This window comes from Triticum aestivum, chromosome 5D (genome assembly GCF_018294505.1).
Source record: "Triticum aestivum cultivar Chinese Spring chromosome 5D, IWGSC CS RefSeq v2.1, whole genome shotgun sequence".
NCBI classification, from domain to species: Eukaryota; Viridiplantae; Streptophyta; class Magnoliopsida; order Poales; family Poaceae; genus Triticum; species Triticum aestivum.
The window spans coordinates 535,276,264-535,348,352 of record NC_057808.1 but is presented as its reverse complement, the minus strand read 5'-3'; the positions used below and the strand labels follow the sequence as shown (position 1 = coordinate 535,348,352).

Genomic DNA, 72,089 nt, shown 5'->3' with positions numbered 1-72,089 from the left:
GTGTTGTTCACATGGCGATGTGAACTATGGGTGTTAATCACATGGTGATGTGAACTATTGGTGTTAAATCACATGGCGATGTGAACTAGATTATTGACTCTAGTGCAAGTGGGAGACTGAAGGAAATATTCCCTAGAGGCAATAATAAAGTTATTATTTATTTCCTTATTTCATGATAAACGTTTACTATTCAAGCTAGAATTGTATTAACCGGAAACTTAGTACATGTGTGGATACATAGACAAACAGAGTGTCACTAGTATGCCTCTACTTGACTAGCTCGTTGAATCAAAGATGGTTAAGTTTCCTAGCCATAGACATGAGTTGTCATTTGATTAATGGGATCACATCATTAGAGAATGATGTGATTGACTTGACCCATTCCGTTAGCTTAGCACTTGATCGTTTAGTATATTGCTATTGCTTTCTTCATGACTTATACATGTTCCTATGGCTATGAGATTATGCAACTCCCGGATACTGGAAGAACACTTTGTGTGCTACCAAACGTCACAACGTAACTGGGTGATTATAAAGGTGCTCTACAGGTGTCTCCGATTGTACTTGTTGAGTTGGCATAGATCAAGATTAGGATTTGTCACTCCGATTGTTAGAGAGGTATCTCTGGGCCTTCTCGGTAATGCACTTCACTATAAGCCTTGCAAGCAATGTAACTAATGAGTTAGTTGCGGGATGATGCATTACGGAACGAGTAAAGAGACTTGCTGGTAACGAGATTGAACTAGGTATTGAGATACCGACGATCGAATCTCGGGCAAGTAAGATACCGATGACAAAGGGAACAACGTATGTTGTTATGCGGTTTGACCGATAAAGATCTTCGTAGAATATGTAGGAGCCAATATGAGCATCCAGGTTCCGCTGTTGGTTATTGACCGGAGATGAGTCTCGGTCATGTCTACATAGTTCTCGAACCCGTAGGGTCCGCACGCTTAACGTTCGATGACGATCGGTATTATGAGTTTATGTGTTTTGATGTACCGAAGGTTGTTCGGAGTCCCGGATGAGATCAGGGACATGACGAGGAGTCTCGAAATGTTCGTGACGTAAAGATCGATATATTGGAAGGCTATATTCGGACATTGGAAAGGTTCTGAGTGGTTCGGGTATTTATCGGAGTACCGGAGAGTTACGGGAATTCGCCGGGGAGTATATGGGCCTTATTGGGCTTTAGGGGAGAGAGAGAGGGACTGCCTAGGGCAGGCCGCGCGCCCCCCAAGGCCTAGTCCGAATTGGACTAGGGGGAGGGGCGCCGCCCCCTCCTTCCCTCTCTTCTCTCTTCCCCTTCCTTCTCTCCTACTCCTACTACTTGGAAACGGGGGAATCCTACTCCCGGTAGGAGTAGGACTCCCCAGGGCGCACCATAGTAGAGGGCCGGCCCTCCCCCTCCTCCACTCCTTTATATACGGGGGAGGGGGGCACCCCATACACACAAGTTGATCATTGATCTCTTAGCCGTGTGCAGTGCCCCCCTCCACCATAATCCACCTCGGTCATATCGTTGCAGTGCTTAGGCGAAGCCCTGCGCCGGTAGCTTCATCATCACCGTCATCACGCCGTCGTGCTGACGAAGCTCTCCCTCGACACTCTGCTGGATCATGAGTTCGTGGGACGTCACCGAGCTGAACGTGTGCATATCGCGGAGGTGCCGTACGTTTGGTACTAGGATCGGTCGATCGTGAAGACGTACGACTACATCAACCGAATTGTCATAACGCTTCCGCTTACGGTCTACGAGGGTACGTGGACAACACTCTTCCCTCTCGTTGCTATGCATCACCATGATCTTGCGTGTGCGTAGGAAATTTTTGAAATTACTACGTTCCCCAACATTCATATAGCAGAAGATGGGCACCGGAGTCCTGCCAGGGGGCCCACGAGGCAGGGGGCGCGCCCAGGGGGTAGGATGCTCCCCCACCCTCGTGGATGGTGGGTGGCCCCCCTCTGGTTGATTCTTTCGCCAGTATTTTTCATTAATTCCAAAAACTGCCTCCGTGAAGTTTCAGGACTTTTGGAGCTGTGCAGAATAGGTCTCTAATATTTGCTCCTTTTCCAGCCCGGAATTCCAGCTGCCGGCATTCTCCCTCTTCATGTAAACCTTGTAAAATAAGAGAGAATAGGCACAAGTATTGTGACATAATGTGTAATAACAGCCCATAATGCAATAAATATCGATATAAAAGCATGATATCATTGACTCCGTAGACGGTGAGGAGGAGCACCCCGGTGTGATTCCGTACTCGTCTACGGCCGATGGGGGAACCTCGGTCTCACGTGAGGAGTTCAATGTGGCTTTGAACACATTGAAAACTTCCATGACGGCCGAGGTCAAAGGCATGCTTAAGAACTTTCTTGATGGTCTTAAATTATCCACCGCACCGTTGGAAGTGGTCGATCCCACTAACAAGGTGACGGATGCTAACTCCGACAAGGGGGAAGCTACTAATGACAAAGGTCCTTTATCTAGTGGTAGAAGTGGAAATGGCATCTTTGCCCATGTGGAACCTCCGCTTACTTATGGTGGACCGATTCCTTCCACTCATTTGAATCATGCTGGTTCTCCCCCTAAGATTGCTTGGGTATATCGCTTTAAGCGTCATTTAAACCATGTTAATACTAATATTTGGAGAATCGTTGAAGAAGGTTTCTATCCACATGACCGAAGCAACTTCACCCCTAGAGAAGCCGCGGATAATCAATTCAATGAGAATGCTCTATTCATCATCCAAGATGCAATTACACCCGAAGATATTGCACATCTCCGACCCTTCACCGTGGCCAAGGAAGCATGGCACCATGTCGTTTCCCTTTACAAGGGAAGCGCAAGCATTCAACGATCCAACTATGAAGTGGTGCAAGATGAAGCCGATGAGTTTGCAATGAATGAAGATGAAGAACCTCATGAGCTTTACCGGAGGTTAACCACTCTCGCGGTCTCTCTCCGAGATCATGGGAGCAAGGATACGGATGACAATTGGATCAAGCGGAAGTTCCTCAAGGCCATGATGCCTTATCACAAGGCCATGTCCTCCGTCATCCGTCAAAGGCCGGACTTCCACACCTTGTCCTCAAGTGAAGTGTTGGATGAGTTTGTGGCAATGAGGATCTTGGACAAGACCGCCAACAATGCGCTGTTGCATTCTCAAAGAGGTAAGAAGCCCAACCTTGCTTTGAAGGCAAAGGTTAGTGTGGAATAAGAGGATGAAGAGGAAGAAGAGGAGAGCAATCCCGAAGATACAAAATTGCTTATCATGAGCACATGGCTCTCGCTTCAAGGCAATTTTGGAGCAAGAAGAACATGAGGCCCAACTTCAACAAGAACAACTCAAGTGGCACGAAGGGCAAGCAACGAGTGAGGACTTGCTATAATTGTGGCAATGTGAGCCACTTCGTTGCGGAGTGCCCATATGAGAAGAGGGAAGACAATGGTGGCAAGCTCATCCGAAAAGACAAGGCCAAGTCCTTCCCCAACAAGAGCAACTTCACCAAGAAGACTCCTCCCAAGGGGTTCGTGGCACAAGAAGAGTACAATGAGTATGATGATGATGAAGAAGATGGTGAGTCGGTTGCCATGGCCTCCGTTGCCATTGCGACAACTCCACGGGTGTCTCTCTTCGACTCACCCAATGAGAACATCACCGCCAAGTGCCTCATGGCTAAGGCCACCAACAAGGTAACCCCCAACATCAAAACTACCATCATTACTAATCCTTCCTTGACGGATTGCATTCATGAACATGAGGGGTCTAATGAGGAGGAAAATGAATTTGAGTCTTTTATGAGTAAGCTTAAGGGTAAATCCAAGAAGCACTTTGTTGCTCTCTTGGAACAACTTGGTGAAGCCAATGACATGATCGAGGCTCACGAAGAAACCATCTCTAAGTTGGAGGGGCATAGTCGTGACTATGCCGATGAGATATCGGATCTCTCTAATGCGCTTGAGGAAGAGCGCGGTCATTGTTTGGCTCTTGAGGAGTCACACAACGTTGACCATGCTAAATTGAAGAAAGATCTTGATCATGCTCTTGTTGTATCTCGTGTGCTAAATTCCGAGAAGGCCAAACTTGGGGTTGATCTTGCTGGACTCAAGGAGGAGTTTGATATACTTGGCAAGGCTCACAAGGCCTTGAAGGGTACTCATGCTAGTCTCAAAGAGTCTCATGATCAACTTCAAGTGAAGCTAACCAAGGAGAAATCCACTTTTCCTCATATGGTTTTAATTGATAATGCAAATGCTACTAACCCTTGTTGTGAGCATATGCATCTTGTTGAGGAGAATGCTAAGTTGAAGGAGCAACTTGAGAAAGGCCTTGTTTCTTGCATACAAGGTGAGAAGAACCTCAACGACCTTTTGAGCAATCAAAAGGAAGTTGTGGCCAAGGAGGGAATTGGGTTCGCACCCAAGTCCAAGAACAAGAAGAAGAATGACAAGGCCAAGCGACCTCCTCCTCTCAAGCAAACTTTTGTCAACGAGGGAGAGGGTGTTTCCAAGGATAAGAAGAACAATGTGAAGGGTGGTGGTGTCAACAAGGGCAACGCCATCCCTTCCAACAAAGCCGGCGACTTTAACCCTTCTTATGTGTTATGCCGTGTTAGTGATGGACATTTTTATGCTAAATTTGTTGGTTCTCCTTATGAGCACATTGAATGGTCTATTTGGGTTCCTAAGACCCTTGTTACTAACATCGAAGGACCCATTACAAAATGGGTACCTAAAACGAAGCATTGATCTCTTGTAGGTGTTTGCTTCCGGTGGGGGATCATGGTTGCTCGATAGGGGAGCCACAAATCATATGACCGGAAGCAAGGACTTGGTGGTGGATGTGCACAAGATCCCATCTATGCCCACCAATGTTGAGTGGGGTGATGCCTCGTCTTCTAAGGTATTGGGACTTAGCAAGGTTGTCATTTCTCATGATCTCACGATCGAGAAGGTCATGCTTGTTGAGTCCCTTGCATACAATTTACTTTCCGTTCGTCAACTTGCACTCATGGGCTTTGCCACTTTCTTTGATATTGATACCGTGGCCCTCTTGTGGAGCAAGACTCCTAAAGTAGCCTTTGTTGGGCATGTCGAGAACGGTCTCTATGTGATTAACTTTTCGGAGCGACCCACTAAGACCGCGACATGCCTAATGGCTAAAGTTGACATGGGATGGCTTTGGCATCGCCGTTTAGCCCATGTCAATATGAGATCTTTGCAAAGTCTTCTCAAGGGGGACCATGTCCGAGGACTAACAAATGTTAGTTTTGCTAAGATCGTGCTTGCAGTGCTTGTATCGAAGGAAAGCTACATGAGAAGGCTCACCCTCCCACGACTATCATTTACTCGAAGAGGCCTTTGGAGCTCCTTCACTTGGATCTCTTTAGGCCTCCATCCTTTGATAGTCTTGGGGGTAGAAAGTATTGCTTGGTGATTGTGGATGATTATTCAAGATACACTTGGGTGTACTTCTTCAAGAGGAAGAGTAAGACCCAACAAACCGTCATTGATTTTGCAAATGAAGCTCAACGCCAACACAATGCAAAGATCTTGACGATAAGAAGTGACAACGGCACCGAGTTCAAGAACTACACCTTGGATGAGTTTCTTAGTGATGAGGGGATCAAGCATCAATATTCCGCACCTTACACCCCCAACAAAATGGTGTAGAGGAGAGGAAGAACCGGACGTTGATGGATGCGGCAAGAACCATGATGGCGGAGTTCAAGTCTCCATACACCTTTTGGGCTGAAGCCATCAACACCGCGTGTCATGCATCCAATCGGCTATATCTCTGCAAAGGCTTGAACAAAGCTGCATATGAGATACTTACCGGTAACAAGCCCAACCTCAAGTACTGTCGGGTGTTCCGGTGTAAGTTTTTCATTCTCAAGAAGGGTGTTCGGTTGTCTAAATTTGAGGCTAGAGCTCATGAGGGCATATTTGTTGGTTATTCTACAAACTCTCATGCTTACCGTCTCCTCAATAAGTCTACGGGGCTAATTGAGGAGACGTGTAACGTGGAGTTTGATGCGAATAACGGCTCCCAAGTGGAGCAAAGTGGTACTTGTGATGTAGGTGATGAAATTCCTCCCCAAGCCATAAGAAGAATGGGTGTTGGTTTTATCCTACCCATTGAGGAACCCCTTGTGGCCGAAGGAGAAGGACAATGTTCCACTCAAGTGGAACCATCACCAACCCAAGACCCACATGCTTCCGAAGAACAAAGTGAAGACCCTCATCCTCTTGAACAAGATCAAGGGCAAGATTGACCTCAAGATGGTGTTGAAGCATCCCAAGTGATGCCCAAGGTCAAGTTCTCTCCGTCGAGCAAGTTCAAGATCAAGAGCCTCATCAAGATAAAGAACAAGCTCAAGTCGACGCTCAAGATGATCAAGTTACCACTCCTCAACTCACTCTGGCCGAGGAATTGGAGTGTCGTGCTGCCAAGATTGCATCCAGGCTCACTACCAAGGGTCATCTCATGACGAATGTGCTTGGAAGCATTCGAAAGGGGGTAAGCACTCGTAGACAATTAGCAAACTATTGTGAACATCACGCGTTTGTCTCTTGTGTTGAACCCCAAAAGGTCTATGAGGCGCTCGAGGATCCGGATTGGCTTAATGCCATGCATGAAGAACTCAACAACTTCGAGTACAACAAGGTGTGGAGATTGGTGCCAAGGCCAACGGGGAATCATAATGTCATTGGAACCAAGTGGATTTTCAAGAACAAACAAGATGCTCATGGGATTATCGTTCGCAACAAGGCTAGATTGGTAGCACAAGGCCACTCCCAAGTCGAGGGTATCGACTACGGTGAAACCTTTGCTCTCGTTGGTCGCCTTGAATCCATTCGTTTGTGATTGCTTATGCTTCTCATCATAACTTTAAGTTGCAACAAATGGATGTGAAGAGTGCCTTTCTTAATGGTCCTATTAATGAGTTGGTGTATGCCAAACAACCCCCCAGGTTCGAGGATCCCTACTTCCCCAATCATGTGTACCAACTCGATAAGTCACTCTATGGCCTTAAACAAGCCCCACGTGCGTGGTATGACCACCTTACCGAGTTGTTGCAAGATCGTGGATTTGAAGTTGGGAAAATCGACGCCACTCTTTTTTCTAAGAAGGTCAAAGGGGAGTTGTTTGTGTGCCAACTATATGTTGATGATATTATCTTTGGTTCCTCTAACAAAGCTTTCAATGAGGAATTTGCCGCTCTCATGACCTCAAAGTTCAAGATGTCCTCGATGGGAGAGTTGAAGTTCTTTCTCGGGTTCGAAGTCAAGCAAAGAAGAGAAGGAACCTTCATCAACCAAGCCAAATACACTCAAGACATGCTCAAGAGATTCAAGCTAAGTGATGTCTGAAGGAAATATGCCCTAGAGGCAATAATAAAGTTATTATTTATTTCCTTATATCATGATAAATGTTTATTATTCATGCTAGAATTGTATTAACCAGAAACATGATACATGTGTGAATACATAGACAAACAGAGTGTCACTAGTATGCCTCTACTTGACTAGCTCGTTAATCAAAGATGGTTATGTTTCCTGGCCATAGACATGAGTTGTCATTTGATTAATGAGATCACATCATTAGGAGAATGATGTGATTGACTTGACCCATTCCGTTAGCTTAGCACTTGATCGTTTAGTATGCTGCTATTGCTTTCTTCATGACTTATACATGTTCCTATGACTATGAGATTATGCAACTCCCGTTTACCGGAGGAACACTTTGTGTGCTACCAAACATCACACCGTAACTGGGTGATTATAAAGGTGCTCTACAGGTGTCTCCGAAGGTACTTGTTGGGTTGGCGTATTTCGAGATTAGGATTTGTCACTCTGATTGTCGGAGAGGTATCTCTGGGCCCACTCGATAATGCACATCACTATAAGCCTTGCAAGCATTGTAACTAATGAGTTAGTTGCGAGATGATGTATTACGGAACGAGTAAAGAGACTTGCCGGTAACGAGATTGAACTAGGTATTGAGATACGGCGATCGAATCTCGGGCAAGTAACTTACCGATGACAAAGGGAACAACGTATGTTGTTATGCGGTTTGACCGATAAAGATCTTCGTAGAATCTGTAGGAGCCAATATGAGCATCCAGGTTCTGCTATTGGTTATTGACCAGAGACGTGTCTCGGTCATGTCTACATTGTTCTCGAACCCGTAGGGTCCGCACACTTAAAGTTTCAGTGACGATTGTATTATGAGTTTTTGTGTTTTGATGTACCAAAGGTTGTTCGGAGTCCCGGATGTGATCACAGACATGACGAGGAGTCTCGAAATGGTCGAGACGTAAAGATCGATATATTGGACGACTATGTTCGGACACCGGAATGGTTTCGGGGAGTTTCGGACATATACCGGAGTACCGGGGGGTTACCGGAACCCCCCGGGGAGTTTAATGGGCCAAGATGGGCCTTAGTTGAGAAGAGGAAGGGCGGCTAGGGCTGGCCGCGCGCCCCCTCCCCCTCTAGTCTGAATTGGACAAGGAGGGGGGGTGGCGCCCCCTTTCCTTCCCCCTCTCTCCTTCCTTTCCTTTCCCCCTCCCACTCCAACTAGGAAAAGAGGGAGTCCTACTCCCGGTGGGAGTAGGACTCCTCCCTGGCACGCCGTCCCATGGCCGGCCGCCTCCTCCCCCTGGTCCTTTATATACGGGGGCAGGGGGGCACCTCTAGACACAACAATTGATCTCTTGATCTCTTAGCCGTGTGCGGTGCCCCCCTCCACCATATTCCACCTCGATCATATCATAGTGGTGCTTGGGTGAAGGCCTGCGTCGGTAGCATCATCATCACCGTCACCACGCCGTCGTGCTGACGGAACTCTCCCGTGAAGCTCTGCTGGATCGGAGTTCGCGGGACGTTATCGAGCTGAACGTGTGCTGAACTCGGAGGTGCCGTACGTTTGGTACTCTGATCGGTCGGATCGTGAAGACGTACGACTACATCAACCGTGTTGTGCTAACGCTTCCGCTTTCGGCTACGAGGATACGTGGACAACACTCTCCCCTCTCGTTGCTATGCATCACCATGATCCTGCGTGTGCGTAGGAAAATTTTGAAATTACTACGTTCCCCAACAGTGGCATCCGAGCCTGGTTTTATGCGTAGATGTTATATGCACGAGTAGAACACAAGTGAGTTGTGGGCGATACAAGTCATACTGCTTACCAGCATGTCATACTTTGGTTCGGCGGTATTGTTGGATGAAGCGGCCCGGACCGACATTACGTGTGCGCTTACCCGAGACTGGTTCTACCGACGTGCTTTGCACACAGGTGGCTGGCGGGTGTCAGTTTCTCCAACTTTAGTTGAACCGAGTGTGGCTACGCCCGGTCCTTGAGAAGGTTAAAACAGCACCAACTTGACGAACTATCGTTGTGGTTTTGATGCGTAGGTAAGAACGGTTCTTGCTCAGCCCGTAGCAGCCACGTAAAACTTGCAACAACAAAGTAGAGGACGTCTAACTTGTTTTTGCAGGGCATGTTGTGATGTGATATGGTCAAGACATGATGCTATATTTTATTGTATGATATGATCATGTTTTGTAACCGAGTTATCGGCAACTAGCATGAGCCATATGGTTGTCGCTTTATTGTATGCAATGCAACCGCCCTGTAATGCTTTACTTTTTCACTAAGCGGTAGCGATAGTCATAGAAGCAATAGTTGGCGAGACGACAACGATGCTACGATGGAGATCGAGATGTCGCGCCGGTGACGATGGTGATCATGACGATGCTTCGGAGATGGAGATCACAAGCACAAGATGATGATGGCCATATCATATCACTTATATTGATTGCATGTGATGTTTATCCTTTATGCATCTTATTCTGCTTTGATTGACGGTAGCATTATAAGATGATCTCTCACTAAATTTCAAGATAAAAGTGTTCTCCCTAAGTATGCACCGTTGCCAAAGTTCGTCGTGCCAAGACACCACGTGATGATCGGGTGTGATAAGCTCTACGTTCATCTACAACGGGTGCAAGCCAGTTTTGCACACGCAGAATACTCGGGTTAAACTTGACGAGCCTAGCATATGCAGATATGGCCTCGGAACACTAAGACCGAAAGGTCGAGCGTGAATCATATAGTAGATATGATCAACATAGTGATGTTCACCATTGAAAACTACTCCATCTCACGTGATGATCGGACATGGTTTAGTTGATTTGGATCACGTGATCACTTAGATGATTAGAGAGATATCTATCTAAGTGGGAGTTCTTAAATAATATGATTAATTGAACTCAAATTTATCATGAACTTAGTACCTAATACTATTTTGCTTGTCTATGTTGTTTGTAGATAGATGGCCCGTGCTGTTGTTCCGTTAAATTTTAATGCGTTCCTTGAGAAAGCAAAGTTGAAAGATGATGGTAGCAATTACACGGACTGGGTCCGTAACTTGACGATTATCCTCATTGCTGCACAGAAGAATTACGTCCTGGAAGCACCGCTGGGTGCCAGGCCTGCTGGAGATGCAACTGACGACGTTAAGAACGTCTGGCAGAGCAAAGCTGATGATTACTCGATAGTTCAGTGTGCCATGCTTTATGGCTTAGAACCGGGCTTCAACGACGTTTTGAACGTCATGGAGCATATCAGATGTTCCAGGAGTTGAAGTTAATATTTCAAGCAAATGCCCGGATTGAGAGATATGAAGTCTCCAATAAGTTCTACAGCTGCAAGATGGAGGAGAATAGTTCTGTCAGTGAATATATACTCAAAATGTCTAGGTATAACAATCACTTGATTCAAATGGGAGTTGATCTTCCGGATGATAGTGTCATTGACAGAATTCTTCAATCACTGCCACCAAGCTACAAGAGCTTCGTGATGAACTATAATATGCAAGGGATGGATAAGACAATTCCCGCGCTCTTCACAATGCTAAAGGCTGCGGAGGTAGAAATCAAGAAGGAGCATCAAGTGTTGATGGTCAATAAGACCACCAGTTTCAAGAAAAAGGGTAAAGGGAAGAAGAAGGGGAACTTCAAGAAGAACAGCAAACAAGTTGCTTCTCAAGAGAAGAAACACAAGTCTGGACCTAAGCCTGAGACTGAGTGCTTCTACTGCAAGCAGACTGGTCACTGGAAGCGGAACTGCCCCAAGTATTTGGCGGATAAGAAGGATGGCAAGGTGAACAAAGGTATATGTGATATACATGTTATTGATGTGTACCTTACCAAAGCTCGCAGTAGCACCTGGGTATTTGGTACTGGTTCTGTTGCTAATATTTGCAACTCGAAACAGGGACTACGGATTAAGCGAAGACTGGCTAAGGACGAGGTGATGATGCGCGTGGGAAATGGTTCCAAAGTCGATGTGATCTCCGTCGGCACGCTACCTCTACATCTACCTTTGGGATTAGTTTTAGACCTGAATAATTGTTATTTGGTGCCAGCGTTGAGCATGAACATTATATCTGGATCTTGTTTGATGCAAGACGGTTATTCATTTAAATCTGAGAATAATGGTTGTTCTATTTATATGAGTAATATCTTTTATGGTCATGCACCCTTGAAGAGTGGTCTATTTTTGTTGAATCTCGAAAGTAGTGGTGCACATATTCATAATGTTGAAGCCAAAAGATGCAGAGTTGATAATGATAGTGCAACTTATTTGTGGCACTGCCGTTTGGGTCATATTGGTGTAAAGCGCATGAAGAAACTCCATACTGATGGACTTTTGGAATCACTTGATTATGAATCACTTGGTACTTGCGAACCGTGCCTCATGGGCAAGATGACTAAAACGCCGTTCTCCGGAACTATGGAGCGAGCAACGGATTTGTTGGAGATCATACATACTGATGTATGTGGTCCAATGAATGTTGAGGCTCGCGGCGGGTATCGTTATTTTCTCACCTTCACAGATGATTTAAGCAGATATGGGTATATCTACTTAATGAAACATAAGTCTGAAACATTTGAAAAGTTCAAAGAATTTCAGAGTGAAGTTGAAAATCATGTAACAAGAAAATAAAGTTTCTACGATCTGATCGTGGAGGAGAATATTTGAGTTACGAGTTTGGTCTACATTTGAAACACTGCGGAATAGTTTCGCAACTCACGCCACCCGGAACACCACAGCGTAATGGTGTGTCCGAACGTCGTAATCGTACTTTACTAGATATGGTGCAATCTATGATGTCTCTTACTGATTTACTGCTATCGTTTTAGGGTTATGCTCTAGAGACAGCTGCATTCACGTTAAATAGGGCACCATCAAAATCCGTTGAGACGACACCTTATGAACTGTGGTTTGGCAAGAAACCAAAGTTGTCGTTTCTTAAAGTTTGGGGCTGCGATGCTTATGTGAAAAAGCTTCAACCTGATAAGCTCGAACCCAAATCGGAGAAATGTGTCTTCATAGGATACCCAAAGGAAACTGTTGGGTACACCTTCTATCACAGATCCGAAGGCAAAACATTCGTTGCTAAAATGGATCCTTTCTAGAGAAGGAGTTTCTCTCGAAAGAAGTGAGTGGGAGGAAAGTAGAACTTGATGAGGTAACTGTACCTGCTCCCTTATTGGAAAGTAGTTCATCACAGAAACCGGTTCCTGTGACACCTACACCAATTGGTGAGGAAGCTAATGATGATGATCATGAAGCTTCAAATAAAGTTACTACCGAACCTCGTAGGTCAACCAGAGTGAGATCCGCACCAAAGTGGTACGGTAATCCTGTTCTGGAGGTCATGTTACTAGACCATGACGAACCTACGAACTATGAAGAAGCAATGGTGAGCCCAGATTCCGCAAAATGGCTTGAGGCCATGAAATCTGAGATGGGATCCATGTATGAGAACAAAGTGTGGACTTTGGTTGACTTGCCCGATGATCGGCAAGCAATTGAGAATAAATGGATCTTCAAGAAGAAGACAGACGCTGACGGTAATGTTACTATCTATAAAGCTCGACTTGTTGTGAAAGGTTTTCGACAAGTTCAAGGGATTGACTACGATGAGACCTTCTCACCCGTAGCGATGCTTAAGTCCGTCCAAATCATGTTAGCAATTGCCACATTTTATGATTATGAAATTTGGCAAATGGATGTAAAGACTGCATTCCTGAATGGATTTCTGGAAGAAGAGTTGTATATGATGCGACCTGAAGGTTTTATCGATCCAAAGGGATCTAACAAAGTGTGCAAGCTCCAGCGATCCATTTATGGACTGGTGCAAGCCTCTCGGAGTTGGAATAAACACTTTGATAGTGTGATCAAAGCATATGGTTTTATACAGACTTTTGGAGAAGCCTGTATTTACAAGAAAGTGAGTGGGAGCTCTGTAGCATTTCTAATCTTATATGTGGATGACATATTGTTGATTGGAAATGATATAGAATTTCTGGATAGCATAAAAGGATACTTGAATAAGAGTTTTTCAATGAAGGACCTCGGTGAAGCTGCTTACATATTGGGCATCAAGATCTATAGAGATAGATCAAGACGCTTAATTGGACTTTCACAAAGCACATACCTTGACAAAGTTTTGAAGAAGTTCAAAATGGATCAAGCAAAGAAAGGGTTCTTGCCTGTGTTACAAGGTGTGAAGTTGAGTAAGACTCAATGCCCGACCACTGCAGAAGATAGAGAGAAAATGAAAGATGTTCCCTATGCTTCAGCCATAGGCTCTATCATGTATGCAATGCTGTGTACCAGACCTGATGTGTGCCTTGCTATAAGTTTAGCAGGGAGGTACCAAAGTAATCCAGGAGTGGATCACTGGACAGCGGTCAAGAACATCCTGAAATACCTGAAAAGGACTAAGGATATGTTTCTCGTTTATGGAGGTGACAAAGAGCTCATCGTAAATGGTTACGTTGATGCAAGCTTTGACACTGATCCGGACGATTCTAAATCGCAAACCGGATACGTGTTTATATTGAACGGTGGAGCTGTCAGTTGGTGCAGTTCTAAACAAAGCGTTGTGGCGGGATCTACGTGTGAAGCGGAGTACATAGCTGCTTCGGAAGCAGCAAATGAAGGAGTCTGGATGAAGGAGTTCATATCCGATCTAGGTGTCATACCTAGTGCATCGGGTCCAATGAAAATCTTCTGTGACAATACTGGTGCAATTGCCTTGGCAAAGGAATCCATATTTCACAAGAGGACCAAGCACATCAAAAGACGCTTCAATTCCATCCGGGACCAAGTACAGGTGGGAGACATAGAGATTTGCAAGATAAATACGGATCTGAATGTTGCAGACCCGTTGACTAAGCCTCTTCCACGAGCAAAACATGATCAGCACCAAGGCTCCATGGGTGTTAGAATCATTACTGTGTAATCTAGATTATTGACTCTAGTGCAAGTGGGAGACTGAAGGAAATATGCCCTGGAGGCAATAATAAAGTTATTATTTATTTCCTTATATCATGATAAATGTTTATTATTCATGCTAGAATTGTATTAACCGGAAACATGATACATGTGTGAATACATAGACAAACAGAGTGTCACTAGTATGCCTCTACTTGACTAGCTCATTAATCAAAGATGGTTATGTTTCCAGGCCATAGACATGAGTTGTCATTTGATTAACGGGATCACATCATTAGGAGAATGATGTGATTGACTTGACCCATTCCGTTAGCTTAGCACTTGATCGTTTAGTATGTTGCTATTGCTTTCTTCATGACTTATACATGTTCCTATGACTATGAGATTATGCAACTCCCGTTTACCGGAGGAACACTTTGTGTGCTACCAAACGTCACACCGTAACTGGGTGATTATAAAGGTGCTCTATAGGTGTCTCCGAAGGTACTTGTTGGGTTGGCGTATTTTGAGATTAGGATTTGTCACTCCGATTGTCGGAGAGGTATCTCTGGGCCCACTCGGTAATGCACATCACTATAAGCCTTGCAAGCATTGTAACTAATGAGTTAGTTGTGAGATGATGTATTACAGAACGAGTAAAGAGACTTGCAGGTAATGAGATTGAACTAGGTATTGAGATACCGACGACCGAATCTCGGGCAAGGAACATACCGATGACAAAGGGAACAACGTATGTTGTTATGCGGTTTGACCGATAAAGATCTTCGTAGAATATGTAGGAGCCAACATGAGCATCCAGGTTCCGCTATTGGTTATTGACCGGAGACGTTTCTCGGTCATGTCTACATTGTTCTCGAACCCGTAGGGTCCGCACGCTTAAAGTTTCGGTGACGATTGTATTATGAGTTTTTGTGTTTTGATGTACCGAAGGTTGTTCGGAGTCCCAGATGTGATCACGGACATGACGAGGAGTCCCGAAATGGTCGAGACGTAAAGATTGATATATTGGACGACTATGTTCGGACACCGGAATGGTTTCGGGGAGTTTTGGACATATACCGGAGTACCGGGGGGTTACCGGAACCCCCCGGGGAGTTTAATGGGCCAAGATGGGCCTTAGTGGAGAAGAGGAAGGGCGGCTAGGGCTGGCCACGCGCGCCCTCCCCCTCTAGTCCGAATTGGACAAGGAGGGGGGCGGTGCCCCCTTTCCTTCCCCCTCTCTCCTTCCCTTCCTTTCCTCCTCCTACTCCAACTAGGAAAAGAGGGAGTCATACTCCCGGTGGGAGTACGACTCCTCCCTGGCGCGCCCTCCCATGGCCGGCCGCCTCCTCCCCCTGGTCCTTTATATACGGGGGCAGGGGGCACCTCTAGACACAAGAATTGATCTCTTGATCTCTTAGCCGTGTGCGGTGCCCCCTCCACCATATTCCACCTCGATCATATCGTAGCGGTGCTTAGGCGAAGCCCTGCGTCGGTAGCATCATCATCACCATCACCACGCCGTCGTGCTGACAGAACTCTCCCGTGAAGCTCTGCTGGATCGGAGTTCGCGGGACGTTATCGAGCTGAACGTGTGCTGAACTCGGAGGTGCCGTACGTTCGGTACTCTGATCGATTGGATCGTGAAGACGTACGACTACATCAACCGCGTTGTGCTAACGCTTCCGCTTTCGGTCTACGAGTGTACGTGGACAACACTCTTCCCTCTCGTTGCTATGCATCACCATGATCCTGCGTGTGCGTAGGAAAATTTTGAAATTACTACGTTCCCCAACAATGTCAAGCTGGCTTCCACTCCAATGCCCGTCAAATGCCAACTTGACATAGATCCCAATGGTAAAGCGGTGGATCAAAAGGTATATCGCTCCATGATTGGCTCCTTGCTTTACCTTTGTGCATCTAGACCGGATATCATGTTGAGTGTGGGAATTTGTGCAAGGTTTCAAGCCGCACCTAAGGAAAGCCACTTTGTGGAGGTCAAGCGAACCTTTCGATATTTGGCTCATACCCCAAACTTTGGCTTATGGTACCCAAGAGGAGCAAACTTCAAGCTTGTAGGCTATTCGGACTCTGATTGGGCGGGAGACAAAGTGGATAGGAAGTCCACTTCCGGAGGGTGCCAATTTCTTGGTTGCTCTTTGGTGAGTTGGTCTTCTAAGAAGCAAAGTTGTGTATCTCTCTCGTCCACCAAAGCAGAGTATGTGGCGGCCGGTAGTTGTTGTGCACAACTTCTTTGGATGAGGCAAACTTTAAAGGATTACGGTGTCATTTGTGACAAAGTGCCTCTTTGGTGTGACAATGAAAGTGCCATCAAGATTTCTCTCAACCCGGTGCAACATTTCAAGACGAAGCATATTGAGATTCGGTTCACTTCATCCGGGATCATATTAGGCGAGGGGAGATCGAGCTCAACTATGTCAACACTCATGATAACCTTGTAGATATATTTACGAAGCCTTTGGATGAAGCAAGATTTCACGAGTTAAGGCATGAGCTAAATATCATTGATTCGAGCAATGCGGCTTGAACCTTTGCACACCCCACCACACTCATTATGATGTCTTGTTCTAGGTGTAGGCATGGACATAGGGGGAGTATTGTTCTCTCAATGAACTCTTCCTCCCCCCATTATGCATAAATTGATCAACTCTTTCACATTAGCCATTTTTTTGATGGAACTTGTGCTTCAAAGACGAGTTTTGGTCATGGGCCCAAGGATAATTCTTCGCGGCGCCATACCATTTGACTCAAACATAGGTGGCTCCGGTCACCGCCCTTGTGCAAAGGTGCTTTTCCTTGTTGTGTGTTTCCTTTTTCCTTGCTCCTTTTTGGTTCTCCTAGATGTTTGAATTCTCTAAAGAGTGGCTTTTATTGTTTGCTTCTTGCACTCTTAAGAGTCTTCATCATCATAATACAGTGTCTTGCTTCCATCCTAATCCTTCTCATCCCAAGCCATCTTTTCCAAATGTACACAAGTTTGATCTCTTTGTGCATGGGCTGATGCAACTTGGCGGTAGAACCGGTGGTCAGAGCGGTTCTACCGTTCTTCCACTAAGTTGTGTAGTCCCAGCGGTACTTCCGGTCTTGCACGAGCAGTTCTACCGCTCTTGCCTGCACCTGTACCACTGGCCGGTACTAGCGGTATTTGGAAGCGGTACTACCGCTGCTTCTGGAGCGGAAGTACCGCTCTCAAACACCAGGTAGCTACAGGACCGGTACTACCGCTCCTCGGAGCGGTACTACTGGCTGACATCTGGGCGCATATATAAAGGGCGCGGGCTGAAGGGGTTTCCTATTTCCCCTTCGTGCTCGTCCCTCTTCTGAACCCTAGCCGCCGGTTGCTTCGCCCATTGCCCCGGAGCGCCCTCAGGCCCTCCGGATTGGTCGGCCCTTCATCGGTTCCGCTCCGTTGAGGTCACCTCCTCTTCGATCTCCTCCCATGGATACCGGTAATGCCCTGTTTCTTCTCATTCTTAGGGTTCCTCTTGTTGAATCCTTTCTCTAGGGCGTTGCTTGTACTCCTGCATTTTTGGCCAAATGTTTAGTGGGAGAGATCCGTATAAACTCCTCCTGTTTCCTGTGCGTAGTTAGAAGTAGGAATATTGCATCTAGACTCGAGATAGGGCTGTTCTTGTTCTTCCACTCGGCAGATCCGCTCTCGGCGGTACTACCGCTCCTTGCGAGCGGTACTACCGCTCGAGCGGTTCTACCGGTGGAACAACTAGAACAACCGCCTTCTCTGAACCCATCTGCACTGTTCTTCTTCTATTTTTACATACATGAGATGTATTCCTCTGATCTTGTGTACATTCTTCTCATCTTTGTTGGGGTTTCTGTGTGCTCTCTGTGTGCGTTTGCAGGTGGATCTAGCTCTCATGCTGCTCGGAAGCCTCAGAACACCAAGAAGAGGACCCGTAGGGGCAAACCTTCAGATGACAATGAGGATACTCACGAGGTGGTGATCCCTACTAAGGCCACTCGTCGGGAGAAGTCTGCTGCTGCCAAGCAACGTGTTGTGTTGCCAATGCACAAATGGAAGATGTCGGACTGGCAAAGGTTTCGTTTCTAGGATCCCTACACTGCAGCACTGAATCCTCGTTGGAGCAACCCTCAGTTCTAGAATGAGTTACAGATGAGGATTGTGTCAGAAATTTTCGAGCGTCACAAGAACAAGTTCACCCGGATGTGGTCCATTGACATCGATCATTGGAGGAACAACCTTGATTACTTTGGAGAAGCTCTGGCGATCTGTGAGGAGTTTGATTTGATCAAGCGCATGACCGTGAATTGTGACTTCGATGTGCAGTTCATCCATCAGTTTTATGCTACAGTCCACTTCGGCTCTGATGACGAGCGCCACCTCTCCTTTATGTGCCGTGATGAGTTCTTTCATGTCCCGTGGAGAGCTTTCTGCGATGCTCTTGGCTATGAGGATACCGGGGTGGAGGGTCAAGGCGGCCTTCGTCCTCGCGACCGAGCTCACCCCATGGATAAGGTGAAGCTTGCCCCTCTGTACATCCCTGGACATGGTATTGTGGGTAAGTCTAGTGATCTTCTACCCGTCTATGACATTATGCATCGTGTGTTCTGCTGTGTGCTGCTTCCCAGGGTTGGGAATCAAGATGATATTTATGGTTATCTGGTGGATTTACTTGTGTCCATGAAGACCAAGAGGGGATCTGGTGCCACGTTTGATGTCTCCAAGTTGATGTGGGAGGAGATGTACAATATGGTGTGGTACCACAAGGTACCGATCTATGCTCCTTTTGTGATGCAGTTTCTGAACACCGTTTGGGCAGTCCGTAGGCCAGGAGAGCCTCTCACCACTCCTGCCAACCTCACGGAGCATGAGGTTAAGGTGCTGAGGAAGAAGAAGCATAAGACTCCTCGTTTTTCTTCGGGCAATCAGGAGGATGTGTTTGCTACCTCGGACGACGAGGACTTTCAGCTGGAGCCTGGGGCCCAGCCCACGTGGGTTGAGAAGCTGACTTCCAAGATCAAGAAGACCTTTTGCTTGCAGACTCATATTCAGAAGAAGCTCTACAAGGCCCATGTTACTGAGAAGATGGCGCGTCGCAGGCAGATTCAGTTGATGAGGCACCTCAATGTGCCAGATGTGAAGAGTGGCTCCGAGAAGACCATCACTCCTGAGGATACGTGGTGCTTGGAGAACTGTCAGTGGTCTGATGAAGTGCCTGCTACCTCTTCTGTCCCTGGTCCTGAGGCGGCTACAACGGGGTCTAAGGAGTCTGAGGAGGCTGAGGAGCCTGACGATGCTGATGATGATGATGCTTCTGATAGCTCTGCGGCAACTGGCGAGGTATTCAGGTGGCCCCAACGGCTCCTACCGTTAACTGATAACCCACAAGTATAGGGGATCGCAACAGTTTTCGAGGGTAGAGTATTCAACCCAAATTTATAGATTCGACACAAGGGGAGCCAAAGAATATTTGAAGGTATTAGCAGCTGAGTTGTCAATTCAACCACACCTGGAGATTAATTATCTGCAGTAAAGTGATCAGTAGCAAAGTAGTTTGATAGTTTTGATAATAGTGACAGCAGCAACGGTAATAGTAACAGTGATAGCCGTAATTCTGTAGCAAGTGTAACAGTGATGATAGCAGTAGTAACGCAGCAAGATCAATAAGGATAAATTCGTAGGCATTGGATCGGTGACTTGTTGGATGATATTCATCATGTGACAGTTATAACCTAGGGCGATACAGCACTACCTCCAATTCATCGATATAATGTAGGCATGTATTCCGTAAATAGTCATACGTGCTTTATTAAAAGAACTTGCATGACATCTTTTGTCCTACCCTCCCGTGGCAGCGGGGTCCATATTGGAAACTAAGGGATATTAAGGCCTCCTTTTAATAGAGAACCGAAACAAAGCATTAACACATAGTGAATACATGAACTCCTCAAACTACGGTCATCACCGGGAGTGGGCCCGGTTGTTGTCACTCCGGGGTTGCCGGATCATAACACGTAGTAGGTGACTATAACTTGCAAGATCGGATCTAAAACATGGATATAATGATGAATTCATAAACGGTTCAGATCTGAGTTCATGGCACCCGGGCCCAAAGTGACAAGCATTAAGAATAGCAAAGTCATAGCAACATCAATCTAAGAACATAGTGGATACTAGGGATCAGGCCCTAACAAAACTAACTCGATTACATGATGAATCTCGTCCGACTCCTCACCGACCAGCGAGCCTACGAAGGAATTACGCACTCTCGGTGGGGAGCATCATGGAATTGGCGATGGAGATGGGTTGGTGATGACGAAGAATGAAGATCCCCCTCTCTGGAGCCCCAAACGGACTCCAGATCTGCCCTCCCGAGGAAAAACAGGGCTTGGCGGCGGCTACGTCTCGTGGATCGTGATAATTCTTTCTCCCTGATTTTCTCTAGAAATATGTGATTTTATAGTATCAGGGAGCGTCAGCGGGGCCACCAGGTGGGTACAACCCACCTGGGCGCGCCAGGAGAGGGGGCGCGCCCTGGTGGGTTGTGCCCAACCAGGGGCCCCTCTCTGGCAGGTCTTGGCTCTAGAAATTCTTATTATTGATATAAAAAATCCTCGCAAAGTTTCGTTCCATTCCGAGAACTTTTATTTCTGCACAAAAACAACACCATGGTAGTTCTGCTGAAAACAGCGTCAGTCCGGGGTTAGTTTCATTCAAATCATGCAAATTAGAGTCCAAAACAAGAGGAAAAGCGTTAGAAAAAGTATATACGTTGGGGACGTATCATTAACCACCTTTTGTTTGCAGATGACAGCCTGCTACTTTTCAAGGCAAGTGGGGAAGGATCTTTAGCGGTGTCAAACCTGCTAGCTACTTATTGTAGTGCATCGGGACAAAGGATTAACAATGAGAAGTCCTCAATTTTTTTCAGCAAAGGTTGTCGAGGACCTGTAAGGGACATTACCAAGAACAATTGGCAGGTACATAATGAATCATTGAGTGATCACTATTTGGGCATGCCTACTGATGTTGGCCACTCGAAGAACGGTACGTTCAAATATTTGAGGGACCGTGTTTGGGAAAAGATAAAAGGATGGATGGAGAAGCTCCTGTCATCGGCAAGTAAAGAGATTTTGATCAAGTCTGTAGCACAGGCTATACCTGTCTATTCCATGTCGTGCTTCAGGCTGCCGAGGGGGCTATGCGAGAATATAACCTCAATTATAAGGCAATTCTGGTGGGGTAGCAAGCAAGGAAGGAGAAAGCCTAGCTGGGTGGCGTGGGATGTCATGACCAGGCCAAAACATTTGGGAGGGTTGGGTTTCCGTGACTTGGAGATCTTCAACTTAGCACTCCTAGCACGTCAAGCGTGGCAGACCTTGATCGAAGAGTCATCTCTCAGCACACGTATACTGAAAGCGATATATTTCCCGGACAACTCATTACTGGAGGCGGAACTTGGTCCTCATCCGTCTCAAATTTGGAGAGCAATACTTGATGGTCGAGATATCCTAGCATAGGGGATTGTACGAAGGATTGGGGATGGGGAGACTACAGATATTTGGCTGCATAATTGGATTCCTAGGGACAATTATAAGAGGCCCATCACATCACTCATACAGAACACTCCCACCAGGGTGGCGCAATTGATCAATGCATCTACGACATCATGTAATGAGGACTACATACGATCTATCTTCACACCTTTTGATGCTGTTGAGATTCTGAAGATACCCTTGTGCACACGTAGGGTCGCAAATTTTTGGGCTTGGCATGAGGAGAGACGAGGTAATTTCAGTGTTCGTTCCGCCTATCGGATGGTATTCCGAACGAAGCTTAACCGAGAAGCGTGGATACAGGAATAGGAGGGTTCCTCATTTGGACGGACTGAGAGCAACAAGTGGAGCATGATCTGGCATATTCAGGTTTCGTCCAAACCAAGGATGTTTGTCTGGCGCCTTGCTAGGCAGTCTATGCCTTGTGGAGAGGTTCTGAAGCATCGAAACATGGCAACAGAAGATACATGCATGCTATGTGGGGGAAGAGACACTTGAAAACACGCTTTGCTGAACTGCCCATTGCCGACCGGTGTTTGGGCGCTCGCCCCAGATGATCTACTAGAGTTGTTGATTAAGCGGCAGGAGGATAGTGCTAAGGACTGGCTTTTTGCGATACATGAAATATTGCCTGCCGATTTGTTTGAAAGGCTCATAGTGACACTTTGGGCGATCTGGGGAGTGTTGGGGAACGCAGTAATTCCAAAAAATTCCTACGATCACGCAAGATCTATCTAAGTGGTGCATAACAATGAGAGGGGAGAGTGTGTCCACGTACCCTCGTAGACCGAAAGTGGAATCGTTTAGTAACACGGTTGATGTAGTTGAACGTCTTCGCGATCCAACCGATCCAAGTACCGAACGCACGGCACCTCCGCGATCTGCACACGTTCAGCTCGATGACGTCCCTCATACTCTTGATCCAGTTGAGGCCGAGGGAGATTTCCGTCAGCACGACGGCGTGGTGACGGTGATGATGAAGTTACCGGCGCAGGGCTTCGCCTAAGCACTACGATGATATGACCGAGGTGTGTAACTGTGGAGGGGGGCACCGCAGACGGCTAAGACAAATCATGAGTGCCTTTGGGGTGTCCCCTGGCCACGTATATAAAGGAGGGGAGGGAAGAGGTGGCCGGCCCAAGGGGGCGCGCCAGGTGTGGGGAATCCTACTAGCACTACTAGGAAAAAGGCTACTAGCAGCGCGGGTAAAATGGCTACTAGCAGCGCGGGTACCCGCGCTACTAGTAATCGTGCTACAGCTAATAGTTAGTAGTAGCGTGGGTGCACCCGCGCTACTACTAAAAAGTTAGTAGTAGCGCTGGTGCACACCCGCGCTACTACTATTTGAACCCGCGCTACTACTATCAAAATAGTAGTAGCGCTTCTAGTATACTAGGCGCTACTACTATGCTAGATAGTAGTAGCGTGTAGTTTTCCCCAGCACTACTACTAACAAATTATAAATAAAAATAAAAATAAAAATTACGTGCATTATTCAAAGATAGAAATCAGGGACACGTCCAGTGCAAAATAAATTAAACACACACAACCGAAGGTGGCTACCTTCCCTAGTGTTCCACTACCAGCCTAAACAGACCACTTCTCTACATGTATCTACCAAGGCTCGGAGTTCAGACGCCGGAGGACCCGAATCCTCCCTCACCCCGAAAGATGGCATCGAGGTCCTCCGTGGGTAAGGAAAAAGAAAAAAAATCATGAATCCTAAAGAAAAAGATCATTATGTGAGTCAAGATAATGTGGGTAACATTATTCATTAATAAGAAAAATGGGCTGAGATTTCTCAAGTGACATTTGTTTCACCAACAATGATTAATGATGAGGAATGTAAGATTTACCTGCGCAGCATCAGCATACCCTCTGGTCCTTGCAAGAACTTGAAGACCAAGGTTCTAGCTTTCTCCCCACTGACTAGCACAAGTGCAGCAGCACCGTCGCTATACATTAACCCAGGATCTGCTTTTCATAGGAACAGTAAAAGCTCTACTTAACCCAAGATCTGCAATTTTCAGTATCATCTTCTCCTTGTCAACCAATAGATTTTGGGGCTTTAAATCCCTATGATATCAAAGAGGAACAATCATAAATCACATTAGCAACAATTGCAATATGTTGTATGGGCCGATAAATACAGCAACATAAATCAGAAAACAAAGGTCTAACCGATGAAGGACACCATGGCCATCGCAGTGTGCAATTCCTTTGCATAACTGATACAAAAAACTCTACAAGAAAGTAAAGAAAGTTGTCTATTAGCCCGAAACAGACCTATCAAAATTAAACTGGACTCTGCCATCTGCTATTGCTACCTCTTGAGCACTGCGTCGGTTTTCCCTTGAAGAGGTAAGGGTGATGCAGTAAAGCAGCGTAAGTATTTCCCTCAGTTTTTGAGAACCAAGGTATCAATCCAGTAGGAGGCCACGCACGAGTCCCTCACACCTACACAAACAAATAAAATCCTCGCAACCAATGCAAATAAAGGGGTTGTCAATCCCTTCACGGTCACTTACGAAAGTGAGATCTGATAGATATGATAAGATAATATTTTTGGTATTTTTATGATAAAGATGCAAAGTAAAGAAAGCAAAGTAAAAACAGCGCCAGAAATAGCTTGTTGTCGGGAGATTAAATATGATGGAAAATAGACCCGGGGGCCATAGGTTTCACTAGTGGCTTCTCTCGAGAGCATAAGTATTACGGTGGGTAATTAAATTACTGTTGAGCAATTGACAGAATTGAGCATAGTTATGAGAATATCTAGGTATGATCATGTATATAGGCATCATGTTCGCGGCAAGTAGACCGACTCCTGCCTGCATCTACTACTATTACTCCACACATCGACCGCTATCCAGCATGCATCTAGAGTATTAAGTTCAAAAGAACAGAGTAACGCTTTAAGTCAGATGACATGATGTAGAGGGATAAACTCATGCAATATGAAATAAACCCCATCTTGTTATCCTCGATGGCAACAATACAATACGTGCCTTGCTGCCCCTACTGTCACTGGGAAAGGACACCACAAGATTGAACCCAAAGCTAAGCACCTTCTCCCATTGCAAGCAAGATCAATCTAGTAGGACAAACCAAACTGATAATTCTAAGAGACTTGCAAAGATAACCAATCATACATAAAAGAATTCAGAGAAGATTCAAATATTGTTCATAGATAAACTTCATCATAAACCCACAATTCATCGGTCTCAACAAACACACCGCAAAAGAAGATTACATAGAATAGATCTCCACAAGAGAGGGGGAGAGGAGAACATTGTATTGAGATCCAAAAAGAGAGAAGAAGCCATCTAGCTAATAACTATGGACCCGAAGGTCTGAGGTAAACTACTCACACATCATCGGAGGGGCTATGGTGTTGATGTAGAAGCCATCCGTGATCGATGCCCCCTCCGGCGGAGCTCCGGAAAAGGCCCCAAGATGGGATCTCACGGGTACGGAAGGTTGCGGCGGTGGAATTAGGTTTTTGGCTCCGTATCTAGTAGTTTGGGGGTATGTAGGGATATATAGGAGGAAGAAGTACGTCGGTGGAGCAACGTGGGGCCCACGAGGGTGGATGGCATGCCCAGGGGGTAGGCGCGCCCCCTACCTCGTCCAAGTCCTCTGGATCACATTCGTTCCGAAAATCATGTTCCCGAAGGTTTCATTCCGTTTGGACTCCGTTTGATATTCTTTTTCTGCGAAACTCTGAAATAGGCAAAAAAACAGCAATTCTGGGCTGGGCCTCCGGTTAATAGGTTAGTCCCAAAAATAATATAGAAGTGTATAATAAAGCCCAAAAATGTCCAAAACAGAATATAATATAGCATGGAACAATCAAAAATTATAGATACGTTGGAGACGTATCAAGCATCCCCAAGCTTAATTCATGCTCGTCCTCGAGTAGGTAAATGATAAAAACAGAATTTTTGATGTGGAATGCTACTTGGCATAATTTCAATGTAATTCTCTTAATTGTGGTATGAATATTCAGATCCGAAAGATTCAAGACAAAAGTTTAATATTGACATAAAAATAATAATACTTCAAGCATACTAACTAAGCAATTATGTCTTCTCAAAATAACATGGCCAAAGAAAGTTATCCCTACAAAATCATATAGTCTGGCTATGCTCTATCTTCACCACACAAAGTATTTAAATCATGCACAACCCCGATGACAAGACAAGCAATTGTTTCATACTTTTGATGTTCTCAAGCTTTTTCAATCTTCACGCAATACATGAGCGTGAGCCATGGACATAGCACTATATGTGGAATAGAATGGTGGTTGTGGAGAAGACAAAAAAGGAGAAGATAGTCTCACCTCAACTAGGCGTATCAACGGGCTATGGAGATGCCTATTAATAGATATCAATGTGAGTGAGTAGGGGTTGCCATGCAACGGATGCACTAGAGCTATAAGTATATGAAAGCTCAACAAAAGGAACTAAGTAGGTGTGCATCCAACTCGCTTGCTCACGAAGACCTAGGGCATTTTTAGGAAGCCCATCATTGGAATATACAAGCCAAGTTTTCTAATGAAAATTTCCCACTAGTATATGAAAGTGATATCATAGGAGACTCTCTATCATGAAGATCATGGTGCTACTTTGAAGCACAAGTGTGGTAAAAGGATAGTAACATTGTCCCTTCTCTCTTTTTCTCTCTTTTTTTATTATTTGGGCCTTTTCTCTTCTTTTTTATGGCCTCTTTTTTTTAGTCCGGAGTCTCATCCCGACTTGTGGGGGAATCATAGTCTCCATCATCCTTTCCTCACTTGGGACAATGCTCTAAAAAAATGATGATCATCACACTTTTATTTACTTACAACTCAATACTTAGAACAAAATATGACTCTATGTGAATGCCTCCGGCGGTGTACCGGGATATGCAATGAATCAAGAGTGACATGTATGAAATAATTATGAACGGTGGCTTTGCCACAAATACGATGTCAACTACATGATCATGCGAGGCAATATGACAATGATGGAGCGTGTCATAATAAACTGAATGGTGGTAAGTTGCATGGCAATATATCTCGGAATGGCTATGGAAATGCCATGGTAGGTAGGTATGGTGGCTGTTTTGAGGAAGGTATATGGTGGGTGTATGATACCGGTGAAAAGTGCGCGATATTGGAGAGGCTAGCAATGGTGGAAGGAAGAAAGTGCGTATAATCCATGGACTCAACATTAGTCATAAAGAACTCATATACTTATTGCAAAAATCTACAAATTATCAAAGCAAAGTATTACGCGCATGCTCCTAGGGGGATAGATTGGTAGGAAAAGACCATCGCTCGTCCTCAACCGCCACTCATAAGGAAGACAATCAATAAATAAATCATGCTCCGACTTCATCACATAACAGTTCACCATACGTGCATGCTACGGGAATCACAAACTTTAACACAAGTATTTCTCAAATTCAAAACTACTCAACTAGCATGACTCTAATATCACCATCTCCATATCTCAAAACAATTATCAAGTATCAAACTTCTCATAGTATTCAACACACTCATAAGAATCTTTTTACTAATCTTGAATGCCTATCATAATTAAAGCAAATTACCATGCTGTTTTGTAGGACTCTCAAAATAATCTAAGTGAAGCATGAGAGAACAATAGTTTCTATAAAACAAATCCACCACCGTCCTCTAAAAGATATAAGTGAAGCACTAGAGCAAAAACTATATAACTCAAAAGATATAAGTGAAGCACATAGAGTATTCTAACAATTTCCGAATCATGTGTGTCTCTCTCAAAGGTGTGTACAGCAAGGATGATTGTGGCAAACTAACAAACAAAGACTCAAATAATACAAGACGCTCCAAGAAAAACACATATCATGTGGTGAATAAAAATATAGCTCCAAGTAAAGTTACCGATGGAAGTAGACGAAAGAGGGGATGCCTTCCGGGGCATCCCCAAGCTTTGGCTTTTAGGTGTCCTTAGATTATCTTGGGGTGCCATGGTCATCCCAAGCTTAGGCTCTTGCCACTCCTTGTTACATAATCCATCAAATCTTTTACCCAAAACTTGAAAACTTCACAACACAAAACTTAGCAGAAAATCTCGTGAGCTCCGTTAGCGAAAGAAAACAAAACACCACTTCAAGGTACTGTAATGAACTCATTCTTTATTTGTATTGGTGTTAAACCTACTGTATTCCAACCTCTCTATGGTTTATAAACTATTTTACTAGCCATAGATTCATCAAAATAAGCAAACAACACACGAAAAACAGAATCTGTCAAAAACAGAACAGTCTGTAGTAATCTGTAACTAACGCAAACTTCTGGAACTCAAAAAATTCAGCCAAAATAGGACGACCTAGAAAATTTGTTTATTGATCAGAATCAATTGTAATCAATATTTTATCACGTTCTGGTGATTTTTAACAATTGTTTTCATGAACAGAAAGTTTCTGGAATTTTCAGCAAGATCAAATAACTATCATCCAAGAAGATCCTATAGGTTAAACTTGGCACAAACACTAATTAAAACATAAAAACACATCTAACCAGAGCCTAGATCAAATATTTATTCCTAAACAGAAGCAAAAAGCAAAAAACTAAAAATAAAATTGGGTTGCCTCCCAACAAGCGCTATCGTTTAACGCCCCTAGCTAGGCATAATAGCAAGGATAGATCTAGGTATTGCCATCTTTGGTAGGCAATCCATAAGTGACTCTCATAATAGATTCATAAGGTAATTTTATTTTCTTTATAGGGAAGTGTTCCATGCCTTTCCTTAATGGAAATTGGAATCTAATATTCCCTTCCTTCATATCAATAATTGCACCAATCGTTCTAAGGAAAGGTCTACCAAGAATAATAGGACATGAAGGATTGCAATCTATATCAAGAACAATAAAATCCACGGGCACATAATTCCTATTAGCAACAATAAGAACATCATTAATTCTTCCCATAGGTTTCTTAATGGTGGAATCCGCAAGGTGCAAGTTTAAAGAGCAATCATCAAAATTACGGAAACCTAGCAAATCACACAAAGTTTTTGGGATCATGGAAACACTAGCACCCAAATCACACAAAGCATAGCATTCATGATCTTTAATTTTAATTTTAATAGTAGGTTCCCACTCATAAAGTTTTCTAGGGATAGAAACTTCCAACTCAAGTTTTTCTTCATAAGATTGTATCAAGGCATCAACAATATGTTTGGTAAAGGCTTTATTTTGACTATAAGCATGCGGAGAATTTAGCACGGATTGCAACAAGGAAATATAATCTATCAAAGAGCAATTATCATAATTAAATTCCTTGAAATCCAAAATAGTGGTTTCATTAATATCTAGAGTTTTGATCTCTTCAATCCCGCTTTTACCAATTTTTGCATCAAGATCTAAAAACTCTGAATTTTTGGAACGCCTTCTAGGTAAAGGTAGATCATATTCAGTCCCATCATTATCAAGATTCATATTGCAAAACAAAGATTTAATAGGGGATACATCAATAACTTTTAGATCTTCATCTTTATTTTCATAGAAACTAGAAGAACACGCTTTCACAAAATAATCTTTCTTAGCATGCATCCTAGCGGTTCTTTTTTTGCACTCATCAATGGAAATTCTCATGGCCTTGAGAGACTCATTGATATCATGCTTAGGAGAAATAGATCTAAGTTTCAAAGAATCAACATCAAGAGAAATTCTATCAACGTTCCTAGTTAATTCATCAACTTTAAGCAATTTTTCTTCAAGCAAAGCATTGAAATTCTTTTGCGAATTCATAAACACCTTAACACTAGTCTCAAATTCAGAAGGCATCTTATTAAAATTTCCATAAGAATTGTTGTAGGAATTACCATAATTATTAGAGGAATTACTAGGATACGGCCTAGGATTAAAGTTTCCTCTATACGCGTTGTTACCAAAATTATTCCTACCAACAAAATTCACATCCATAGATTCATTATTATTCTCAATCAAAGTAGACAAAGGCATATCATTAGGATCAGAAGAAACACTTTTATTAGCAAATAATTTCATAAGTTCATCCATCTTTCCACTCAAAACATTAATTTCTTCTATCGCATGCACTTTTTTATTAGTGGATCTTTCGGTGTGCCATTGAGAATAATTAACCATAATATTATCTAGGAGTTTAGTAGCTTCTCCTAAAGTGATTTCCATAAAAGTGCCTCCCGCGGCCGAATCTAAAAGATTTCTAGAAGCAAAATTCAATCCGGCATAAAAATTTTGTATAATCATCCACAAATTCAAACCATGAGTAGGGCAATTACGTATCATTAATTTCATCCTCTCCCAAGCTTGTGCAACATGTTCATGATCAAGTTGCTTAAAATTCATAATATCGTTTCTAAGAGAGATGATCTTAGCGGGAGGAAAATACTTAGAGATAAAAGCATCTTTGCACTTATTCCAAGAATCAATACTATTTTTAGGCAAAGACGAAAACCAAGCTTTAGCACGATCTCTAAGCGAAAAAGGAAATAGCTTCAATTTAACAATATCATTGTCCACATCTTTCTTCTTTTGCATATCACATAAATCAACGAAGCTATTTAGATGGGTAGCGGCATCTTCACTAGGAAGGCCGGCGAATTGATCTTTCATGACAAGATTCAACAAAGCAGCATTAATTTCACAAGATTCAGTATCGGTAAGAGGAGCAATCGGAGTGCTAAGGAAATCATTGTTGTTGGTATTGGTAAAGTCACACAATTTGGTATTATCTTGAGCCATCGTGACAAGCAAGCAATCCAACACACGAGCAAACAAGAAGCAAGCGAAAAATAGGCGAACAAAAAAGAGAGAGGGCGAATAAAATGGCAAGGGTGAAGTGGGGGAGAGGAAAACGAGAGGCAAATGGCAAATAATGTAATGCGGGAGATAAGGGTTTGTGATGGGTACTTGGTATGTTGACTTTTGCGTAGACTCCCCGGCAACGGCGCTAGAAATCCTTCTTGCTACCTTTTGAGCACTGCGTTGGTTTTCCCTTGAAGAGGAAAGGGTGATGCAGTAAAGCAGCGTAAGTATTTCCCTCAGTTTTTGAGAACCAAGGTATCAATCCAGTAGGAGGCCACGCACGAGTCCCTCGCACCTACACAAACAAATAAAATCCTCGCAACCAACGCAATAAAGGGGTTGTCAATCCCTTCACGGTCACTTACGAAAGTGAGATCTGATAGATATGATAAGATAATATTTTTGGTATTTTTATGATAAAGATGCAAAGTAAAGAAAGCAAAATAAAACAGCGCCAGAAATAGCTTGTTGTCGGGAGATTAAATATGATGGAAAATAGACCCGGGGGCCATAGGTTTCACTAGTGGCTTCTCTCGAGAGCATAAGTATTATGGTGGGTAAACAAATTACTGTTGAGCAATTGACAGAATTGAGCATAGTTATGAGAATATCTAGGTATGATCATGTATATAGGCATCACGTCCGCGACAAGTAGACCGACTCCTGCCTGCATCTACTACTATTACTCCACACATCGACCGCTATCCAGCATGCATCTAGAGTATTAAGTTCAAAAGAACAGAGTAACACTTTAAGTCAGATGACATGATGTAGAGGGATAAACTCATGCAATATGAAATAAACCCCATCTTGTTATCCTCGATGGCAACAATACAATACGTGCCTTGCTGCCCCTACTGTCACTGGGAAAGGACACCGCAAGATTGAACCCAAAGCTAAGCACTTCTCCCATTGCAAGAAAGATCAATCTAGTAGGCCAAACCAAACTGATAATTCGAAGAGACTTGCAAAGATAACCAATCATACATAAAAGAATTCAGAGAAGATTCAAATATTGTTCATAGATAAACTTGATCATAAACCCACAATTCATCGGTCTCAACAAACACACCGCAAAAGAAGATTACATCGAATAGATCTCCACAAGAGAGGGGAGGAGAACATTGTATTGAGATCCAAAAAGAGAGAAGAAGCCATCTAGCTAATAACTATGGACCCGAAGGTCTGAGGTAAACTACTCACACATCATCGGAGGGGCTATGGTGTTGATGTAGAAGCCATCCGTGATCGATGCCCCCTCCGGCGGAGCTCCGGAAAAGGCCCCAAGATGGGATCTCACGGGTACGGAAGGTTGCGGCGGTGGAATTAGGTTTTTGGCTCCGTATCTAGTAGTTTGGGGGTATGTAGGTATATATAGGAGGAAGAAGTACGTCGGTGGAGCAACATGGGGCCCACGAGGGTGGATGGCATGCCCTGGGGGGTAGGCGCCCCCCCTACCTCGTGCCTTCCTGGTTGATGTCTTGACGTAGGGTCCAAGTCCTCTGGATCACGTTCGTTCCGAAAATCACGTTCCCGAAGGTTTCATTCCGTTTGGACTCCGTTTGATATTCTTTTCCTGCGAAACTCTGAAATAGGCAAAAATAGCAATTCTGGGCTGGGCCTCCGGTTAATAGGTTAGTCCCAAAAATAATATAAAAGTGTATAATAAAGCCCAATATTGTCCAAAACAGAATATAATTATAGCATGGAACAATCAAAAATTATAGATACGTTGGAGACGTATCAGCTATCCAATGAAAATTAACGATAGCATCCTCAAAATAAAGGCATGAAGATGAATTGATTCCAAAGCTAACAACAAATTAATCTGTACTTGAGTGTATGCAAAATAGAGAACGCCAGCAGCAGTCAACATTGAGTTTCAACCATTATACTAGCACTACTTAGTTCCTAATTTAGTCTCCTGCAACTAGGCTAGAGTAGTAGTGTTTGCATATTTTTTGACGAATTCAAACCAGCTACAAATTTACAGTGTAGTTCGCTCTGATTGCATATCAATGTTCTGCACGTTTCCGATGCATAAGTCGGAGTTCAGAATGGGCATATATGAGGAAGTGCCAAGTCCTCAGATCGATGGATAGGAGACTCAGCCGACGTAGCATCGGCAGAAAGCCAAGTGAGCAGGGAAAGGGAAAATCAGCCTCAAAACTAATTAAAATCACTACCTTGACGACCTGAGTTGGGAGCGGCTTAGGGGCAGGCCCACGGTAGTAGGCGTCGACAAACTTCTTGAGGTCAGTGTCAAGGAACTCGAAGACGAGGTAGAGGACGGGCTTCCCTCCATCGCCAGCGCCGCCGCCCTTGGTGGCCTGCTCGGCGGCGAGGAGGCGGACGATGTAGAGGGAGCTGGAGAGGAGGCGGAGGAGGGAGATCTCACGGAGCGCGGTGGTCGGGATCCCTTTGTCGTCTCATCCATCTCCAGGCGGGTCTTCTTGAGCGCCACCACCTGGCACGTCGCCTTGTCCTGCGCCTTGTACACCTTGCCGTAGGTGCCCTCCCCGACCTTCTCCAGCTTCTCGTACTTCTCCATGGTGCTTCCGATGGTCCGAGGTCGGCGTCGTCCTCCTCGATGCGGCTTGTGTCATGGGGGTGGAGGGAGGAGACGCAAACCCTAGGTGGCCTGCCGCAGCACCACCTCGTACACCGCCTCCTCCATCACCGTCCGCGCCGCCACTAGGCTCGCCCTTGGGGCCGGCGGGCCGCCCCACCTCCATGCCACGGCGGGGAGCAGCCCGGGCTGGCCGCCGCAATGGGTCTTGTCGGCTGGGCGGTGGAGGAAGGCTGCGCGCGTGTGCGGCCACACGACGGAGGATCCCGGCATGGATCAGAGAAAGGGAGAGATCCCGTCGGCAGAGGAGATGAGAGGAGGTGGAGGGGATGTGAATTGGGGGTGGGTGGGGTGCGGGAGTGGGTGGACTGGGATGGTTGACGGGATGGGGGATGGGACTGAAAGGCTAGCGGTAGCGCAGGGTATCTCACCGGCGCTACAGATATCCACTTAGCAATAGCGATGGTCTAAAACCCACGCTACTACTATGGTCTGTCCGCGGGGCACGGTCGAGAATATTTACTAATAGCGTGTTATTTTTTGCCACGCGCTACTAGTAAATAGTACTAGTAGCGCGGGTCATTATAGCGCGCTACTAGTAAATAGTAGTAGCATGGGTAAATAAAGAGCGCTACTAGTAAGCGTCTGTGTATAAGCTTTTCCCTAGTAGTGTAGGACTCCCCAGTCCAAGTAGGATTCCCCTCCTCTTTCCTATTCGGAGTAGGAGAGAAGGAAAGAGAGGGAGAGGGAGAACAAAAGGGGGGCCGCGCCCCCACCCCTTGTCCAATTCGGTTTCGGCAGGAGGGAGGCGCGCGCCACCTCTTGTCCCTTCTCCCCTCTCTCCACTAAAGCCCAATAAGGCCCACTACTCCTCCCAGCGAATTCCCGTAACTCTTCGGTACTCCGAAAGATACCCGAATCACTCGGAACCATTCCGATGTCCGAATATAGCCTTCCAATATATTGATATTTACGTCTCGACCATTTCGAGACTCCTCAATATGTCCGTGATCTCATCCGGGACTCCAAACAACCTTCGACACATCAAATCACATAACTCATAATACAAATCATCATCGAACGTTAAGCATGCGGACCCTACGGGTTCGAGAACTATGTAGACATGACCGAGACACATCTCCGATCAATAACCAATAGCGAAACCTGGATGCTCATATTGGCTCGTACATATTCTACGAAGATCTTTATCGGTCAAACCGCATAACAACATACGTTGTTCCCTTTGTCATCGGTATGTTACTTGCCCGAGATTCGATCGTCGGTATCCTCATACCTAGTTCAATCTTGTTACCGGCAAGTCTCTTTACTCGTTCCGTAATGCATCATCCCACAACTAACTCATTATTCACAATGCTTGCAAGGCTTATAGTGATGTGCATTACCGAGAGGGCCCAGAAATACCTCTCCAATACATGGAGTGACAAATCCTAATCTCGATATATGCCAAGTCAACAAACACCTTCGGGGACACCTGTAGAGCATCTTTATAATCACCCAATTACATTGTGACGTTTGATAGCACACAAAGTGTTCCTCCGGTATTCGGGAGTTGCATAATCTCATAGTCAGAGGAACATGTATAAGTCATGAAGAAAGCAGTAGCAATGAAACTGAAACGATCATAATGCTAAGCTAACGAATGGGTCTTGTCCATCACATCATTCTCTAATGATGTGATCCCGTTCATCAAATGACAACACATGTCTATGGCTAGGAAACTTAACCATCTTTGATTAACGAGCTAGTCAAGTAGAGGCATACTAGGGACACTCTGTTTGTCTATGTATTCACACATGTACTAAGTTTCCGGTTAATACAATTCTAGCATGAATAATAAACATTTATCATGAAATAAGGAAATAAATAATAACTTTATTATTGCCTCTAAGGCATATTTCCTTCAGTCTCCCACTTGCACTAGGGTCAATAATCTAGTTCACATCGCCATGTGTTTCAACACCAATAGTTCACATCACCATGTGATCAACACTCAAAGGGTTTACTAGAGTCAATAATCTAGTTCACATCGCTATGTGATTAACACCCAAAGAGTACTAAGGTGTGATCATGTTTTGCTTGTGAGAGAGGTTTAGTCAATGGGTCTGCCACATTCAGATCCATATGTATTTTGCAAATTTCTATGTCTACAATGCTCTGCACAGAGCTACTCTAGCTAAATGCTCCCACTTTCAATATGTATCTAGATCGAGACTCAGAGTCATCCAGATCGGTGTCAAAGCTTGCATCGTCATAACTCTTTACGACGAACTCTTTATCACCTCCATAACCGAGAAATATTTCCTTAGTCCTCTAAGGATAATTTTGACCAATGTCCAGTTTCTACTCCTAGATCACTATTGTACTCCCTTGCCAAACTCAGGGCAGGGTATACAATAGGTCTGGTACACACCATGGCATATTTTATAGAACCTGTGACTGAGGCATAGGGAATGACTTTTCATTCTCTTTCTATTTTTTGTCGTGGTCGGGTTTTGAGTCTTACTCAACTTCACACCTTGTAACACAGGCAAGAACTCCTTCTTTGACTGTTCCATTTTGAACTACTTCAAAATCTTCTCAAGGTATGTATTCATTGAAAAATCTTATCACGCGTCTTGATCTATCTCTATAGATCTTGATGCTCAATATGTAAGCAGCTTCACCGAGGTCTTTCTTTGAAAAACTCCTTTCAAACACTCCTTTATGCTTTCCAGAAAATTCTACATAATTTCCGATCAACAATATGTCATTCACATATACTTATCAGAAAGGCTGTAGTGCTCCCACTCACTTTCTTGTTAATACAGGCTTCACCACAAGTCTGTATAAAACCATATGCTTTGATCACACTATCAAAGCGTATATTCCAACTCCGAGAGGCTTGCACCAGTCCACAAATGGATCGCTGGAGCTTGCACACTTTGTTAGCATCTTTAGGATCGACAAAACCTTCTGGTTGCATCATATACAACTCTTCTTTGAGATATCCATTAAGGAATGCAGTTTTGACATCCATTTGCCCAATTTCATAAAATGCGGCAATTGCTAACATGATTCGGACAGACTCTAAGCATCGATAGGAGTGAGAAAATCTCATCATAGTCAACACCTTGAACTTGTCGAAAACCTTTTGCGACAATTCGAGCTTTGTAGATAGTAACACTACTATCAGCGTCCGTCTTCCTCTTGAAGATCCATTTATTCTCAATGGCTCACCAGTCATCGGGCAAGTCAATCAAAGTCCATACTTTGTTCTCATACATGGATCCCATCTCAGATTTCATGGCCTCAAACCATTTCGCGGAATCTGGGCTCATCATCGCTTCCTCATAATTCGTAGGTTCGTCATGGTATAGTAACATGATTCCCAGAATAGGATTACCGTACCACTCTGGTGCGGAACATATTCTGTTTGACCTACGAGGTTTGGTAGTAACTTGATCTGAAGTTTCATGATCATCATCATTAACTTCCTCACTAATTGGTGTAGGCCTCACTGGAACTGATTTCTGTGATGAACTACTTTCCAATTTGGGAGAAGGTACAATTACCTCATAAAGTTTTACTTTCCTCCCACTCACTTCTTTTGAGAGAAACTCCTTCTCTAGAAAAGATCCATTCTTAGCAACGAATATCTTGCCTTCGGATCTGTGATAGAAGGTGTACCCAACAGTTTCCTTTGGGTATCCTATGAAGACGCATTTCTCCGATTTGGGTTCGAGCTTATCAGGTTGAAGCTTTTTCACATAAGCATCGCAGCCCCAAACTTTAAGAAACGACAGCTTAGGTTTCTAGCCAAACCATAGTTCATACGGTGTCGTCTCAACGGATTAGACAGTGCCCTATTTAACGTGAATGTAGTTGTCTCTAATGCATAACCCCAAAACGATAGTGGTAAATCAGTAAGAGACATCATAGATTGCACTATATCCAATAAAGTACGGTTATGATGTTCGGACACACCATTATGCTGTGGTGTTCCAGGTGGCATGATTTTGTGAAACTATTCCACATTGTTTAATTGAAGACCAAACTCGTAACTCAAATATTCGTCTCCTTGATCAGATCGTAGAAACTTTATTTTCTTGTTACGATGATTTTCCACTTCACTCTAAAATTCTTTGAAATTTTCAAATGTTTCAGACTTATGTTTCATCAAGTAGATATACCCGTATCTGCTCAAATCATCTGTGAAGGTCGGAAAATAATGATACCCGCCGCGAGCCTCAACACTCATCGGACCGCATACATCAGTATGTATTATTTCCAATAAGTCAGTTGCTCGCTCCATTGTTCCGGAGAACGGAGTCTTAGTCATCTTGCCCATGAGGCATGGTTCGCAAGCATCAAGTGATTCATAATCAAGTGATTCCAAAAGCCCATCAGCATGGAGTTTCTTCATGCACTTTACACCAATATGACCTAAACGGCAGTGCCACAAATAAGTTGCACTATCATTATTAACTTTGCATCTTTTGGCTTCAATATTATGAATATGTGTATCACTACGATCGAGATTCAATAAACCATTTATATTGAGTGTATGACCATAGAAGGTTTTATTCATGTAAATAAAACAACAATTATTCTTTGACTTAAATGAATAACCGTCTTGCAATAAACATGATCCAATCATATTCATGCTCAACGCAAACACCAAATAACATTTATTTTAGGTTCAACACTAATCCTGAAGGTAAAGGGAGTGTGCTATGGTGATCTTATCAACCTTGGAATCACTTCCAACACACATCGTCACCTCGCCCTTAACTAGTCTCTGTTTATTTTGCAACTCTCGTTTCGAGTTACTACTCTTAGCAACTGAACTAGTATCAAATACTGAGGGGTTGCTATAAACACTAGTAAAGTACACATCAATAACATGTATATCCAATATACCTTTGTTCACTTTGCCATCCTTCTTATCCGCCAAGTATCTAGGGTAGTTCCACTTCCAGTGACCATTTCCTTTGAAGTAGAAGCACTCAGTTTCAGGCTTGGGTCTAGCTTTGGGCTTCTTCATGGGAGTGACAACTTGCTTATCATTCTTATTGAAGTTCCCTTTCTATTTCTTTGCCCTTTTCTTGAAACTAGTGGTCTTGTTAACCATCAACACTTGATGCTCTTTCTTGATTTCTACCTTCGCTGATTTCAGCATCGCGAAGAGCTTGGGAATTACTTTCGTCATCCCTTGCATATTATAGTTCATCATGAAGTTCTAGTAACTTGGTGATAGTGACTAGAGAACTTTGTCAATTACTATCTTATCTGGAAGATTAACTCCCACTTGATTCAAGCCATTGTAGTACCCAGACAATCTGAGCACATGCTCACTGGTTGAGCTAGTCTCCTCCATCTTGTAGGCAAAGAACTGTCAGAGGTCTCATACCTCTCGACACGGGCATGAGTATGAAATACCAATTTCAACTCTTGGAACATCTTATATGCTCTGTGGCATTCAAAACATTTTTGAAGTCCCGGTTCTAAGGCGTAAAGCATGGTGCACTAAACTATCAGGTAGTCATCATATCGAGCTTGCCAAACGTTCATAACGACTGCATCTGCTCCTGCAATAGTTCTGTCACCTAGCGGTGCATCAAGGACATAATTCTTCTGTGCAGCAATGAGGATAATCCTCAGATCACGGACCAAGTCCGCATCATTGCTACTATCATCTTTCAACTTATTTTTCTCTAGGAACATATCAAAAAAAACGGGAGCTACATCGCGAGCTATTGATCTACAACATAGTTATGCAAATACTATCAGGACTAAGTTCATGATAAATTAAAGTTCAATTAATCATATTACTTAAGAACTCCCACTTAGATAGACATTCCTCTAATCATCTAAGTGATCACGTGATCCAAATCAACTAAACCATGTCCGATCATCACGTGAGATGGAGTAGTTTTCAATGGTGAACATCACTATGTTGATCATATCTACTATATGATTCACGCTCGACCTTTCGGTCTCAGTGTTCCGAGGCCATATCTGCATATGCTAGGCTTGTCAAGTTTAACCCGAGTATTCTGCGTGTGCAAAACTGGCTTGCACCCGTTGTATGTGAACGTAGAGCTTATCACACCCGATCATCACGTGGTGTCTCGGCACGATGAACTGTCACAACGGTGCATACTCAGGGAGAACACTTGTACCTTGAAATTTAGTGAGAGATCATCTTATAATGCTACCGCCGAAATAAGAAAAATAAGATGCATAAAGGATAAACATCACATGCAACCAATATAAGTGATATGATATGGCCATCATCATCTTGTGCCTTTGATCTCCATCTCCAAAGCACCGTCATGATCACCATCGTCACCGGCTTGACACCTTGATCTCCATCGAAGCATCGTTGTTGTCTCGCCAACTATTGCTATCATAACTATCGCTACCACTTAGTGATAAAGTAAAGCAATTACATGGCGATTGCATTGCATACAATAAAACGACAACCATATGGCTCCTGCCAGTTGCCGATAATTCTGTTACAAAACATGATCATCTCATACAACAATTTATATCATCACGTCTTGACCATATCACATCACAACATGCCCTGTAAAAACAAGTTAAACGTCCTCTACTTTGTTGTTGCAAGTTTTACGTGGCTGCTACAGGCTTAGCAAGAACCGCTCTTACCTACGCATCAAAACCACAACGATTTTTCGTCAAGTGTGTTGTTTTAACCTTCAACAAGGATCGGGCGTAGTCACACTCGATTCAACCAAAGTTGGAGAAACAGACACCCACTAGCCACCTGTGTGTGAAGCACGTCGGTAGAACCAGTCTCGCGTAAGCGTACGCGTAATGTCGGTCTGAGCCGCTTTATCCAACAATACCGCCGAATCAAAGTATGGCATGCTGGTAAGCAGTATGACTATTATCGCCCACAACTCTTTGTGTTCTACTCATGCATATAACATCTGCGCATAGACCTGGCTCAGATGCCACTGTTGGGGAACGCAGTAATTTCAAAAAAATTCCTATGATCACGCAAGATCTATCTAAGTGATGCATAGCAACGAGAGGGGAGAGTGTGTCCACGTACCCTCGTAGACCGAAAGCGGAAGCGTTTAGTAACGCGGTTGATGTAGTCGAACGTTCGCGATCCAACCGATCCAAGTACCGAACGCACGGCACCTCCGCGATCTGCACACGTTCAGCTCGATGACGTCCCTCATACTCTTGATCCAGTTGAGGCCGAGGGAGATTTCCGTCAGCACGACGGCGTGGTGACGGTGATGATGAAGTTACCGGCGCAGGGCTTCGCCTAAGCACTACGATGATATGACCGAGGTGTGTAACTGTGGAGGGGGGCACCGCAGACGGCTAAGACAAATCATGAGTGCCTTTGGGGTGTCCCCTGGCCACGTATATAAAGGGGGCGCGCCAGGTGTGGGGAATCCTACTAGGACTCCCCAGTCCAAGTAGGATTCCCCTCCTCTTTCCTATTCGGAGTAGGAGAGAAGGAAAGAGAGGGAGAGGGAGAACGAAAGGGGGGCCGCGCCCCCACCCCTTGTCCAATTCGGTTTGGGCAGGGCGGAGGCGCGCGCCACCTCTTGGCCCTTGTCCCCTCTCTCCACTAAATCCCAATAAGGCCCATTACTCCTCCCGGCGAATTCCCGTAACTCTCCGGTACTTCGAAAAATACCCGAATCACTCGGAACCAGTCCGATGTCCGAATATAGCCTTCCAATATATCGATCTTTACGTCTCGACCATTTCGAGACTCTTCGTCATGTCCGTGATCTCATCCGGGACTCTGAACAACCTTCAATACATCAAATCACATAACTTATAATACAAATCATTATCGAACGTTAAGCGTGCGGACCCTACGACTATGTAGACATGACCGAGACACATCTCCGGTCAATAACCAATAGCGGAACCTGGATGCTCATATTGGCTCATACTTATTCTACGAAGATCTTTATCGGTCAAACCGCATAACAACATACGTTGCTCCCTTTGTCATTGGTATGTTACTTGCCCGAGATTCGATCGTCGGTATCTCAATACCTAGTTCAATCTCGTTACCAGCAAGTCTCTTTACTCGTTCCGTAATGCATCATCCCGCAACTAACTCATTAGTCACAATGCTTGCAAGGCTTATAGTGATGTGCAGTACCGAGAGGGCCCAGAGATACCTCTCCGATACACAGAGTGACAAATCCTAATCTCGATATATGCCAAGTCAACAAACACCTTCGGAGACACCTGTAGAGCATCTTTATAATCACCCATACGTTGTGACGTTTGATAGCACACAAAGTGTTCCTCCGGTATTCGGGAGTTGCATAATCTCATAGTCAGAGGAACATGTATAAGTCATGAAGAAAGCAGTAGCAATGAAACTGAAACGATCATAATGCTAAGCTAACGAATGGGTCTTGTCCATCACATCATTCTCTAATGATGTGATCCCATTCATCAAATGACAACACATGTCTATGGCTAGAAAACTTAACCATCTTTGATTAACGAGCTAGTCAAGTAGAGGCATACTAGGGACACTCTGTTTGTCTATGTATTCACACATGTACTAAGTTTCCGGTTAATACAATTCTGGCATGAATAATAAACATTTATCATGAAATAAGGAAATAAATAATAACTTTATTATTGCCTCTAGGGCATACTTCCTTCACGGAGCTCGACGAAAGGCTATCCATGAAGATATTTTTCAGGCCCTGCACTCCATTAACGGATTCATCAATAGCTACTTGGGGGATCTCCAGTTTATGAACTCCATGCATTAGAGACCAAGGGGTGATGCAACCGCGAGGTCTACTCGATGGGTCAGACCACACGAAGGAGCTGCAAAGGTAAATGTTGACGCCGCTGTCTCTCGACATGGCTATGGCGCGGTTGGCGCAATTTGCAGGGATCAAGAAGGGGCCTTTTTGGGAGCTTCCACTCTCTTCTTCAGACATATCGCTGATCCACAAACCCTCGAGGCACTAGCGATATGGGAAGCGTTGGCTCTCTCGGATGACCTCTATCTTCGGAGGATCCATGTAGCATCGGACTGCAAGGGGGGTGGTTGAGGACGTCAAGAAGGAAAATGCAGCAAGCTATGGAGCAATTATTCATAAAATAATAGACCACTCTTTGTCTTTTGATTTTTGTAAATTTAGTCATGAGTTTAGGAGCTCGAATGTTGAAGCTCACAACTTAGCGAAGCATGCTCTTACTCTCGGTGGTGGCCGCCATGTTTGGTTAGGACATCCCGGGAATCTCCCGTTCGTCATGTAAATGTAGTGACGGTTTAATAAAGGAACTTCACGAGGTTGTCTCAAAAAAAAAACAAATTCAACATGGAGAAACATGCATATGGAAATTCGTTGAGCTTTTTTTTCGAGGGATGAAATATGCAACAGCTAGTTGAACACCTTTTGCAAGCTAATTGCAGCTGTGAATAAACAAAAAGAAGGCTGAGGAGATAAGAACCGGGCAAATTCCGTCGTGCATGCTTGATCAATGGTCGCGTCATGTGAGCTCAGCTGAAATGCTCTCCCTCGTAGTCGGCGGCCACTCAGGCCTATGCCCGGGCTCCTCGACCCCAAGAAGGATGGCAGCTTCAGCCTTCAGCTCATGGTCAACGCTCTGGACGTACGTACGTATACATGTTAAACCCATCCGTACTCCTCCATCTCTCCCAGCCCCGTCCATCAAACCGCCGCTACCTTCTCTGACCCACGCCAGCTGCGAGTTGGAGCCTAGTTTCGACGGCGATGGCACGGTCAGGCCAACTCCACCGCGCGATCTCAAATAAACGTCCGTTTTGCCTGAATTCTGTCCAAACGGGATCGTGTCTGGGCCGTTTCTGGAATGGCGGTGGTCGTGCGCCCCAACGCGCGGACGCATCCCAGCCGCATCATGTCTGCGTACTTTTTTCTTTGCAAGCCTTTAAACTTTTTTTCATCATTCATTCTTGATACATGGAATACATCACCAAATTTTGACTAGAAAAGTAAGACCAAACAAAACAAGAACCACAATAATACATTTTAGGAGATATCCAACTTTCATAACTGCTCCTGTAAGTTGGATTAGTGTCTTCTCGATGCATTCATTGTTGATCTGCGGAAGAGCCGTCTCCATCTTGCGTGTTTCTTTCTTCTTCGAGTCTAAAGAAGTAGAGGTTGCTTCCTCGCATCTAGTCTCGTGCCTAGCCTCTAATCTAGCAACAAGTGCACTTGTCTCATCTACAGTCTCTATGCTAGCTAAAAGTGCACGAACATCTACTAAATTGCGCTCTATCAATATATCGATGTACTCTTCTTCCCAATACCAAAACTTGCATCCATTCTACACAACAAAATTTGAAGTTAGCACAACTAGTCAAATCTAAAGCACAAACCGAAGCTACAAAGAGCACATACCCCATCGTTTAAGCACTTGATGAGCACCCATCCGGGATTCCGGCGTTGTAGACACGTGGCGCACGACCTTCTTTGGGCAGTAGTCGCACTTAATGAGCGGCAACGGTGCGCCGATGAGCTTTTGGGCTAGCACCGAGCCCGGCCGACCGCCATTCGTGTATCTGCCGGCGGACCACCGATGGTGTAGATCCGAGCGGCTAGAGGAGGAGCCACTGCCTGCATGTGCCCTTGCGGCCCTGCCAGGGCCTTCCGGCCCAGTGCCCGGCCAGTCCATGGCGCGGCGCGGCCTCCCACAGCCGGGCGAGCTCAAGACCGACCGGATCCACCCCAAATCCGGCCGGCGGGTGCGCAAATCAGGTGGCCGTGGTTGGGTAGCTCGGGGGGCGCCGAGGGGAAGGAGCTGGGCGAGCGCGCGTCCGAGCTGCGCAGCTACAATGGCAGCGGCGGCGGCGGCGGCGAGGGAAGAGTGGGGAAGAGTGGAGAAGAATGGAGGGCATGCGGCCGGAGGGAGGGAGGGGCGGATAGAAAAAGAAGCCCATGTGCCACCGACGGGCGGACCAGGGGAGGACACGCGCAGACGGCCCGCGCGTCCGCGTGCTGTCTGTTTCACCCCAAAAGCGGCGCAAACTTGGGCCGGGGATGGGTCGAAAGCGGACAGCAAACGGACAAAAGTCCGTTTACGCCCGCGCGTTGGGCCGTCTGGTTCGTCCGTTTTACCTCAAACGGACGCACCCGGACAAGATAGGGTCGCGCGGTAGAGTTGGCCTCAGAGCTGGTCATGGCATTGCTGGTGGTGGTCCTCGCCGCCGTCTGCTGCGCGTCGGCGGGCGCCGTGGCGTACCTCTCCAAGCTGCCTGTGACCCTCGACGTCACCGCATCCCCCAGTCCCGGCCAAGGTACCACCATCGTATATGCTTTTCTGTTTTTTGATTCGAAAGATCTCGTATATGCATTGTTTTTGACCCAGATGAAAAAATATCTCGTGGGGCACCGAGATTTCCGGTTACCGTGGTAACCGACAAATACTGAACGGTTATCAAACAAAAAAATTGATTTAATTTTGAATTCGAATAAAATTCATTCAAATTTCATTTAAATTCAAAAAATTGAGATATTTTGCTCGGCAAGGTGATTTCCATGGGTAACCGAATTTCGCGAGCTGTAACCAAAACCCTGTCTTCCACACGTCACGGATTGTATAGTACCACAATACATAGATCCAAAACAAGCACCTTTTTTAATACTCATTTTTATAAGATGTTGTAGACATTTTAGACATTGTCCGACAAAGTTCAATCTCAGGTGCATGAAACGTTTTATAAAAAAGAATGAGAGTACTAATAACGACTTAAGACTAGCCACAGTGAAAGTAACTTTAGCAGTAACATCGAATCCTACTCAGCAAATTTGCTTATGTGGCAATGAGTTAATGAGGAGAGAGGTAGTGTGAGTAACTTAGCTAGTTGCCGTAACATCACATGTCCCAATGCAATATGAGTCTATAACCTAATAAATGAAGCTTTACATGACACCACACTTATGTTACTACCCATTATGAAGCTAGTAATATAGTCTAGGGATATGTGTATGTTACTATGCATTATGGCTAGTCTAAATAGCTGATCCTTGACCAGTTCTTCACGCCGGCCAGGACGTAATCACAGTGACGTGGGCCCTGAACGCGTCTGTGCCCGTCGGCGCGGACGCCGACTACAAGAACGTGAAGGTCAGCCTCTGCTACGCGCCGGTGAATGCGCCGTTGAGCCAGAGGGAGCACGAGTCGCGCAAGACCCACGACAACCTCGACAAGGACAAGACCTGCGAGTACAAGGTCACCGAGCAGCCCTACACCGGCGCCGGCAGCAAGGTCGAGTACCGCGTCGCCATCGACATCCCCACCGACACCTACTACGTGCGCGCCTACGCGCTCGACGCCTCCGGCACGCAGGTCGCCTACGGCCAGACACTGCGCACCGCTACCTTCAACATCGTCAGTATCAGAGGCATCAACACCTCCATCAAGGTCGCCTCCGGCGTTTTCTCCACCTTCTCTGCCGTCTCCCTCGTCTTCTTCTTCTTCATTCTCTAAACTCGGAAGTCGGAACCATGGTAAGTTGTCTGTCCGTGCGCGACTTCTCCTTGTCCTTTGCAACGTTTGAACTAAAACTACGTCATGTATTTCCTAACGGAGGGAATACGCACTATTGTACTTTTTTTCGATAAAGGCACTAGTGTACATGTAAAAGAGTGTTGGTGTGAGTAGGGCGTTTTGGTGCCCAAGTTTATCTGCACCTGTTTAGAAAAAAATTCATAAAAAATTCAAAGCAAATTCAAAAAAATTTAAATAAAATTTGTATGGTAGACAATTTCATGCGTGAGGCCCGCTCCAAATTTTAAGTTATTTGGACATCTGAACAGCTCTCAGCAAAAAAGACAAATCTGACCAAAACAGCACATGAAGAGTAAACATTTTTACAGACTCTCAATTTGTCTTTTTTGCTGAGAGCTCCTCAGATGTCCAAATGATTTGAAAATTGGAGCGGACCTCACGCATCAAATTTTCTACCCCACAAAAACAATTTGGAATTTTTTGAATTTTTCTAGTATTTGTTTTGATTTTTTTCGTCAGCGCGGGTGCAGATGAGCTCGGGTGCAGAAATGGATTTTCGTGTTGGTGTTCCTTAATTTCGGGGACTCTGGTGATTGTTGATGTTGTACCATCGACGGATGCTACCTCCATTCTGCTTTATGGTTTGTAAGGTCAGCGCGTATGGTCTATAACTCTATATCAACAATTCATAACCAACGTAACAAGAGTTGTACACAAAAAATATATCTGGCTACAACTCTGAAATCTATGGTAAAAATCAGGGGAAAATACTCTCACTTAAACATGCATGTGGCAATCCGAATGTCATATACTAATTTACAACTAAGTTTATTTTCTATTCTCGAGGTGTAGAATGAGTTTGGATTTAAATTGCAATGATTGCCTTTTTAAAAGACCGAAGGCCATATGTTAAATAAAATTAGCCCTTGCAAGAATTAAAAAAATGCAGACAATTCTTTAAAGAAACCAGCATTGTCTTCCTTCTGCAACCAACAGTGGTGTGCCGTGAGCAAAGCTCATTCCTGCCTCTAGACCTTCATCTTGTTGTAAACCAGGAGCTTACAAAAGCAGCGGCTGAGAAGTCACTGGTGTACAACAAAAGACGCTGACGACCTCAAACTAGATAGGCCGACGTGTCGGAGAAGCCGACACCGAGGGGGCCAGAAAATGATCCCAACCCTGACTAGACAAACGAGGGGACACAAACCTCAGGAGTTCCCTAACGGAGCCGCATCTGACTGCTTCATCAGATGGAGAAGGAACTAGAGAAGAAAACATGTTGCAACATCATCCCTTCAGCAGGATGATGCCGCCGTGAACAAGTGCTAATCACGCCAGATCGAGTGACTGGCGATCAACACCATCCTCTGACTCGTTGTCGCCAGTCCAAGGAAGGACATCGACATTGGTAAATCCCAAGAACCATTATTTTCATTGTCACCGCTGCCCACACTTTACCTATGATGACAAAATGGAAGACCTGAACTTTAGTCTCATTCCGCTCAGCCACCCAACCTTGCCCTCCTTCGAAGCTCACATGTCCGGCGGCGCCGTGTGCCTCCTTTTGCAGTGGGCGTGGCTCCCCTTCCCGTAGTCGCGGTTTCAGCCTATACATGACTTCCTCTTCTCTGACTCGTGCTCCGATGGCTTGGGACTGCTCAGACTCTGGCCAGGGCGAAATCCCTGCATCCTATGCTGGCAGCGCGTGACACTCGTGGGTGTCGTTCCCTTCTTGGAGGCACCGCCATGGCCGTTATTTGTGCCCTCTTCGAGCATCAGGGGAAACCCTAGGTTCCGGTTATCCGGATCAGACGACAACGGCATCTCGGTGTCGTTCTCCTTCGTGAAGGCGTCGTCTTGTTTGCTCGCGATGTCCTCGATTCTAGTTTTGGAGATGTTGGTCGTCTAGTTGTTGGTCTGGGCTGCTTCTCAAGGCAGCGAGTGTAGCATTGTTTTCCTTTGTTTGGGTCGTGTTTTCCATGTCTTGTTGCTTTGGGCACCATGTTCACGCCCTTGCGTCCGTGACATGTGTTGTACCACTTTTTGTACTCTCTCTAACTTGTTCTATCAATGAAATGATACACAAGCTTTGCGTATTCGCGAAAACAAACTCGAATACCCTACGAGACAAAACCGTGGGGCTTAGATCCGTGTTTCCCCTATCCTCCCGCCACCACGGGTGGCGGAGAACAAGGGACCCCATGGGTCAAGGGGTGCTAATCAAAGCCTTCTATCGCCTTCTCTCTAGCAAACCCTAGGGAAATGTTTCATTAAAGGGAAACATAGTTGTGTAAAATGTGTCTTGTGATGATAAAAAAACTTCTAAAATGGTTTTTGGTATCTATGTTTGATTTTCTTGGAAAACAGCGAGTGGTTTTGACTTTCCATGACATGAAAAGAATCTGCTGGGGACACAAGGTTGTAAATTTTAATTCTAGTGTTCTTTGTACTACCTTGACAGTTGATGAATAGATCGAAAATTTTCTCACAGAAAAAAAGGTTCGTGTTGGATGCTGGGCGGACATAGAGTATAAACATACGGCCACAAGAGAACAATGCTTAATCTTAAAGCAACCTTAGTTGAACCGAGTGGTTAGCGAATCATGATAAAGAACTTTTGGGACGAAAGATTTCAAAAATAGGGAAATATGAAAATGCGAGACTGAAACTACACGGCAAATTAAAATACCGATGCTTCTATTCCTGCAAAACTTGGAGAAAATATCCTACAAGGTTTCTTACCACACTAGTGGAATAGGCGCGCTGTGCTTGGCTAGAAATTTGGACAGTAGTTTTTTTTTTGAAACGGGGGCAAAAGATTTCCCTCATCTCATTAATTAAGAAGAGTTTTGAATTACATGACCGACCGCCCGTAGACGGCCCCAAACCGATAAGCCTACTCTCGCGGCATAAGAGAACTCAAATGTTTAGCCCCCTGCCAAACCCCCAAGTCTGACCTTCGCCTTGATTCTAGACGTGATTACATTTGGCATGGAGGACACCTTCCTAAACACTCTTGCACTCCGTTCATTCCAAATCTCCCATGAAACCAACATGATGAGAGATGCGAGGCCCTTTCTCACATTGCCGTTGGCGCCTACCATCTGGTGCCACCAATTGACGTTGTCGAAGCTACTCCAGTCGGTGATGTCCACACCGGTCAAACCCATCCAAGTCTTGATCTCCGTCCAAATGTTGTAACGTGTATCGACACCAGAAGATGATGTGCGCCACCGTCTCCGGCTCCCTCTTGCATAATTGGCATAGGCCGCAATTTGGCTATCCTCTCCGTTGAAGCCTGTCCGTCGTCCAAACACGGTCTTGAATGATAAGCCAAGCAAAGAATTTGTGCTTTGGCGGCGCCCAATTGTTCCACACAGCCGGCTTCATTTTCGATGCAGTGGAGTCGTCGAGTTGAGCTTTGTAAGCCGACGATGTCGTGTATTCACCGGAAGGCGAAAGCTTCCAAACGATCTCATCATCCACCCCCTCATCAAGGAAGACCTCTCGTAATCCAACCCAAAGCTCATAGTATTCAAGGATGTGCTGAATTGTGAGCCCAGAATTTGTGTTGATGTTGGCAATTCACTTGTTGAGATCCAAAGCTCTATGGATGGTGTCATTCTTGTGTTTGGAAATTGCAAAAACGGAGGGAGCGATATCTTTTGGTTTGCGAACCACAAGCCAAGGGGAGTGCCAGAAAGAGGCTCTTTGTCCGTTGCCAACAGTGATGGAAGTGCACTCATAAAATATCACCATGTCCTCTTCATCGCATGGGTGCCCAAATTAAGGCACGTGCGAATTTGTCCATGTCGAGGATGCCTAGGCCGCCCATGTCCTTGGGCGTACAAACTTTCTCCCATCTTATCTTACATTTGCTCCCAGAAACCTTATCGGTGCCTCCCCATAGAACCCATAGAAAAGCCCGCTGCAGCTTGACGATGGATCCTTTGGGCACCACAAGCAAAGTGAGGTGGTGGATGGCCTGCGAAGTGATAAGTGACTTTACCCACGTGCTCCTCCCAACCATCGTAATTTGGAGAGTTGCACCCTATATGTTACACCTCTAAGCCGATTGTTATTCAGAAATTCGAAGGCCAGAAAAAACTTGCATAATATCTGCACCCTCTATCTCGTTTATTTCAACAAAAGAAAATGTTAATGCTACAAACATCAAAAAAAGAGTTGCATCATAGCTGCGCCGACAAGGGCAATTTTCACAGCACGCTGGAAGAACAAGTTATGTTTCCATGAAGCAGTTAAATATATACACCCGGTGGTCTTTGGTGGTACAATAAACATTCCAAACTATTTACAAATATGTATTCTGCCCCTTATACAGACCCAGCTCTGCAACTCAATCATAGCTGTTACACACAAATTGTTCGATCATACTCCATCAAGAACGCCAAAGCTCAACAACAACAACAGAGCCAGAGCTCCATCTTATTAGTAACAATCCTGACTTATGATACTCTGGGTGCCTGGGCTGACATTCACCGAGCAGGACATCAGGCCCTGAAAAAAATGAGTTGTTAGAGTTTCACAGATTTTTTTTCTTTGTCAAAAAGCTGATCCGGTGTGCAGCACGATACCAAAATTCAACATCTATCTCATTAATCGAATCATGTTAGTTTAGGATGCAAACATATCACAAATACAAGAAGACAGCAAACAACAACTCACTCAGACACTGAGTCACAGCAAGAAATTTACTTCTGAATTAAATATTAGTTCCAGGGAAAAATATGTACATTTGAAAATAATAAAATGTTCCCGTTAACAATTGGATATCTCATTTGGCGCCATAATACAGCTCCAATGTTCAGGTTGCCATTCCTGCTTCTCTAATCCATTGAGAAATATAGCTGGCTCAAAGGGATTGAATAAATAAATACAGCAGGCCCTCTAGCATTCTAGTGTTAGTTTCTGGTTGTATGCAGATGCTGCTCGTAGGTTCTTGTTGGCAAAGATTGTACAGTAGGGGATTAGCAAAGAGCTGGCTTTGCTACTTGTGTTGGTCTCAGCTTAAGGCAAGTATGTCTATATATATGTGGCAGTCTGGAAAATTGGTTATCATAACAACTTTTTCATAAGAGTCTACAGAAGGGAAAATGATCAGAGTCTAACTACAACCAAAACCACTAAATTCATACAACACCACTGTGCGGTCGTGCTCACAAGTGTTCTGAAATAAAGAAGTTCTATAGCAAAGAGCATGCCAATGTTTCTTGTGCACCGAGCTTTCAAGCCGGCTTGCAAGCTTCACTGAGGCGGCTCGCGAGCTTGGGCGGAGGGCGGAGGCTCGGCTTGTTAAACCTCCGAGTCGAGCTTCGAACCAGGAGCTTTCTGTTCACCCCTAAGTAACACAACTCAACCCTTTGGCAGACTCTCATTTTAACCTTCTCTACTGTTTGCACTTCGCAGGCATTTGAAAGTACTATCACTCATGCACTCATCAATTACTTCCATCTTTGACCCATTCTTTTTCAAATATATTGTCTTTGTACTAGTAAATTTTCTTGAATCAAATATTAGTTCCAGGAAAAATATTTATATTTGAAAATAACAAAATGTTCCCATTAACAATTGGATATCTCATTTGGCGCCATAATACAGCTCCAATGTTCAAGTTGCCATTCCTGCTTCTCTAATCCATTGAGAAATATAGCTGGCTCAAAGGGATGAAATAAATAAATACATCAAACCCTCTAGCATTCTACTGTTAGTTTCTGGTTGTCTGCAGATGCTGCTCGTAGGTTCTTGTTGGCAAAGCATTGTACAGTAGGGGATTAACAACGAGCTGGCTTTGCTGCTTGTGTTGGTCTCAGCTTAAGGCAAGTATGTCTATATATATGTGGCAGTCTGGAAAATTCTATTGTTTCTGCTCAATTATCATAACAATTTTTTCATAAGAGTCTACAGGAGAGAAAATTATCAGAGTCTAACTACAACCAAAACCACTATATTTATACAACACCAATGTGCAACTGTTCGTGCTCAAGTGTTCTGAAATAAAGAAGTTTTATAGCAAAGAGCATGTCGAAATGTTTCTTGTGCACCGAGCCTTCAAGCTTCACTGAGCCGGCAACCCGAGCTTGGCCGGAGGACGGAGGCTTAGGCTCGGCTTGTTCAACCTCCAAGCCGAGCCTCGAACCACGATCTTTCTGTTCACCCCTAATGACACAACTCAACCATTTGGAAGACTCTCATTTTCCCCTGTTCGCACTTCACAGGCATTTGAAACTACTATCACTCATGCACTCATCAATTACTTCCATCTTTGACGCATTCTTTTTCAAATACATTGTCTTTGTACTAGTAACTCGCATGACTAACTTTTTATAGTTAATTTCATGGCATCATATGACAATTAACGGAGGTAATATGTTCTCCTTCATAGTCCTCTTTTCCAGGGCCTTACCTATTTCCTGATCTAATTATCTAAAGAAAAAAAAACTGTTGATCAGAAGTAATGGATGTTTCTCTATTTTGAATAAGCCAGTTTGGATCCAGCTAGCTCAAAGTTGCATTCATGTAGGAACTGAAATATTTTCTAGGCTAACACTTCGTGTTAAGCTTAACTCTACACTTCCTGATCCTTGGCCGACTTTAAGCCCGCACATTAGGCCTAATGGACCCAATACATTCATACATGATGGTGATGCTGAAGTACAATCATGCACATTTCCTCAAACGTTTAGATCAATGGTTGATGCATGCAACTCAATATGAATTGACATAGTTAGCGCAAGTCTTTGCAACGATCCTATGGAGTTCATCAACCACTATATGTATGTACTGATCAACACCGAGTATATAAGAGCCAATTTTGTTAGGGGTACCTCCACCCCCACCCCCCTGCGCACAAGCGGTGTGATGTACCACCAGATATTTCGTTTAAGACGTGTGTCTCTGAATATTACTAGTTTGGATATAGGAGATCAGCTGCTGCAAGTCAAGCTTACTAGCCTATTCCATATTTCAAAATAGATATAGACGCCCAAGAAATCATATATCACATAGCCACAAACTAATGAACGAAACAACTGCTCTCTAATAAGAAACAACTGCTCTCTAATAATCCTACCAATATAGAAACTACCAAATTAGTTTTAGACCTTACCACGCCGTAATAAATAATTCATATCACTAATCCTCCCCACTCCTTTTAGATCGAAATTTAGCCAGAACCAATACTCGGTCACCAAAACTGTCCTATGATCACATCAAAGCCATCCAAATATCCAATAATTAGGCAAGCTCATCAATCATGACCCAGTCGCTAAAACTCATTAGAAAAGAAACAGTGTAAGCTAGCCCATTTATATAACCTAATACAGCTTACAAATTCTCTAATCCAATCCACTCAGCCAATATCATGAAGTAGTTCCTAACAATCAATCAAAGACAATGGGCCAAAGAAATTTTTACAAAGCATCCAATCAGTCAACAGTCAAGCACCTTCACGGGAAAGTACTGTAGTTCCTAACAATCAATCAAAGACATTCGGCCAAAGAAAAATTCACAAAGGCATCCAATCAGTCAATTACCTTGACGGGAATGTTGAAATGGAACAGCCTGACGGCGCCGACCACCTCGGTCACTATCTCCAGCGGCACAGACCCGGCGGCGATGTCCCCGATAAGCTCAATCACGTCGTCCAGCACCCTGCCGGCGTCCACCCACACCTCAGAAGAGGCATAGGTAACCCCTCTAGCCGCGAGCTCACCGGATCCGGGGCGCGCAGTGCCGGAGCCGAGCAGACGGCCGCGGTACGAGACGGCGGCAGAGACGGCGCGGTAGCGGAGAGGGAGGAGGAAGCCGGGGTTGCGGACGCGGAGGCCGAGCGCGAGGTTGAAGTCCAGCGCGGGGAGGGGCGGCGGGTTGACGCGGAAGCGGTCGAGGCGGATGTCGGCGACCCGGGCGGCGGGGGCGGACGGGTAGAGGAGGAAAGCGAGGCCGGCGAGCAGCGCGAGGGCGAGGAGGAGCGGGAGCGTGCGGGCGGAGAAGCGCCGGATGCAGGGGATGCGCCGCGGGCGGAGGCGGCGGAGGCGGACGAAGATGGGGGGTGGGCTGAGGAGGACGAGCGACGGGGGAGGCGGAGGCGGAGGGGGGCCGGGGGCGTAGCCGTAGGCGGCGGCGGGATAGGCGTAGTACGGGTGCGGGGGCTGGGGCTGGCCGAGGAGGGGCTGGGCGACGTGGCCCGAGGGCTTCTCGCCGTCCGCCGCCGCGGATCCCATCGCCGGCGAAGTGGTTGCGGCTGGGAGACGATTGGTAGTGGTGAAAACTTCCCCGCAGCTCGTGGCCACGGAGACTTTGCTAGATTCGATTGTTCGCCGGGAAAATCAATCACAATTCACACATAATAAACGTCGCCTTCAACATGTCCCACAAGACAATTTAACCTCTTCTATAAAGACATTCACATTCACATATAAAAATAAACAGGACACGACACAATTGATTAATGAAAGAAGGCAAGCATCGCTTTATCAAGAGTGAACTCATATGTGGCAGCTATATTGCTCAAACCAAGTACCTTCTCTCTTTTTTTCATCACGAATGACAATGCTTGAGTGAGAATTAATATCTTCAATGAATGAACGAATATGTCTTTCTCTCTAGGCATATGATTCCTACATCACTATCGATGACTCATTGATTCTCACTGTAACCATAGTCCTATAATGAAAACCACACCTTGGTTTTAGGTGTCTATTTTAATGGGTCCTCTCATGTCAGTAACATGAACCTTAGGAACTCAAATAGTCCAAGGCATAGGTGAGGTCAAACTTGTCATGGGTCATGTAGCCCTTGTACAATGCAAGACGCTTAGAGGAGGTGCATAGAGAAATAAACCAGTTTTTTTAAGCATCGATGCTTATTTGTAGAGGGTAGACGCTTAATTAGACGTCTCTCCTATAGAAATAGACACTGGTGCTTCAGAAAAATCCGGTTATTTTTCTGAGCACCTCCCTAAGCACCTAGTCTTGTAGAAGTCCTTAGTAGCTATATTGCCCACAATCTTCTCCTCAACATTTGCCCTTTGCCCACTTGGAAATTTTAGTCTTTGGCTTTTGTTCACTTTGCCTAGTAACACATGAACAAGGAATGAACGGAGACTCGGGCCCGAGAGAGGAAGGACCGGAAGAGGGACGGAAAGGGCTCTGGAGTCGAGTCTGCCTATCTACTCGCTTCTCAGGACAACGCTCCCTCGAAAGCACCCCTAAGGATGATAGTAACCAGATGTAACCCAAGGGCCTGTCATATATAAGGCGGACCCATGGACTCTAACAAAGATCCACTTTCCAAAGCCCCACTCACTATCGCCGGGTGAGTAGGTTGTGATCTCCAGAACAGGTCTCGTTGGTGATCCTCTAGATCTCTGGAGACTACTGCAATACTAAAGGCAGGAGTAAAGTCTTACCTCCTGCCCAGAGGATTCAAACATGTGTAAACTCGTTGTATCTTCGCCCAAACCACTTGGTAAGACGATGTTTGTCCCTACCAAACAAACAGTCATCTCCCGACGACACTGCCGCACGAAACCGACACCTAGCCAAACCCCTCCTTTTGGTTGCCCAAAAGCTCATCAAGTTTTTCCTTGCCTTGATTGCAAGAAAACTAAACCTTTTCTCAAGTTGAGCCTTGATCCCAGTTGAAGAGAGTAGCGGGCTTGTCGGTGGCAAGTCTTGCGAGACCAGCAACACCAACAACCTTGTCTTGCGTTGAATCATCATCGGAGGTGTACTCTTCTCCATTGAGTGCTCTTACCGTTGTATCACTCTGGTAGGGCTTGCCATCATATAAGAAGAAGAAAAAGTGACTTGCACAAAAAAATCCAGGCAACGGACAAATAGCAAAAGTGGGAAACAAAACAAACCATAGAGGATTGCCTAGCCTTTTTATCTTTAGTGAGATATAAATTTGTCAAAGCTTTCTCTCTTTTCTGTCAGCGGGGCACTTTCCAAATTGAGGTCTACTCAACCTAATGCACACCATTCACTTTAATGTTCGTTTATCTAAACTGGCCAATGATTAGACCAATAGAGCCGAGATCAATATGTCTATAATTAATGATAGTCACCCTATAAACATCACCATAACTATTCATCATATATAAACATCACCATAACTATTCATCATATAACAAAAGATCTACTTCGGAATAGAGAGGGCGAGACTACTACAATTCGGTGGTCTAGAGACCTCGATGTAATTTTATTATGTATTTATGTTTGGAGTGTTTTGTACTTCTGATGAACCTTTTATAATAGGTCTGAATCCTTTTCACGTCCCATTGGGAAGTAGCTCAAGAATGATGCTGATAACTTTTGAGAGCTCGTTGTTAGATTCCTCGACTGATTCCCAGGTTGAAGATGATTATAAGGATGATAAAGAGGTGTAACCAAAGGAGCAGAGCTCTGCTCAAACTGACCATAATGTGGAAGCAGTTGGTGCAAATGATAGCACTGCTGTAACACCAATAATCCGGATGATTTAGCCATCCTTTGAACAGTGTGACCATAAATCATTTTGTATTTGTATATGTATATAGTGTTTTGGAGCTATAGGCGGAAAGCTGTATTCAATCACCCTATTTCTCAAAGTATTTGTATAGCAAACCAAAATGTTCCCAGCTCAAAGTTCTTTCCTTGCATTGCTACTGACGGTCGCCTTTAGCAAGGCAACCGCTCATACATGTCTAGCTTCAGCAAACCATATCTTGTCATATCTATGAAGCACAAGAAAGATACCCAGCACCAATCAAAAAGGACAGTGAACGCACCAAAACTGCTATCAGCAAACTATTAGTATGGTATTCATAGTCTCATGTCACAGCAGTTCACCTTGAGCTCACAACATTGTACACGGTTAGTCAAGAGTAGGGCGAGAGAGGCCGTGGGACAGCTGTGGTGCAGGCATGAATAAACCCCCCTTCTTCAATGGGGAAAGACTGGAACTGGAAGTAGTACACACACATTTTTACAGCGTTATCTATGACAAAATGGAAGGTCACAATTTCCCCCAATCGCTACCGAGACACATTGGCTGTCGCACCTGGTCATTGTTTTCTTACATCAGAGATTGCAGGAACCTTGGCGGGGTAGCTAGACAAGTCCACGTCGAGCAAGTCCGAGAGGTCGTACATTCCTCCAGGCGGGTCCACTTTGTTCCTGATCGGAGTGGTCATTGATTCGTCCTGGTCTACCTGGTTGGATGACACGCTTGAGGTCACTGGACTATTTGAGGGCGGCATCACGGTGATGCCAGCCAACTCCACATCCCGGACACTTGGCACGGCGCTCCCTGAAGGAAACTTTGTCGGTGCACTCTCTCCCTCATTGTGGTTGTACAGCACATATTCGTTGTAGGTAGGAGCAAACTGCATGAGAATGAAGCCGATTAGACCAAGATACAGGCAAGGCACAGTAAACAAGAATGTAGTTTCCTTCAGCAAACAAGAATGGAGCCGATTTGATCGAGAAGTTAGACAGTGAGCGCCAGATACAGGGAATAGGCGTCTAAGATCCTGGTTACCTGGTGAACAGTGTCATGGTAGAAATCGTTGAATTTCAAAGCATGAAGAAGGCTTTCCCTGAAACCACCCGAAGGGCGAGCATTTGCACCTGCATACTCCTTGTAGGGAAAGGCAAATAGGTGCCCAATGGCAGCTATGAGCATCTCAACGCACAGCACATAGTTCTGGAGATCAGCAGCCTTTTCAGCATTCTTGATAAATCGAGACTTTGCAGCAAGGAAAACCAGGACACCCTACAATGCAAAAAATTCAAATTATTGCATGGACAGAACCTACTATGACATCACAATTCCTTAACATGACCATATGTGAGGAGAAAAACAGTTGGCACCCTATCATACTATCAAAGAGGGGAAAACATGGGTTGATGTTTTATATGTACCTGCCAGTATGTGAGAAACACGACTGATTTGATTATAATGAACTTTGGGACGGGATTATATGGCCGAAGTAGATCTCTGCATGCCGCATAGAACAATGCAAGAGCATATAACGCCATCGAGTATGAGATTGTGTAAATGATAGTGATGTATAAATAGGATTGGTTGACACTGAAGTTTCCATCTTCATATTTTCCTTTAGCATAAAGTATGAAGGTAATAACCACCAAGATAGGCTTAAGAATAACAAACTGCAAACAGCCTTGTTTGCATCTCCGTATAAAACGCCTGTTTAAGTGACATAAAAGATCAGTTAGACTTCATGAAGGATGTTAGAACATGCCAATGTATAATTGTTATGGTAGCCACTTATTATGCAGGAGGAGACATACGCACCCGTCTAGAGGAATAGCTGGGAAACAGCAAGTCATCAGAAACCACGATGGTTTCAGGGTTCGGCCATTCAAACTCACCACCACAGCACCAGGTCCTCCCACCCATGCCAAGCAGAGTGAAAAGAAATTGTAGATGACCCAAGCATCATAGCTGAAACATTATGGTTAAGGGAAATTTAGCATAGGATGGATATACACTCATGCAGTTCTTAGTTCAGGTACTTGTGAAAGACTATTATAGACAAGAAACAAGCAGACAAAACAGCACATGGGCAACAATCAGTAAGATAAAATGCCACCTAAAGTTGGGATTATAATATGCTAACTCAGGCTAACCTGTTAAAGTGCATAGCCAGCACAGACAAGGAAAAGAAGAGAAGAATTATGAAATGGCCAGCATTTCATAAATTAAACACAACTACCTCTTTGGTCATTAGTCATTACACACTCAAGAGTTGTTGAAACCACATGGGCAGCATGAATTTAGGCCATGGCAAAGTGGAAGCACATATTATCATTTTATAACCTAGGATTATTAATTTACAATTTCACACCAGAGAGCAAATTTTACACTAAAAAAGATCATCACACACTCCTGGCTGGTTATTCTCTATCATGCTATACTTCGTAGGAAGTATTCTCTATCATGCTATACTTCGTAGGAAGATAATTAAAGCTAATGGATGCATGAATCCTCTAAAACACCACATACGGATCTGTGATGCATACGCCTATGGGAGTATGGTTGCAGTTGTGCACAAGGTATATAACGGATCCTACTATGTTCACTAGTTATGATCAGTGCTTAGCTCATGAGCAGTCAGCAGAATGTTGATATTGATAGCATATCCAGTTGGATTTGGACAATACCTCGAGCCTACGGAAGTGCTTATGAATGTCACACGACATTACAAACTTATAATCTTGTGTACAGATCACATATTGCAGACCATAAATTTAACATGGTAGCAGAAAAAGGAATGTTTGTACATATGCCATTAAAGAGAGCAAAAAAAGCTTCCACTTGTCCCCCCCTACAATTAGACCTCTAAGACCATAGAAACACCAACAGGCTGAAACCATAATCTCACATTCAGCCCACTGATTCACTTAATGGTAATGGTACCAAAGAAGTTTGAACTGCAAGACAGCGACTTACATTTCTCGGATAGAGGTAAAATATATTGCATTGTCTGGTAGGATAAGGGAAATAAATGACATCACTGCATAGACCTGCAAAACAACGTGTCTTCAGAGCTCATACGATGGAGTGTTACCAACATAAAAGGGACTACAGATAAACAAACAAATACAATTAGATACGAGGGTGAAATGTAAATGTGTGGCTGATGAATAACGATCTGCTAACAAACAGTCAAAATGCTCAAACAGTTGTTCCACAGCTGCATGGAAATTAGAGGATATTTCACATGGGAACGATGTTACGGCAGAAGGAAATGCGCTTAGAGAACCCTTGAAGAACCGAACGTTTCCGTTTCTATCAGACCCCTGGCACTCAGATGAAGTAATTTGCTTATTCATGACAAATGACAACAGCAAAAGCTGAAAACCCATGATGATCAGCTCTCTCCAATAGGACTAGCTTGCACATCAAGGATAAAATTGCAGGACACTCCTACTGCTCCCAAGCTTCATAATGAGCTCGGACGGCAGGAGCATGTTGGTCAGGGAGCACTCTAAATCCAGATATTCCAACCACAGCCTCACTACCACCGCGAATTCGACTCACAACCCAACTTGGGCACCCATCAAAACCTAAGATCGCCAACAGATCCCAACTGCAGATCAACAAGGAAACCATGCTCTACCTAATGCGAGTAGTACAACACATTGGGGTTAGGGATTCAGGGGAGCAAGCAGCCTCCCGGGAAACGCATCAATTAGCTCCTTAACTAGCTGTAAAATAAACACTGCATTTGTGCTGTGATATTGTCCACCAACCCGCCCCTCTTGCATCCCTAATTTGGATTCAATCATAGGTCAGTCCGAAGCACGATCTCGTCACGAATCCGCGGGGGCGGGCTCGCGGCCTGGTCGAATTCAGCCCCAGGAAAATAATAGAAAGAAAAAAAAACAGGCGGCGGCAGCGACAGATCTGGCGCGCGTGGAAAAGGGGGAAGGTGGGGAGCGTACCGGGACCATGAAGATGATGCGGACGATGAAGCGCTGGAAGATGGGCTCGGCGTAGTGGAGCAGGTGGCGGTATATGTGGCCGAGCGTGATGACGGTGGCCGCCGCGGCGCACAGCAGCGCCGCCGCCGTGTACGCCACCGCCGCCCAATCCATCGCGGCGAGGCCCCCACCCCACCGGACCGCGTCGGCGGCGAGCGAGACGCGAGGCGCGGCGGCCGCTCTGTCGCTCGCGAGCGCCCGCGCGCGGCGTCTGGTCCGGGTTTGGTCGGGGGTCGGGGCCGGGTGGTTAGGCTTTTTGGGCGTGCGAGGGAGGGAGGGAGGGAGGAAGGAGAAAGGGTTTTCTTTTTCTGAGAGGAGGAAAAGGAGAGAGAAAGGGGTTAACAGTGCGAGCCGAGCCGAGCCGAGGTGTTGATGAGCATCCATCGGCATACGCGTATTGCCGGTTGCTGCTTGAATTTTTGCGTTGTTTCTGGGGATTTGGTTTGACTTTTATAAATCTGGGGATTTGAACGGGGGCACGATGCTTCCCAAGCCTTTCCTTTCCTTGCAAGTCTCCTCTGAATTTTTTTCCTTCCTGGTGGTTTCTCTCTCACGTGATGCTGCTACCTTTGCCTTGCCTGCCTGCCTGCCTGCATAGTCGTTGCGGTTTTTCACGACTTTTTGCTTGATCTTGAATGGATCCATTTACTTTCGAGAATCCATGTGATGTGTGCCACCTTACGATCACTGGAACGAGTCGAAGACCCCACATATTACATGTAGAATCGCAGCTGCTGTCAGCGCCCCTTCCTTATGTGAGCCAAGCAAACATTGTTGTACTAGATAGTCTGAAAGTCGTCGTGATAAGGCCCCATGAGACTAGCGTACAACAACCCGCCTGATGAAGAGAAACATAGATTAGAATGGTCCAACCTTCAGACACGTGAAGGTAGACGCACGAAACCTGGATCCACTGAATACAAACACCGACCGAATCCCATCATATCCACTGGAGACACACCTCCACACGTCATCCGATGACACTAGACGCACTGCCGGGACAGGGCTTGATGAGAAGAACCTTATTCCATTTTTAGGGAGCCTCCCCCGTCTTGCCTTCCTAAAAAGGACACAAACCCTAAAAAATCTTCAAAAAACACCTAAAACAGAGCAAGAGCCTTCGCCAGTAAAGGTCGGGGTCCACCGCGCTAAGGCCACAGGAGGCGAGGCACCGGCGGTGGCGCCGACGGGAGGCAAGAAACCATCATCACCCTTTGTGGGGAGAACGAAAACGTTTTGCGATAGTGACCTTACTTCCTCTCTCTCTTAAAAGAAGGTGATTTTGTCTCAAGTCAAATCGTGCAGAGTTTGACCAAATTGATGTAAAACAACTGTCAACAACCAATTATGGATGATTTTTTTCTGCAAACTTGATCGTTCACTAGACCGTTTAACTTGGAGGAAAATTGGCAGGTTTTTTTTCTTCTTCAGAGACTGTGGGAGTATATCGCAGCCTGAAATTAAGTGTGGCAGCAGCTACTGATAAGTGATAACTGACTGATCTGGCATATTTGTTAGGGACGATCTTGCATATTGTTGTTTACGCTAGCAAGCTAGCATCTGCATGCGTGATTGTTTCTGTTAACGAGTTAGCATCCGCCCTGCATTGTTGCGGCTGTCTGGAATCAAACAATGCCAGTTTTTGTGCGGTTCAATAAGACAGCTTATCCCTTCTTTCTATGGAATAATAATGGAACAGCTTATCAATCATAACGAACAACATTCCAGCGGGCTGGCGCCTAAAATGGACACACTGTCGTCGCTCATTGGGTTTGGACGGTCTGCAGGTGTATGCAGGGCATTGGGCATATGATTATTCTCTTCTCTTTGGAGAAACCACCGGATGATGCCCATGATGCGTTGGTTGCGTGGAGGGTGGAGCCAGCTTGACGATCGGCGATAACTACCGTCGACTTGTTCTCCTCGGTCCTTACCACCGTGCTTACGGCTTACCTACCGGCTACCGATCTAGTATTTGCAACCTGCTACTTGATCTGCAGCCTATTTACCAGCAGGACACGGCTAGAGTCCACCCATGTGCCTGCTCATGACGTTGATGTGCAAGTTAAGTAAAGCCCGGCGAAAACTGGACAGTGCTGCAGCTGACAGTTGTGTCAACGTCCCAATATTGCTTCGGTGTGGTAGCTATCCGTTTTAGCAAGTCAGCATTCCGTTGATTGGTTTTGTTAACTCCCTAGGCGTCTGCATGCTGCGGCGCCAACGGAACACTAGCCCCCTCCTCTCCATGCGCGCAGGGGCACGCCCATGGAGGACGCGCGTGGTAACAGCAACTCCAACGGGCCGATCAAAACGGACGACGATTTTATTCTTTTTTTTTCATTTGGGTTGGCCGCCCGCCCGGCGTCCGCCTTTTTTTAGATTTGGGTCGACAGTGCGTCCAACGTGCAAACCCATTTCATATCCTCACGCAACCTTTAAAAAAGGCACGCGGCCATAGATCATGCCAGCGGCCATGTCTAATGTCGGCACCATGCCAGTGCCGGATACAATGCCGGCTTCAAAATAACACCACACAGTTCATGCTGGCGCACTCGCCAGCGGCCGGCAACATGCCAGCACACAAAAAGGGGTGGGACTTGAGTTTGACCACGCCATCGCGGCCCCGTGATCATGCCAGCACACCTGCCGGCATACAAAAAAAGGATGGCGCTCGCCGCCATAGATCACTCGTCGTCGAACTTGAGCATGTCGGCCTGCATCTTCTCGAACCACGGCCTCTTTCTTGGCGACACGGTGTTGAGATCCACCTTCATGATCTCCAGCCCGGTCATCATGCTCGTGAGAGCCACTTCTTCCGCCTTGGTCTTGGCATTGGCGGCCTCGATCTCTAGCATCTTGGCTTGCTTCTCCGCCTCCATCTAAAGCATCTTGGCTTGCTTCTCCGCGTTCATCTCAAGCCTCCTTCTTTGGATCTTCATGAAGGCGTTCATTTGCTCTTCTTTATAACACCGGCGCTCCTCCTTCCTTGAGTCCTTCTTGCTCATCATGCCCTCCATGCTTGTGATCAAGGCGTTCGACGCCGCATCCCGCTGGTCCTCCTTCTTGGAGTTGGTCTTCCCCCACGGTCGTGCCTTCTCGCCGTCCCCAACCTCCTCCACGGCTTGCTCCCCCCCACGTGACTTGAGGGTGGCATATTGCGCCTTGAACTTTTCCTCGTCTTTGATGACCCTAAAGCAATGGGAGAGGTCGAAGCACTTGTCATTGTGTTGGACCTTGAATGCCTACAAATGTATTTCATGCAAGCATATTGACAAATGGTATGCAAATGAACACGCAAGCATAAACGGAATGACACAAAAGAGGGCGGCTTGCTAGCACACCATGTCTTGCATGCCGATGCCGCTCACTGGGCGGGCCATGACGCTCTCAAGAGTGGCACAAAACTTGTTGCACTCTTGTTGGATCACCCTCCATCGCTTCGAAATGGACACCCACCCGCGCATGCTTACTATTTGGTACAGCGGAAACTTCTTGCGCTCATGGAACTCGCTATGGACACAAATCCAAAAGGTTGATGCCTTTTGTTCGGCGCCCGTCTTGGGGTCTTGCCCAATGTCTCTCCAACACGTCGGTTGGCATGTGCCGCGCGCGTTTCCTCGTGCCTCTGGATGTCGAGCCACCGGCCACCGGTGTGGCGTTGAGGTCGATGGGCGCGGGCACGGGCATGGAAGGCGCCACCACGCTCACCTCGGGTGAGCACTCCCTGGAGAGACGGGAGGCCTGCGGGTAGACGTGGAAGCCGGGCATCAGGGTGCAAGCCGATGCGCGGGGCGAGTCGGGCAGCACCATCTGAGGGAACGCGGATGAGCCAGTGCTGGCCGCGCCCACGGCAGCGTTGACGAGGCCGTGCTGGCTAGGGTTTTAGCTATGTTGACCGCATGTATGATCAAGGTTTCTATCCCAAGTGGAAGGCTATGATGCGGAAGGGTCTCCTATCCATGAACACTGAGTTGTGGACCGTCACTGAGATGGGATTGACTGACCTCTGCAAGATAGCCAATGCTGATGACATTCACAAGTATACTCAGCTGGATATACGGGCAAGGGTCGTCATCTGCTCCAGTTTGTCCAGAGATGAGTTTAGGCGCATTATGCATCTTTGCAATGTGAAGCTCATCTGGGACCGGATCTCTGATGTCTATGAAGGGCATCGTACCTGTCAGGATCCCTGGTTCCTTGAGTTCAAGGAGACACTCAAAATGATGACTTTCGAACATGATTCATCTTCTTCAGCATCGTGCCTCATGGCCAAGGGCACCAAGGTACTCAACCGTTCTTCATCCTTCTCAAGTGAAGATGAATCTGATGAAAACATGACTCTAGCTATTCCAAACTTGCTAATATTGCCACAAGGAAGCAAACCGGTATGGAAAGGATTCAAAACCTACTAGACAAAAGTGATGAGCTGTTGAATGATGAAATGAAACGCACTCAAACTCTGACTGACGACCTTGAACGTCTTCAGTCAAAGTATGACGAACTTGAAAGTCGTCATGTGGCCCTCTCAGCCGCACATGAGAAGTTGTCCTATGTATTTCAAGGAAGCAAGAACTCAAGAAACTGAGAGCATCTCATGATGATCTTCTGAAAGACAACGATTTGTTACTCGCTCAATAGATCAGCACCGCTCGGGAAGAATTTGCTGCTCCATGATTAAAATGTCTTGAACGTGATAATGCAAATTCTTCAGCTGAATGTTCAAATGCTTCAACTCCTGCTATATCTTCAAATGTCTATGTGGTTTCAATCCCCTCATCTGAGGAGACCACAAGTGTTACTGACGAAAATGCAGGTCTGAAGGAATTGTACGCCACAGGTCACCCCGGGCATAAAACCGTAGACCAAAGACCGAACCCAAAAAGACCAAACTAGAAAAGACCGAATAAAATATGGTCTGTGCAAATAGAAGACCGAACTAATTATGGTCTGTTCGGTGTTGCTGTCTTCGGGACCGAATAGCCCGTATAGACCGAATTAAAAAGAGCATGTGCGCAAAAGGCAATGCCATGTTTATCTACGGCCCATCCGGCCAGCCCAATGGTCACACACGACTACACGAGCACGTCCTCACCCACGATTCACACAGGAACCAGCCGAGCCGGCAGCTGATCCACTCGCGTACCTCTTCTTCTCTCCCACTACGAACCCTAGCCGCAGCTCATCACCCGCCATTGTAGTTCGCCCGATGCCCCATGAGACGTGAGTCCCCGACGCGCAGCGAGGCGTGCTACACGCCCCTGACCGATGAAGGCCGGTGCCCTGCACTGCCATCCCCGACCCCTCGTTGGTCGCTCCACTGCCCGCGATGCAGTCGTCCGCTGCCAGTGCTCCACCTCCCGATGGCCTGTTCAACAGCTGCAGTCCTCTTCCATGTTGTTCGCATGCTCGCTGCCTACTAACCTCCTTATGTTCTTCACATCGCAGTTGAAGGTAAGCAAGCCACTTCACGCATCTATGAACACCCTTGATTCCCATGAAAATAAGCACTGCTGCAGGTATTTTGTAGGCAACACATACCCTTGTTTTTTGTCAAATGTTAGCACCTGGAGACAACAAATTGAAGTCTGTACTGTTCTTAACTAGAGGAAGAAAATGAGCTGCACATTGCCCTTGCTTTGTGTCCCATGAAAAACAGTTTTAGTTGCCCTGGACATTATTTACATGGAAGCAAATGTGTTCAAACATTTAGATCTCAACAAATTATGGCCTTTTAAACTGTTGATGCCGGTTGATCCGATCTCAAATATCCTTCTTGTAGTGAAATTAATAAAGTGTGCATGACCTCTTGATAACAATAACGCCCAACATGTCTTATTATGTTTATGTGGCTCGTTCTTTTTTGCTTTTTATTAATGTCAAATTGTATTACTGCTATCTGCTCTATGTGCATCTAATAACGAGTAACTTTCTCTTTTTTTAGATGTTATCTTTAGCTGAATTTGAATCCGAACATCATGATGAGGAGTTGAATGAGAGAGATGATGCTTATCTATAGGCAGATGCAGATTCAAGAGTAGCTATTGTAGTCATTTGGGTTGTTCTGCAGACATGGACCCTCTTATTGCTATCTGGTCTATGTATCAACATTGAATCGGCCTTGCAAATGGAAGATTTGTTTTCTATTTATTTTTGCACTTTGGCTTTTGTCCACGCATGTTAAATCCCGAGTACATAATTCCTATATGTACACAGTGCTTGTTTCCTGAAACTAGATATATACATGTGTATATCATTTGTATAAAACATGTATCTGTAAATCTCTTTGTTATTTCTAGGCATTATTAGAGCAGATCTTAACCAAAGCACAGGATTATGTTCTATTTTCGTCATCTTGTAGTAATATGGAAATTTGTACTGGGTACTGATTGCATTTGGCATCAACCAAACACACTTCTTACTTTGTGTTAAATATGAATCTTGTTACTTTCGGTCAAATGTAAAAATGTATTGGTACTGGAATATGAGTTCTAACAATTAATTTGGTCTGTTTGGTCGGGACCGAAGACTGAATAGTAAAGACCAATGACCGAATAGTGAATAACCGAAAAGACCGAAACTATTTTGGTCTTCAATTATGGAAGACCGAAAAGACCGAACCGAACAAATCGAAAAGACCGAATGCTCAGGCTGACCTGTCACACCCCTCGAACACTACAAACATGTAACCTTCCCCTCTGGTTCGTCTGTCCGATAATTGCTTGGAGCCGGGAAAATATTTTCGGATACCCGCTCCGTCTGTAACGCGTAGCACTGCATTAGGTCACCCCTAGCACAACGTATTGCCATGTCATGCTTTGCGATGCATTTGATTGCTCTATTATTTATTGTGTTCCCCCTCTATTACTTCTTTTCCGGTAAACCCCGAGACCCCTGTTGATCCGGTGATCGACTACTTCACCGTCGAGGGTCCGTATCTGTCTACAGAGCTTCAAGGCAAGCAAAACCCCCTTGATCATTCCTCTATCGCCCATTCCTTCTCTCTCATGCTTGCATTAGATTTTGCTACCGTTGTTCGTCTGTACCTATTCTGATTCATAGCCTGGTTTTGTAACCTTCTATTGTTACCTACATGTTTATCCTATATGTTTAGTATAGGTTGGTTAGTGATCCACCAATCACCAATCACCCCTCACCTTGTCCCTATTGCCCCTGCTTTATGATCGATGACTCGATCAATGTGATCGACGTCTAGAGCCCGACACATCACCTCACACCTCCTTAGTTGTACTATAGCCTCTATGCATCCATGTGAGTAGTTCCTATCAATCTTGTGAAGTTCGTTGACAAAAATTTTGTGGCCAAAACTTTCAGAAATTTATTCATAGGAATAAGATGAGTATCTTCAGGAAGTTTTCCTCCAAGAAAAATGCTAAGGGAGTTATTGGGGAATCATCGGACAATGACCTCAACACTCCTAGAATGGTAGAGGTGCGGCCGTGCGAATGGCCACATAATGCCTTCATGGATGAGGTCTTGTTCCATCAAGAGTTTGCCCAATTCGTTGCAAATGTCGGGTTGACTGACTTCCTCACAGATGAGTGTGACCAACATCACCTCCTCACAAATTCCTTTGTGCAAATTATTTATTTCTTAAATAGGAACAATCCTCCTGAGGTGCGGTTCAATTTATATTGTGAAACCCATCAGATACTGCTCACTGACTTTTGTGACATATGCTTGATTTCCTCTGAAGGGGAATTAAGAGAGCCTAGACCGACAGAGTTTGAGGATTTTCTCCTCACTTTGACTGTGGGTGATGAAAGAGGCGTGTCGAAAGCTACCTCCACTAGTTTACAGTTTCCTTCTGTGTATTACTTTTGCTCTATTCAATGCGAAGTGTTTAACTGGGAGAAGGCCGGTGCGCTTAGTGCTCCTGACCTCGCCATTTTACGCCATGCACTACACAATGATCACACCTTTAGCCTAGGGGCTATTATTGCATGTTGTCTGCACCTCAACATAACTAAGGGCAAAATTCATGGTGGTATTTATGCCACTCGTCTAGCGAGTCATTTTAACGTTCAGATACGCCAGCATGATTATCCTTTGCCCCAAGTTTATCTAGATCACCAGGCAATGGAGGATCACCAGTATGCTGATACCGCTGATTCTTTTCATACCATTCATTACAACTTGGTTTTTAGTGTGAAAACCCGTGACGTTATCCCGTTGCCTGCACCTGCTTTGTTTGATTCTATTGCCAGGGGCGCATACAGGGTCATGCCAGAGGACATTATTGCCTATCGGAACAACCAGGCAGCGGCAGAGGAGGAGCCTCAGGATTGGGACGCTCAGGTGCCGCTGCCACATCACTTCTACATGGGATCGGAAGGCTACTACGGGTGGTGTTTACCAAGCTAGGCCAAAAGCCTAAGCTTGTGGGAGTACGTATTTCCACTGACATTATATTCATGTTCACACATTTAATTCCAGTTGTCGGTGTCCACACTTTTTCATTGTATTATCCATGCTAGATTTATTTTCTCGCTTTCTTCTTGTGTGTTTGAAAAACTTTGAGAAAATCCAAAAATATTTCTTGCTTCTTTTCGGTTTTTCTTCCTAGGTTAATTTAGTTCTAGTATTAAAAGAAAAAACCAAAAAGATTTCTCGATTCTTCTTTTGCTTGTTGGGTGCTTTCCCATGTAAATAGTTCTTTTCATTTCTGTTTTTCCTTCTTTAGTTTGCTTTCTTCCAGAAAAACTTAAAACTCCAAAAAAAATCAGTGTCTATCTCTGAATTTCTTTTCCTTTTGTTTTGTTGAGTTGTACCAAGGGGAAGACCACGATGAAAATGTTGAGTGGCTCTCATATGCATTATTGTTGATCTAATATAGAGCCCATATTATTTTGTCTTTTCCTCTGAATAAAATGTTGCAGATTCCAGCTTAGTCCATGGCACTCTCGCACTATTATTATTTTCATATCGTTCAATCGTGCAAGTGAAAGGCAATAATGACGAGATTTGATGAAGTGACTGTGGCAGGGAAAAGCGGGTATGAAATCAACTTGTTTTTGTTTTTGTAAATATGTTGTAACTCATTATCCATGAGTCAGCATATTATGATCTAACATGTTTGCAATGACAATTAGAGATTATAGTTGCTCATGTCATGCTTAAGTAGCTTGGGGTGGATAATGATTTATCTTGGGTGTGAACATGCATTAGAATGATTGTGATGTAGTATAATGATATGGTATCCTCCTCTAAATGTTTCAAGTGGCTTGACTTGGCACATGTTCACACATGTAGTTGAATCAAAACCAACATAGCCTCCACGATATTTATGTTCATGGTGTTTATATCCTACTGATGCTAGTATTCAATGTCGATTATTCATAATGCATGTTCATGATCATCTTCGCTCTCTAGCCTTCGCTGTACTAAGTGGAAATACTGCTTGTGCATCAAAATCCTTAAACCGCCTGTACAGGAAGGGTGCACCTCCCAAAATTATATTTATCTCTGATTTAAGCTTTGAGCTCTGGCACCTCTGCAAATCCCTGCTTCCCTCTGCAATGGGTCTATCTATTTACTTTTATGTTGAGTCATCACCTTCTCAAACAAGCGCCAGACCTGAGAGCACTATTGTCATCCTCATGCATTGTGTTTAGTTAATGTTGAATGCATCATGACTGGATCTCATCTACCATGAATTACAATGTTTAGTCGCAGCTTGAACTTTGGAGGTGCTCTGCATTCTTGTTTTGCGGTCTCAAGAAAGGGCTAGCGAGATACCAATGTTGTCATATTATATCATGATTGTTTTGACAAAGTTTTGGCATTTGAGATATCTTATTATTGCTCGCTAGTTGATTATGCCATTCATATGAGCTAATATAGTTTCTAAGAGTTATTGTTTGCATGGTTAGTCATGATATTTTCTGAAAACCTGGGTGCTATTTAAGCATAAATATGTAAATAAGAACAAAAGAGTTCGTAAAAGTTTTTCTTTATCACTTTCAGTTTGTCAACTGAATTGCTTGAGGACAAGCAATGGGTTAAACTTGGGGGAGTTGATACGTCTCCATTGTATCTACTTTTCCTAACGGTTTTGCTCTTGTTTTGGACTCTAATTTGTATGATTTGAATGAAACTAACTCGGACTGACGATGTTTTCAGCAGAACTACCATTGTGTTGTTTTTGTGCAGAAATAGAAGTTCTTGGATTTGGGCGAAACTTTCTGGAGAATTATTTTGCAATATATAAAAAATACTGGAACCAAGACCCACTAGAGGGGGGGCTGGCTGCCTACAAGTCACGAGGGTACGCCACCCCCCTCTGGCGCGCTCTGGTGGGCGATGGGGCCCTCGAGGCCCCGCTGACCCTAATTCCAACGCTATAAATCATATTTTTCTAGAGAAAAATAGGAGAGGAAGTTTCATCATGTTTTACGATATGGAGCCTCCGCCACCTCCTGTTCTTCATCGGGAGGCTAGATCCGGAGCCCGTTTGGGGCTCCGGAGAGGGGGATCTTCAGTCTTCGTCATCACCAACCCTCCTTCATCATCAATTCTAAGATGCTCCACACCGGGAGTGAGTAATTCCTTCGTAGGCTCGCTGGTCGGTGAGGAGTTGGATGAGATTCATCATGTAATCGATTTAGTTTTGTTAGGTCTTGATCCCTAGTATCCACTATGTTCTGAGATTCATGTTGCTATGACTTTGCTATGCTTAATGCTTGTCACTACAGCCCGAGTGCCATGATTTCATATCTGAACCGTTTATGTTTTCACCATTATATCTATGTTCTAGATCCGATCTTGCAAGTCATATGCACCTATTACCTGTTATGATCCGTAAACCCCAGGGTGACAGTAATTGGGATACTTTCTAATGATGACCGTAGTTTGAGGAGTCACTACTGCAGGATGCTGCTAACGCGACACTACGATCAGAGACCCTTCGACGAAACTGTGTGCGATGCCACAATCGCAAACGGTGGTGTAAAAAACCCATCAAAAAAGGAGCAAATCGTTTGCGATGACGGATGCATCAAACACGGTTCAGATTTTAGTTGCGTGTGCGATTCAGGGCATACGGTTCAGTTCAATTAAACGTTTTCGATGAGGAGGAACAAAAGAAACGGGCAGCCAGATGAAGATGTGTGCGATGTACAGCATACGGTTCACTCGGATGAAATGTTTGTGATTAGGCAACACAAAAGAAACGACCAGCCAGATCAAGGTGTGTGTGATGTACGACATGCGGTTCACCCGGATGAACTGTTTGCGTTGAGACAAGAGAACAAAAATGGTTCAATATAACAAATACCATAAATATTGCAAGGTTCAAATTCAAAGATTACAACGCCCAAATTCAAACATTGCAAGCTGCGTCATTTCTAAAAAGGGATCAGCCGCTGACAAGTCATGTATGGGTTTGACACAATAACTTCCAATTGCTTTGCCATATGCTCTACTAATACGAAGTTTGGCATTTTTGGAGGCACTTCCATTCCACAGTACCAGCCGGCTCTGATAACCAAACCATTGATCTTTCCTAATTAAATGCGTGTTCAACCTCAGTACCCTCAGCACCTTTGCTCTGGCAAGAAAGAACTGGCGAGTGTAATCTCCGATGGGGTCCCTCGGTAGGAGTTCAAAGTAATATTTGAGAGATGCAGATCCAGGCATTCGATGTGATTGCCGTTATAAACATCATCCACCTCTGGGCCTAATATGCACTGCAAAAGAAGAGAACGTGTTAGTGCCTACATGCAGTTTTGAACACTGCTACACGCCCATTTCGTTTGCACGATTTGTAAAATGCACCAACGTGCC

The 72,089-nt window shown here is 44.9% G+C and overlaps 2 protein-coding genes and 2 pseudogenes across 2 annotated transcripts; 1 reads left to right on the top strand and 3 right to left on the bottom strand.

Annotated features, from left to right (window-relative positions):
- Positions 1 to 23,812: 23,812 nt before the first annotated feature.
- Positions 23,813 to 33,225, bottom strand: LOC123121135 (cyclin-dependent kinase B1-1-like; annotated as a pseudogene).
- Positions 33,226 to 42,822: 9,597 nt separating this feature from the next.
- LOC123121134 (high-affinity nitrate transporter-activating protein 2.1-like) lies at positions 42,823 to 45,777 on the top strand (annotated as a pseudogene).
- A 4,225-nt stretch (positions 45,778 to 50,002) lies between these two features.
- LOC123123579 (uncharacterized) lies at positions 50,003 to 54,120 on the bottom strand. Its single transcript, XM_044544107.1, has 2 exons — positions 53,328 to 54,120; positions 50,003 to 50,292 (listed from the first exon to the last, which is right to left on the bottom strand). Exons 1-2 carry the CDS (start codon positions 54,015 to 54,017, stop codon positions 50,224 to 50,226), a joined length of 759 nt encoding a protein of 252 aa, XP_044400042.1. The 5' UTR covers positions 54,018 to 54,120; the 3' UTR covers positions 50,003 to 50,223.
- A 2,574-nt stretch (positions 54,121 to 56,694) lies between these two features.
- Positions 56,695 to 60,692, bottom strand: LOC123123578 (transmembrane protein 184B). The gene is made up of 6 exons (XM_044544106.1): positions 60,249 to 60,692; positions 59,254 to 59,327; positions 58,096 to 58,245; positions 57,702 to 57,987; positions 57,319 to 57,552; positions 56,695 to 57,163 (listed from the first exon to the last, which is right to left on the bottom strand). The coding sequence occupies exons 1-6, from the start codon at positions 60,675 to 60,677 to the stop codon at positions 56,843 to 56,845; spliced, it is 1,494 nt and encodes a 497-aa protein (XP_044400041.1). The 5' UTR covers positions 60,678 to 60,692; the 3' UTR covers positions 56,695 to 56,842.
- Between the last annotated feature and the right edge of the window lie 11,397 nt (positions 60,693 to 72,089).

Excerpts from the sequence above, each read along its gene's own strand:
- LOC123123579 (XM_044544107.1), bottom strand. The coding sequence starts at position 54,017 with ATGGGATCCGCGGCGGCGGACGGCGAGAAGCCCTCGGGCCACGTCGCC. Across the intron at positions 50,293-53,327 it reads ATTTCAACATTCCCGTCAAG|GGCCTGATGTCCTGCTCGGT; the intron begins GTAATTGACTGA and ends CATTTTTTTCAG.
- LOC123123578 (XM_044544106.1), bottom strand. The coding sequence starts at position 60,677 with ATGCCGATGGATGCTCATCAACACCTCGGCTCGGCTCGGCTCGCACTG. Across the intron at positions 58,246-59,253 it reads TTTACCTCTATCCGAGAAAT|CTATGATGCTTGGGTCATCT; the intron begins GTAAGTCGCTGT and ends ATAATGTTTCAG. Across the intron at positions 57,988-58,095 it reads CCAGCTATTCCTCTAGACGG|GCGTTTTATACGGAGATGCA; the intron begins GTGCGTATGTCT and ends TCACTTAAACAG.